At 31.4% G+C, this 67,987-nt stretch overlaps 3 protein-coding genes and 3 pseudogenes across 4 annotated transcripts; 2 read left to right on the forward strand and 4 right to left on the reverse strand.

Annotated features, from left to right (window-relative positions):
- Nucleotides 1–18,201: 18,201 nt before the first annotated feature.
- LOC114399521 (putative ankyrin repeat protein RF_0381) lies at nt 18,202–20,403 on the reverse strand. Its single transcript, XM_028361719.1, has one exon. It carries the CDS (start codon nt 19,933–19,935, stop codon nt 18,352–18,354), a length of 1,584 nt encoding a protein of 527 aa, XP_028217520.1. The 5' UTR covers nt 19,936–20,403; the 3' UTR covers nt 18,202–18,351.
- A 2,922-nt stretch (nt 20,404–23,325) lies between these two features.
- On the forward strand, nt 23,326–24,896 carry LOC114399522 (annotated as a pseudogene).
- An 8,193-nt stretch (nt 24,897–33,089) lies between these two features.
- On the reverse strand, nt 33,090–34,326 carry LOC114400033 (protein SRC1-like). Its single transcript, XM_028362275.1, has 2 exons — nt 33,880–34,326; nt 33,090–33,353 (listed from the first exon to the last, which is right to left on the reverse strand). Exon 1 carries the CDS (start codon nt 34,247–34,249, stop codon nt 33,908–33,910), a length of 342 nt encoding a protein of 113 aa, XP_028218076.1. The 5' UTR covers nt 34,250–34,326; the 3' UTR covers nt 33,090–33,353; nt 33,880–33,907.
- A 3,472-nt stretch (nt 34,327–37,798) lies between these two features.
- LOC114399502 lies at nt 37,799–44,200 on the reverse strand. Its single transcript, XM_028361697.1, has 10 exons — nt 44,049–44,200; nt 43,491–43,719; nt 42,782–42,883; nt 42,265–42,434; nt 41,078–41,211; nt 40,794–40,971; nt 39,712–40,267; nt 39,257–39,369; nt 38,884–39,136; nt 37,799–38,298 (listed from the first exon to the last, which is right to left on the reverse strand). The coding sequence occupies exons 1-10, from the start codon at nt 44,102–44,104 to the stop codon at nt 38,071–38,073; spliced, it is 2,019 nt and encodes a 672-aa protein (XP_028217498.1). The 5' UTR covers nt 44,105–44,200; the 3' UTR covers nt 37,799–38,070.
- Nucleotides 44,201–46,319: 2,119 nt separating this feature from the next.
- Nucleotides 46,320–49,578, forward strand: LOC114400307 (annotated as a pseudogene). Its single transcript, XR_003663929.1, has 2 exons — nt 46,320–46,467; nt 48,253–49,578. The product of XR_003663929.1 is annotated as a U5 small nuclear ribonucleoprotein 40 kDa protein pseudogene (transcript).
- A 1,433-nt stretch (nt 49,579–51,011) lies between these two features.
- LOC114399846 lies at nt 51,012–54,694 on the reverse strand (annotated as a pseudogene).
- Nucleotides 54,695–67,987: the final 13,293 nt, after the last annotated feature.

Raw genomic sequence — 67,987 nt, forward strand, 5'->3', positions numbered from 1 at the left:
AACTCAAAATTTTGTAGATTTCAATTTTTAGTTCTCCAATTTTTTAAAATAATTTTTAGTTCTTTATTAGTTTTCCGTCAATATTTTTAGTTCCTTTAAAATTCTTTATTCATTTTTAGTTAAGTTCTTTTTTATTTTTATTACTCAAAATTATTTTTATTTTTTTTATTTTTAGTCCTTCATTTATTTTATATTTGATATTAATTTTAAGCAATAAAAATAAACAAGAGACTAAAAATAGATATAAAAAATTAAAGGACAAAAAATTAAGAAAGTACTAAAAATTGTCAAAAAGTTAGAGGGACTAAATTGGAAGCTAAAAAACTTGGAAGAGTTAAAACTTAATTAACCTTGTAGACTAAATTAAATAAGTGATGCAAAAGTGGTTAGATTCATTTGCGATTTAACTAAGTGAATGAAAACAAATGTTTAATGTGTGGAAGTTTAACTTAAATTATTTAGATAATATTTAAATTTAATCTTTAACAAAAATAATTCTTTAATTGGATTTTACTGTCGAATTTCAAATTAGCTGGAGTTAATATAAAACAAAAAAGTTACTGTTTAATATTCTGTAGTGTCGGCACCAAGATAACTGTGGGTGGTACCACGGCAAATCTGAGGTGCTCAACGCTCACGTGACGTGGCCCCCATCCCAAGTAAGAAGGTAATCAAATATGAATAATTATATAAATAGTAGGAGACTAGGAGTATTATTTAATAATATTCAGATATTTATCATTTATATATAAGAAATATTTTCTTTTCTTTCTTCTTCTTTATGGATACAGGGAAACTACAAGTGAATCTGATGTGTTGATAAACTGAATTTTGCCAAGCTACCAACAAGTAATTAGTTGGACTGAATCTTGAAGTGAATTTTGCCAAATCCTTTTTTTTTTTCATTGGAAACTGAAAATCAAGCCTTGAAAATGGAAGTTCAACAAACCCTCTTACTCATATGGTTGTAGTTAGGTGCTCCTACATGGAAACCGTTGATACACGTTACAGTAAAAAGTGTGCATTTTCTTAAGCAAGAGTTTCAATGGTGGATATTAACCAAAAACAAAAAGTTGAATGGTGGATGAAGAAAATCATCTACAACTCACTAGTTTATAGAGGAGAGAATTCGTACTCTTAGATCTAAATGTTGTTGAAACACACTTGCATTTGCCTGAAGCGATATATTGGAAAAAATTGGTAGAACATCCTACAAGGGCTTTATTGATTAATCGCCTCCTCAATTGGGTGGTTCAGCATGTGGTTTACTTGGTTGAGACTTGAGACGTTTGAGTGGGATACACATAATGAAACTCCAACGTTGATGCAAATTAATTTAAATTGTAGAAAAAGAAAAAAAAAGTACATGCAATATTATTTATATTCTAATTAAAATGAAAATTTGACCAACCCTTTAAAAAAACAAACCCTGTAGCATTATTACTTTTCCTTTTATTATCATAAAAGATAAAATATCATTCTCATCTTTTGCTTTGTGAGATCTTGAAGTACTTGAGTGGAATGTCAAAACGAGATCGATGTATATACAGCAAGTTTTGATAACGTTTGAGTCAAAAGGAAAGTGACCAAAATAATACGCTTGAGTTGAGGCTAATGTCACGCAACCCACCATGATCTCCTTGAACGGGACATGGGATTTCAGTTTCAATTGTGAATGGTAGGCCAAAAAAAAAGGTTCAATAGTGACTGGAAAGTAGGTATACGTACGCAAAAGTTCAAGCTCAAATTTCTAAGTGTTGGTTTACATTCCACATAATCTGGGGTATCTAGAGTAATCACCAACCCAACCTTTGAACAATAATTTGTCACTCCTAGCGTGGTTGGTGATCGTCTACATGTCATGGTGGCTTGCTCTTCAAAGGTGATACCAAACACTGAGTGTTACGTTTTACTACTACACCAACATGAAAAAGTCCTCTTATGTTACACATCTCGATCCTATATAAAAAAATCCAAGACTATTGTTGTTGTTACTTGTCAGTCATCTAAATTCTTGATGCCTTTTTTTGTCTCTTCCCCCATAGATTGCAAAAATGAGATTTGAGTCGTTTGACTATGCTTTGCAAGTCATGTTTTTTATTTGGTAAGGTGCTAATGCATGTTTTTGGTAAGGACGTCAAGTTGATATAACAGTTATAGCGACACCGAGAAAAAATTGAGAAAATAAATTAGTGATTATAGATTCTAGTATTAGTCTTGGTCCCTGATTAAATTATTTAAACAAGTGGAGTATTATTTTATTATAACGTGTACGTAACCTAGAAATTAAGTTGCGGGCCATTAGTTTTTTGGAATGTCATAAAGCCCAACAAGTGCATCTGTTCATTCCAATGAAGCCAAGTGCATCTGTTGCAGTCAGTATTCATTGGCCTCCCAAGGGTGTAAAACTTTTTTGGGGTCAAATTACAAATTAAGTACTATTTCAATCAGTTTTATTATAAATTATAAATTATAATTTATAGTGGACATTAAAAAACATTTTTTCATAAGTTATCGCATACTATATAAATCACTCACTTGATCTTTATGCATTCAGTAATACTGTAGGCATTTTATAGCATGTTTATTTCTACTTAAATGTTGAAAAATAACTATTTATTTTTAAAACTCTCTCATAATGCTAGAAAAGTTAATATGTGATCATTGTTAAACTAAGCATGCATTATTATTTATTATTTCTTTTTTCTTACATGGTTAATGCTAAATACACCATTCTTTTTACTTTATTTTCCTAGTAAAAATCCTTTAAGCATTGAAAATAATAGTTATATGAAATTTGAGTTATAGTTTGGAAAAATAAATAATTGTGAATTGCTAAATGAAAAACCATTAATTTTCGCAAAATTAAAATTTATAGGCAATTGGTTAAAATTTAGGATGTGTTTGATTTTTATTTTCAAAATGCAACTAAACAAGAATATTTAGATCAGCTGGTGTGAAATTGAAGGAAACCTTGAATAAGATGAAAATATACGAAAACAGTGCTACGAGTGACTTGGGGTTACAATGATGATGCCTAATGATAGCAAGAATCTTAAAACTTATCCACAGTCTCAAAGGAAAAAAAAATGCTAAAAAGTCTTGATGGGGTAGTGTGATTTGAGTCAGTGTAGACAATATGGCTGCACAAAAGTAAGATTATCTTCAAAGGCGACACTGCTAATGCCAAGTACATGTTGGACCTAATTAAATTTAGATCTTGGTAGTGGTTAAATGTAAAAGTGAAGTGCTTTTTTCTTTTTCTTGTATGAATGGTCATTGAATCGAAGCCTATGCTTTGTTTAGATCTTTAAAATGACTGTATTTTGTATAAGGGTTAGTACCCCATGTACCCCATGTAACCCTGTCTATTACATGATTATTTTGCTGATAAGAAAAAGGAAAAAGATGAGAAAACATCTCCCAACTATTTTTTAGTTTTTGGTTTTTAAAACACTCATTTTGAAAATAATTTTCAAAAACTTAAAAGATTTTGAACGAAAATTGATTGCTGAGTAGTGTAAAATTATTCTATAACCAAAAAGTGAGAAGAGAATCAACATACCCTTACTCAAAAATAGGTATTATATATTTTTCCTTTTAGTTAATTAAAACAAAGGCCTACCATTGAGCATGTTAGGCGCAAGGTAGATTAAAGTAAAGCAAACTCATGATGATGTACAATTCCTAAAAGAATTTAGTGTTTCTTTAACTAATACTTCCAATGTATTTGATTTTTTTTAATGTAGTATATTTGTTAAAAGAATTTAAAATGCTTGTTTGAATGTTAAACAAATGAATTATAAAATTGGATATTTCTATTGAGAATTCTTCTTTTGGTATAAAAATTACTATGATTTTTGAACTAATAACAGTGGATTTGAAGCTCCATCTTTAGAAGGTGATATTTGAAAATCCTTTGTTAATATCTCCTCACTTTCATACATAGATAAATTGCAACTCTTGTCATTAGAAATTGCAGTAGTTTGAGTGCAGTTTTTAGACCATTAGGAAGGTGAAAAGTATGTTGCTCCCATATTGGAACATTTTTTTTATACAAGACCCACATTGAAAATTAATAGCAATTGCAGTAGGTTAAAACGTCGTTCACGTCACGTGTGAATGAAGAGCCTTGTAATGCACCTATATGGTGCCGTATTTTCTTGTGTACGATTTCATGCATAGAATAAAGTCGATGATTAAGAGGTTTGGTTTAGTAAGCATGCATGTTGGGTGTGGTGGAAATATTCCGATTGAGTTAGCTTACAATGGCATCGGTGGTAGTGAGCAAAAAAGGAAGTGACAGAAGGGCACCGTTTCAGGTTGTTAAAAGGCATTGCATGTGCCATGTGGAAAAATGGACACCATTATATCTCAACTTTCAAATCTAATCTAAGCTCTTTGGACTTGGTGTATCAATAACAATGTTAGATGACTTTTAAAATTAATTTAAGATATTATCTTAGATTTTTTTAGAACCTAATAAGTTTAGATTTAATTTCATCTCAAAAAGTTAACTCAATAACTGAAAATTATTACTCGCTTATATATTCTAACTTATTTTATTTTGAGCCAAGATTTGGATTTTTCCCTATAGTGATGCTTGTCTAGGTTTCTCTTTTGAACTTCAAATTTAAGCTTCAAATTTTGTCACGATTAGCATGATAATACTCAAAATTGTCCTGACTAAATTCTCCTCAACAAGAAATTTTTATAAATGATAGAAATTGAAATGCGTCAATTCAATAGCTTTGCATTTCAAATTTCGTGAAAATTTGAAATTACCCATCCCAACACGCTCAGAGATTTGATTGTTTTAATATGAAAAATATCAAGTTATTATACGGATGAACTACTTGACCATCCCAAAGGTTGAGAGGGATGTGGATTTCTGTTAGTATGCATTATGGGTCGATAAACAGAAATTAATCTATTTTAAGATAAAGAGATTATTAATGTGAAGGGAGTACATATCCTCTTTGGACTTAAAGTCTCGTCAATATACTTAAGGAACTTATTTGTGAACACTTAAATTTATCTAAATATTTTATAATTATTTTTTAAAGAAAACAGTAATTATTTTTATTTTAATTAATCGTAAATCAGTTCTCAAGCATGATAAAGAAAATGGAAACTACGGGGATGTATTAGATTATGATTTTAAAAGATTTTGTAAGAATGTAATAACTTTTAATTTTTTTAAAAGACTTTTATAATTAAAATTTTGTAATTTACATTTTAATGAATTTATAACGTATGAATTTATAAGATTTAAAAAAAAATTTATGGATTTATAGGATTTTAAAGAATTTTGTGATTTTCTAGAAAAAATTAAAACCGACATAATTTTTTTTTATCATTTAAAGATAAATATTCATTTTCGTCCCTGAATGTGTAGAACGCTGACAAATTCGTCTCAGAAAGATGAAAAATCAAACTTTAGTCTCTGAAAGTGAAAAAAGTACGATAAATCTATCTATCCGTTAAAAGTTTCATCCGTTAGTATTAATGAAAGAGCCTACATAACATATTCAAGGACGAATTTGTTATTGCTCTACACATTCATGAGCGAAAATGGTTATTTACCCAAAATATAATTTAATCTCCATCTTTCCCCCTTTTTAATCATTGCAAGCATAACATTATAATAAACAATTAAAAAACAGGAAAGTAAGCATCAGTTAAAACAAACATAATAATAAGCATAATATTGATTAATAAGCATAATTTATCTATTACTTTGAAATTTCTAATGTAAGAGTACCTTACCCAAAATATGAGACTCAAACAAAAATACACCGTCATTAAGTTAATCCTTACAAAAAAAAATGAGACACAACTTGATCTTGTCACTACCTAATGTTGTCACAATAGAAATTTCAGAGTAACAGACAGATTATGCTTATTAATCAATATTATGTTTATTATTATGTTTGTTTTAACTCATTTTTGTTTTCCTATTTTTTTAAGTGCTTAGCGTAATGTTATACTTGCAACAATTAAAAAAGAGGGAAAGATGAAGATTAAATTATATTTTGGGTAAATAGTCATTTTCGTCGCTGAATGTATAAAGCACTGACAAATTCATCCCTGAATGTGCCACATAAGCTCTTTCATTAATGATAATGGACAGAAGTTAACGGATGGATGAATTTATCACACTTTTTCACTTTCGGGGACTACAATTTGAATTTCCATCTTCCAAAGATGAATTTGCCAGCGCTCTACACATTCAAGGGTGAAAATGACTATTTATCCATCATTTAATAGCAAATTGATTATAACTCCATATCCTTCTCCTATATAGTGTTTCTCCATGCCATAATTTATAGAACAATGTCTTTACAACAATCATAAGTACATTTATAGAATCCTAATCTCTTTTTTTATCGGAAAAAAAACTACATTGTACCATTATGGATCACAAAAGCATCTAGCCCTTTTTTTTGGGTATGCAAATAAATTTTAATGAGTAAGGTACAAAAAGTACCATGAAAAACAAGCAAGCAACAACAAGCATACATTGTTGCCACCACACTACAGACTAAACAACAATAAACATAATCTACTGTAATGGCATAACATGCCAACAAAAGAAGAAAAAACAACCATCAAAATCCATCCACATGATAAAGGAAGGGAGAGGGCTATGTTGCTGGTGCTTTTGTGATGGAATCTCGTGCTCTCATATTGGTCAATGGAGTGTTATGTTAACTTTTGGTTTAGGGAAAGAAAGAAAGGAAAAAAGTCTCAGAGAATCTCAAGAGTTTTAGTGAGATTGTCTGATGGGTATTTTCTACTAAAAAGTCTCAAATTCTATCAAAATCCATTCTAAAACGAAATCCAATAAATTTTGTATACTTTTGAATACAAGACTTTTTATAATTTTTAAAAAAAATGTTAATTGAATACCAATGAATTATAATGAATTCCTTAAAAAATCCTTATAATCTTTATTGAATACCAAATAAACATCAAATTTATCGAATTTTCGTATGTATTTTGTCATGTTTATTTGGCATTTTACTTAACTTTAGGTCTTGTTTTGTATCAAATTAGTTTTAAATTCAATTTTTACTTTTTCTTAGGTAGAATTTTATGTTTTAGTTATTTTTAATGATTTTTTTTTATAGTTTTTCAATAAAAACAAGTCATTCTGGTAGGAGCTCACTCAAGCGCCCAGAAGCTCGCTCAAGCGTCAGCAAACAGAGAACAAAAGTCAAAATTCAAGTTGGCTCGCTTAAGCGAGCAATCTCCTGTTTAAGCACTATAGTTATTGAGGCCCAATATCAATAGAAAGTTCTAGAAGGAGATATTGTGAAAATTGAAGATAAAAACTAGGAAAATCAAGAGCAAGATATTTTTCAGGGATAAATCAGCTGAAGAAGAAGATAATTACTTGAATTAATTAGAGATATTATTTATTTGTAATTTCTTGCGATTATCTCCTTAATTAAACCTAGTTACAATTCTATAAATAGGAGGCTAAACATTCATTGTAACAATGGTAGAAGTCCCAACCAATTCTTAGAATAATATTTTAGACTTCCACCTACTAGATGTCTCCGTTATTCCATTAGACACTCTAGGTTCCATTGTATTATTTTTATGAGTGTAATTCCTTCTACCTAGGAGAGGAAATGATGAACCTTGTTTCGCTTTAATTCTATCATCTCAATACTTCATCTTGAGTTCCTTATTTGTTTCCATACTTAAAGCTTTTATTTGATTGACCATCTTATATATGAATTCAAGAATTGACTTATGCTTTGATGAGCTTTGTGGAAACCCGAACATGAATCAAGTACTTAATTGATATTATCTCTAGGGATAGAATAATATTGGTTAAGCCTCATTAATTCTCGATCATTAATGTTGATTGCTTATGTTGGTATGTTAAAGGGGTTGGATATTAGGCAAGTAGTTTAGAATCTGCAACCATGCGGGAGCTGGGGTAAAATACATTAGTGAATTGGGGATGAGCAAGAGAGATGAGAAAAGAATTGTGAAGTTACAGTGAATCGAGCGAATTCCAAGTCCAAATCTAGACATTCATTCATCAAGATCGACGTCACCATCCAAGTCTAATATTTTTATCTGCTTAATTATTTTATTATCATTTAATTTTTATTGCAATTTTTTATGTTATTTATTTCATGACAATCAGAAAACAAAAATACAAAAACATAGTTCTTAGTTAAATAATTACATGAAATCCATCCTTTATTCCATTGGAAGATGACCTAGATGATAATTTAGTTGCTACATCATAATTAGGTTATAGTTGGCTTATAAGTTGAATCTAATGTGAAATAAAATCCTAAAAATACCAGAAGACTTATTTCTATCATTTAAAAGTATTGATCAAATATCACAAGACTTTTTTTTTTGTAAACATCATTTAAAATCTTTTAAAATCCTAATTGAATACACCCCCCTAAACCATTGCATAGAAGCCCATGATCCAAATTCTTCTTTAACAACCCAAAAATCTAACGTAGATGCTATTTTTCACTTTCCCTTTTCTTTTTCCCAAAAAATTATCCTTGTAAACATGCACTCCTTCTAATCTTTTTCACATTTCCATTGTTCAATAAAAAAATACACTATCCTTATATGCATATTTCTAATTGCATCATAACCCCAATGCTTATTCATCTAAAACAATTGTTAGTCGTCGAAGCCTTTAAGCCCTCGAGGTAGTGGAGGACATTTGTAAAGACAATCATAAAGGAAATAAATATCCTTTACATATGTTTTAACCTTCTTCAAATTTCTAAAAATTATAACATAAGATAACATTTTGATGGGAGACATTGTTCATGAAGTCCAATCATAATTTAAAAGACACACAATGACATAATTCTTTCACTTATAAAAACAATTAAGTAATTAAATGATGCAAATGAGTTACGTACGGTGGGAAAGAATAAGGATGGGGAGGACAAAAGGAAGGCCTTATACGTTGAAAGGGGAAATAGACCATATTCAGAGGTAGCATAGGGAAGGAGCACAAAACCCACTTTGGCATGGAAAGCAAAAGCAGGGGAAGATAAAACTAAACCTAGGGATGATTTGAAGGGTGTTGACATTATTGCTAAGCCAAACAACTTGGAATGGCTTCAGAAGTGCTAGGTTGGTACTTTAAAGGATGTTATTTTGGTTAACAAAATCTAGGGAGAGTGTTTTATTGACAGTCTAGGGGAGATAAGGCTAAAATACCTAGGAGATGACCTTCTATTGATAGAAGGGATTAACGATAACACGTTGAAGGAAAGTGATAAGTTAAAAGGTGAAGGCTTATGGTCCCTTTTTTAATCCCTGCAAAAATGGAATCCCACCATAGTTTCAAACAACTGACTAACATGTTTAAGATGCTTAACATTACCCCTTACTACTTGGACCCAAGAATACTCATCGATGATCATTAATACTTCAGCGTCCATCATTACAATTGCAGAGGAAACAAAACTTATGACGAACTTAACTTTCACAAGGATCTTAGTCAAAAGTTCAACCCCACAACCAATCATTCAAAATAAGATAATCAGGGTGGATGGAATAATCTATCTAATGTGGGTCGGTAAGGAGACGTTCTCTTGGTAGAAGAAGTGCAAATGTATAGGATGAAAGCATCAATCCTCAAACATGGAAGACAACTCCATAGCTAGCGATATAGGGATGAACATACATTTATCTCATGGCGATGATGACATCAAAGAGGCAATGACAGAGTTTGGTTGCGAACGCGACAATGGGGAACGATGGGAGGAGGTAAGAGGAAATATCCATTGGGAAGAAGAAGATACAGTCCAAGGAACAATAGTCAATAGGGAACCCACCCTAAGCTTCTCTTTCGAGGAGAGCTACCATAGGGTTGTCAGCAAACAACCATTGGGACAACCAAAAGAAGATTTTTGAAGAACGGAGGGGCATAAGGCATATCTGGGGTTCAGTTTAGAGCACTAAAATGACAATCAAAGCATGGATGCACCAAATAAAGACTTCAAAGGTGACATGGATTTGGTAAGTCATTAAGAAATGACAGGCCTCTTTGATAAAACTGAGGAGTAGGATGTGAGAAAAAGGGATGAGAATTTCTACAAAGGAGTCAACAGGACTGGAGGAAAAAACGTGAATATATGGGACATGTGTGGGCTATTGGACTATGATAGTGGAGCCTAAACCTATATGCTTTCGGAGTTTGAATAAGTTGGGTCTAGTAGGGGGGATATTAACACAAACCATGGTTGTCAAATAAATGAGGGGGTGCAAATATCAACTTACGTCACAAAAGTGGGCCTATGGAAGGACAAAATGAAAAAGTAGATGGGCTGAGTAAAGAAAGCACAAGGTCAAATGAAGATGGGGTTTCTAACACTAAGGAGCACAAAGAAAACATGATAATGGAACTTGTCACACAAGCTATTATGACGGAGGATCCCATAGAATTGTAGGATGAAGAAGTTGTAGAAGACACTTCGATAGTAATGCAAATCCTACGAAACCATTAACACCTATGCCCATTAACAACAATTGCGATATGCAAACACTACTCTATAGAAGCATGGTCAGACTTCGAGATGCCAAGGCAACAACTAGGATCATATGGAATAATGGTGTTAGAATGGGAATGAATGCAAGGAGTAATAAAGGGATCATTATTGGAAAATTGGAGCACATGGAGGTTAGAGATGAGAAAAAAACACATGAGATAGCAAGGAGATTTGAGGAAGGAAATGATGGGGTTATATAATAATAGTTATATACTTTAATGTGAGGGGCTTAGGGGGTGGCACTAAATGAAAGCTCATTAAAAATATCATAGTAAAGGAGGAAGTTCAGGTAGTATGTTTACAAGACACAAAAAAAGAAAAGGGTGACCAAATATTTGTGCCAAACAATATAGGGAGATCGTGAGGTAGAGTGGTGATAACTGTAGAAGTAAGCTTCATGATGATGAATCAAGTTGATTCAAGTAGTTTTAATGATGACAAAGATGATGACAAAAAGCTCAAGAGAATGATTTCAAGATTGAATCAACAAGTTCAAGATCAAGATTAATTTCAAGTTTCATGAAAAGAAATCAAGAAGATTCAAGATTCAAGAGAAGTTAGATTTCAAGATTCAAGAAAAGATGAATTTAAGATTCAAGAGAAGAAATCAAGAAGACTTCACAAGGGAAGTATTGAAAACATTTTTCAAAAAACAAACATAGCACAATTTTGTTTTTCAAAAGAGTTTTTCTCAAAATTTTCTATGTTACCAGAGTTTTTACTCTCTGATAATCGATTACCAGTTTCTTGTAATCGATTACCAGTGGCAAAGTTTGATTTCAAAAGCTTTTAACTGAATTTGCAACGTTCCAATTGATTTTTAAATGGTGTAATTGATTACAATATATTGGTAATCGATTACCAGTGTATCTGAACGTTGAAATTCAAATTCAATTGTGAAGAGTCACATTTTTTCATAAAATGCTTTGTGTAATCGATTACATGATTTTGGTAATCGATTACCAGTGACAAATTTTGAATAAAAATCAAGAGATGTAACTCTTCCAATTGTTTTCAGGTTTTTCTCAAGGTTATAACTCTTCCAATGGTTTTTCTTGATCAGACATGAAGAGTCTATAAAAGCAAGACCTTGACTTGCATTTCAATAACTTTTCATATATTCTTTTACAACCTTTGAATCTCTTTGAACATCTTTTTGAACTTCTTCTTCTTTTGCCAAAATCTTTTTGAGTTTTCTGGTTTCTAAACCTTGTTCTTTCACAAAAAACAAAAGTGTGATATATCTTTTCATTCTCTTCTCCCTTTGCCAAAAAGAATTCGCCAAGGACTAACCGCTTGAATTCTTTTTGTGTCTCTCTTCTCTCTTTTCCAAAAGAACGAAGGACTAACCGCCTGAATTCTTCTGTGTCTCTCTTCTGCCTTTTCAAAGAATTCAAAACGACACAATCTGAGAATTCTTTTGATTCTTCCCTTTCCCTTAAACAAAAGATTTCAAAGGACTAACCGCCTGAGATATCTTTTGTTTCCCCTTCACAAAGTTTCAAAGGACTAACCGCCTGAGAACTTTGTCTTAACACATTGGAGGGTACATCCTTTGTGGTACAAGTAGAGGATACATCTACTTGGGTTGTTGTAACTGAGAACAAGAGAGGGTACATCTCTTGTGGATCAGTTTAAGTGGAGGGTACATCCACTTGGTTGTTCAAAGATAATAAGGAAGGGTACATCCCTTGTGGATCTTTGCTTGTAAAGGTTTATACAAGGTTGAAAAGAAATCTCAAGGACCGCAGGTCGCTTGGGGACTGGATGTAGGCACGGGTTGTTGCCGAACCAGTATAAAACTCTCGTGTTTGTCTTCTTCTTCCCTACACTCTTTAATTTCCGCTGTGCACTTTAATTATCGCTTTTACTTTTGGTTAAGTTCTTATTTCTGTTCTTTACTTTCTTAACATTATAGTAAAAGCCTAATTGAATCTAGTAACATTAAGAATGATAGATTTTTAATTAGTAAAGGTTCATTAATAATTAATTCAATTCCCCCTTCTTAATTATTTCGAGACCATTTGATCCAACAATAACTGCTATTTATAGGTATATTTTGGGATTAAATTATATAGGGATTGGTAATTTTCCTCTCCTATTTCTTCCTTTTTGTGAAAATAATTGTTATTTTAACATTATTTAAGTTTTTGTGCAGAAAATATTAAAAGTTGATGAATTTGTGATGTTTAGTGAGTAAAGTAAAGCTTAAAAGAGCAAATTGGAAATTTGAAGAACACGATTAGCGCGTCCCATGCACTCAACGTGAGGCTCAGGCTTAGTGGGAACGAACAACACGCTTAGCGCCAGCAGGATAATTGAATAAAGCATAGCTAATTGAGGAAAGAAAGCTAATTCAAGAAAGAGTCGCGCTTAGCGCGAGGATTACCGACATACCCACTAAGCGCGACAAGTGCCCTCAGTGCAAAGGTTGCATGAAAACTAAGTTGATCTCCACATATAAAAGAAGGAGAGAGAAGAAGGAAAAAACACACAGAAAATTCAAGAGAATACAATTCCTTATAGAAGGGAAAGGCTAAAAGAAGGAGAAACAATTGTTAGGAGCTATTCCTTCCCTCCATCCCTTTCTTATCTATTCCCCCTTTACTAAATATTCCCCTCTTGTAATTGGAAAACTTCCTATGATAATGAGAGACTAAACTTCTTTTGTTGGGAACTTGGCAGTCAACTACTTTTGATATAATTTTTCTTCCTATCTATTTAATAATATTACTTTTCCATTATTCTTTCTTGTGCTTAACATTATTGCTTATGGCTTGATCATCCATTTGCATGGTAAGTTTTAGGGGTAGCATTGGAAAACATTATTTTCTAATAGAACTGGGAAAGAATATTCAAATAAAGTCATCACTAGGAATAACCTGATTTTGTTTAGTCTGTTATACATCTCTACTCTTAATGAAATTCAACTATTTTCTCTTTGCAAAGGGATTTGGGAGAAAACATAAATAAATTAAGCCTTTTCACTTAAGGGATCTTGGTTAGAGTATATTAGTAGATGCAAGTATACATTGGAATAATTATAAATAGAGAAAAATCATTAATGTTACATCAAGAGTAGCTCTGGTAGACTAAGTTCTTAACATTCTCATTTTCTGAATTTAACTTTTATAATAATATTGACTTTTCTCATCTTTTTTTGTTTTTAATTAATTAATTTAAATTCATGTTTAATTTATTTCCTTGTTTCTTTTAATTTAATTCTTTAGCAATTTAATTTACTATTTTTCTACAACCTTTTCCAAATCCTTTTCTTAATTAAATATTCATCTACCTATGTACAAAGAAAGTCCATGTGAATTCGACACTCAGACTTTCGTTTTAACTTTACTACTTGGGATGAATTGGTGCACTTGACAACCGTTCAACAAGTGGAACATGCCTTTGGAGTAAGGAATTTTTTTATTTAACTAATTCGATCTAGGGAGATGACTATATAGTTTTAGAGGGTATATGGAAACTAGGCAGACATTTGGTAACTTTTGCTAACATATATTCTCCTTGTGATATGGTGTCAAAGAGAAGGTTGTGGGAGACTTTAAAAGAAATTAAGGCTGCTAATAGAGGGACCATTTGGTGTATTATGGGTGATTTCAATTGTATGAGAAGGGTGCGTGAAAGACAAGGGGAAGGAGTGGTTGATTATGGAGATTGTGAAAGAAGGGAACAAAGAAAGGTGCGCTGAAGAGGTTGAATTGTGAACACTTTGGCAATATTCAAAGAAACATAGCCATGGTGGAACAAAGATTAAATGCTTTGGATTTAAAGGAAGAGGTTGGGGGATTAATCGAGGAGGGAAAGGATTCTAAGAAGTGCTTGCAAGAGGAATTTTGGAGGCTAGTAATGTACAACAAATCATTACTTAGACAAAAGACAAGATCAAAATGGTTAAGAGGCCTTAATGTCAACGAATCTTGGGTCGAAGAGCCTATTGAGGTCAAGGAGGAAGTGTGAAAATTTTTCAAAAATAAATTTTGTGATGATCATTGGGAGAGGCCCTGCCTTGATGAAGAATCCTTTGATAACATACCCATGGTGGATAATACTATATTGATTGCAAAATTTGAGGAAATAGAGGTTAAGGAGGCTATTTGAGCTTATGGAAGTTCAAAAGCATTGGGACCCAATGGTATGGATTTCAAGTTCTTAAAAGAGTTTTGGCATGTGATGAAAGGGGATATTATGACTTTCATGGACAACTTCCATAGGTTTGACATCTTAAATAAAGGTGCTAAGGCTTCTTTCATCACCGTTACCTCTAAATGTAATGATCCACAAGGTCTAGGTGATTTTAGACCAATTTCTTTGGTAAGGTGCATGTATAAAGTGATAACAAAACTCTTGGCCTCAAGATTACAAAAGGCTTTGCACAAAGTCATTGATCAACGACAAAGTGCTTTCTTGAGTGGGAGAAATATTTTGCATAGTGTGCTTATTGCTAACGAAGTGATGGATAAGGCTAGGAGGAAGAATAGAAATTGCACGACCTTCAAAGTAGACTTTGAAAAAGTGTATGATTTAGTGTGTTGGGATTTTTTGTTATATGTGATGGGTCAATTAGGCTTTGATGCACAATGGATCAAGTGGATTCATGGTTGCTTGATTTCTAGTTCGGTTTCTATCCTTGTAAATGGAAGCCCAACTAAGGAATTTATGTTGGAAAGATGGCTTAGACAAGGGGACCCATTGACACCGTTTTTATTCCTTATTGTTGTGGAGGGATTGAGTGGCTTGATGAGGGAGACAACTTTAAGGAACATGTTCTTGGGGTATAAGGTGGGTGCTAGTGATGTTGAAGTGAATCTCTTGCAATACACGGTTTGGAGATATGAACCTAAATAATGTGATGGTGGTCAAAAGCATATTGAGATACTTTGAATTAGCATTCGACTTAAAGGTTAATTTCTTCAAAAGTAGATATGGAGGTTTGGGGTTGTGGAAGAAGGAAACATTGAGAGATTTGCAAGGGTATTGAATTGTAGAATTATATTCTTCCCATTCATTTACTTGGGCATGCCAATTGGTGCCAGTTTTGGAAAGAAAGAGACATGGGATCCCATCATTGCAAAATTTTCCAAAAACTCAACTCGTGGAAGCACAAGCATGTATCATTTTGATACATACCTCTCTTCCTATCTTTTTCCTCTCATTCTTTAAAATTCCAAAAGGAGTGATTTTGAAATTAACTAACTTTCAAAAGTTATTCTTGTGAGGGCGTGAGGATGGGAGAGAGAAGATTTCTTAGGTAAGTTGGGATAATATTTGTAAGCCAAAAGACCACAGAGAGTTGGGGATTAAAGACCTAGGCTTCTTCAATGTTGCACCTTTGGCCAAATGGAGATGGAACATCTTCCATCAAAGTGGGGCTCTTTGGGTGCGGATTTTAGAAGCAAAATACAATGGGTTCAAGGGACTTGTGGATGGAGTGGAAAAAATGAGTAATTCTATTTGGTGGAGAGATTTAAAGATTATTTGTGGTGATGAGCAAGAAACATGGTTTGATAACTTAGTTGAGTGGTCTATTGATGACGGGTCATCAATTAGATTTTGGGATGATAGGTGGGGTGGAGGGGAATGTTTGGAAAATATTTTTGCTAGAATCTACCTAAATTCGGAGCAAAAGGGTGAAACCATAAATAATATGGGTAGATTGGTAGATGGTGTGTAGGAGTGAGAATTTAGTTGGAGAAGGGAATGGTTTGAGTGGGAAAGGAACGATGTTGAGGAATTTTACAAATTGCTGGAAAATATAAATACTAAAGGCTATGGCAAGGATTTTTCGATTTGGAATATGGATCCTTCAAACAACTTCACAGTACGATCAACTTATTTGGCTTTGTTCAACCTGCGGGGTAGAAGCCAATTGGAGGATACATTTAAATTACCGTGGAGCATCAAAATTCCCGGAAAGGTTACTTTTTGGGTTTGGAGGATGTTATATGATAGGCTACCAACAAAAACCAACCTTAAAAGGAGAAACATCCAAACAACAACTAATGATACATTATGTGTATGTTTGGTTCCGCGTTACCATCCACCGAACATGCGTTCATCTCGGTCAAACGTGGGTTATGTTGTTGAACGAGATGTTTAGGTAATTCAGTTTACATGATTTTGCTTAAAATACGCGTGTCTCATTTGACGCTACTCCGAATAGATTATGGATCCAATAAAATCTATTTTCAGTGGATATTTTTTATGGTTTCCAATTTTATTCCTCTTCCACCTACCCATTCTCCACTGCGTGCGTCTCATGGAAAGGAGAAGTAGAACATAAATGCACTCACACATGTAATAGAAAAAGTATGAATAACGAGCTTCAGATTTCAAAATCAAAACTCAAAAAGTTGTGGGAGGGAAGCTCGTAAGGATAAAACTACTATCTCACTTTTTTTTTAAAAAAAACTGTAGTAAAAATACTTTTATAGAAATTAGTTTTAGTATGTTTTAATATATCACAAATTACTTCTCATAATCTATAGTAGTTTTCATAATCCAACATTATTAATTTCATTGTAATTTTTAAAAACCTAGTTTTTAAAATAATAATAATAATAATAATAATAACCTATATATCAATATCAATAATAATCTTTAGGAGATGCATTTTATTTCACAAACTAGTATTTTAATTATTAATTTTATCATAAAAAACGGTTATAAACCTACCTATTTATTTTAAATTAATAATCAACATATCAATATAATAATAAATAATAAATAAGAATACACAACATAAAAACAAATAACTAAAACCCATTTTAGTAATTACATACTTAAAGTATCTAAACAATATTTTCTTAAAAAATCAACTTTTTGATATTTGTTATTCAAACAAAAATCATGTTATCTTATAATTAATTTTGACCATAATCAATTCTCTAACATCAATTTCATTCAAAATGAATTTTATCACCATCAATCAAAACATGTACTATTTACTTTTTCTCGTGTATGCGAGGAGTCTCAAGGCCACTTGTTCTTATCATGCCGCAAGATATACAGTATATGGATGAAATGTTACAATTTGTTTGGTCTATGTACTGTTTTGCCCATGTCAGTGAAGGAAGCTCTTAGGCAACATTCGTTTGATTTCGCTTGGAAGGAAAAGTAAGCCTTGGTGGCCTATCTGGTGGTGTGCGCTGGTTAATTTGGTTTATATGGCATCAAAGGAATGCTATTCTTTTTCAACATAAACATTTTGATACAGAGGAGATTTTCCATAAAGTTTGGTTCTTCGTTTGGACTTGGATAAAGGCGGATGAAGGTGACAATGTTGTGTTTTCCGAGTTGAATAAGTTGAATTGAAATCCCAAATGCCTTAATGTTGTATTGGATGCAGTAATGGCAAGGGGGTGAGATACGTGATAAAAGTGATCCACCGTATAAAAACAATCCAAAGTGAGGGAATCTGCTACCAAAATCATTCTTCAGCACTCTATGGAAGATATAGATTCTTCAATTTATGTGTTACTACATTGTTGGACACATTCTTCAATCCGCTCCCAGTTAGTCCAAAGTTTTCTTGGATTCCACATTGTTTGACACGAAAAGAGTTCCATTATTCTTATTTCTTACGAGCTACAAGATCTCGTGTCACCACTGTCATATTTACCCCCATAGATCGCATTGAATAATAATGTTCATATACTCAGTAGAAGATTATTACAATAATAATAACAAGTAGTGAAAACTGAAAATTAAGCAAAAGTAACATGTTTGATAAAATCTACAAATTATCCCCCACCAAACCAGAGCAAATTTGAGCACCTAGCTAGAGGACAGGCAAAGGCATTGACCGGTCAAAGCTCCCCCGAATCTCCCTCTCCCTTCTTCTTCTTCCAAGCTTGTTTTTCTTTTCCTTCTTCATCTCCCCAAGCACAGATTGTTGTTCTCCTTCCGCCACGTGTCCCGCAGCAGCACCAAGCAGCCTCGCAATCCCACCATACCCCAACGCCTCCGCGATCTGCAAAGCCGTCACACCCTTATTCGTCCTGGCCTCCACATCCACACCCCTCTTCACCAGCACCTCCGCCACGTCAGCATGCCCCGCCTCCACCGCGCAATGCAGCGCCGTATACCCATCCTCATCCCTCGCCTCCACATCAATCCCTCTCTCCAGCAACGCCCTCACCGCCTCCACGCGCCCCTTAAAACACGCCCTGTGCAACGCCGTCCACCCGTGCTGGTCCCTCCCGTCCACCACCGCTCCCCCCTCTATCAGCCTCTGGATGCTCCTCACCTCCCCCTTCCTCGCCGCCACGCACAACCCATCCCCCAGCCGCAGCGCGTCGAACACGCGCGCGTGCCCCTTCTCCGCCGCAACATCATACGCAGTCTTACCGTTAAAGTTCCTCACGTCCTTGTTAGCACCCTTGTTCAACAACAGCTTCACCATGCTCTCGTCTCCCACCCCTGCCGCCACGTGCAGACACGTGTCTCCGTCTCGTGAATCTCTAATATCAGTTCTCGCGTTGTTCGCTAGTAACAGCCTCGCGCAGTCTCTTGAACCTTCTCTGACCGCAAGGTGCAACGCGGTGTAACCGTCTTTAGTCAACGAGTCAACGCTAGCCCCTTTCAGCAACAGTAACCGTAAAACCTCCCTGCGTCCTTCTCTTGCTGATAAATGAATCGCTCCTAAAGATGAAGATTCCGTTCTCTCTGTGTTTGCCTTGTGAGCTAAGAGAAGCTCAACGATTAGTTCTTCTCCGGAGGCACACGCTGATTCCAGCGGAGTCTCGCCGGAGCGGTTTTTTGATTCCACGTCGGCGTTGAACTCCAGGAGGAGCTGCACTATGTCGGGTCTGCTTTTGGAGATCGCCACGTGGAGGAGCGTGTCTCCGTTTTGGTCAACGGAGTCAACGGCTTTCCACGTGTGTTCACTGTGTTCCAGCACTTCTCTGATTTCATCGATGGACCCGTTGTGGACTAACTGGGCAAGGATCAACGAGCCCACGAAGATGATCTTGATGCCGCTGTCGATGAACACTTGTTTCTTCTTCGCGGTGAACCAATCAGAGGGTACAGATTCGAACATGGAGGAGGGTTCTTTCACGGTGGCACCGGGAACAACGACGCTGTGGAGGAGGAAAGAGTCTTCGGAGTGTGGAAAAGAGTGTGGGAGGGTGGAGCCCAGTGGAAGATTGTAGAGGATTTCTATGGTTACTGTGGATAAGGGAGATATGATACCAGATTGTGGCTTCAACGTGTAACGCGTTTTGATCAACGATTGAAGCCTGAAAGCCACGGGCATGGTGTACATCACGTTGCGTAGGGTTATTTGGCCGTGGCATTTTTGGCCTGGCTCGATTCTTATAGGGACCGTGTTTGTTGGGTCTACTTTTATCAGCCTGTCCATGCTATAGTTGAGTTATTACTATGTACCGTTGGAAATGACACTGGAGATCACAAACAATTGCTTTTCGAGACGTGTTTTGAAACTATCTCATGCAACTTCATTAGGATACAACAGAATGAAACTTCTCAAACGTGCTGAGGCTGCAGAATTGGAAGCCAGAAACTCGGAACCCAGGAATAGAGAAAGAAAATAAAAAGGAGAAGAGGGGGAGTGTTTTTGGTGTGTGTAAAACAGTCTTGTTTCTCAATTCTGAGTTTAGGGTTTTGAAGAGAAAGGGAAAGCCATGAAAGGATATGTGGCTGAATGGCTGTGTGCTTTTAAATTTTAAGGAAAGGGGTAATATGAGAGAAACTTGGAAAGGGTGTGTGTGTATGTGTGAGGGGCCGGCTTAGTTTATTAACAAAGCGCCAAGTGGTGCTGTAAAAAACAATGGTGACTTGTTCTATTCGGCGTCTCTACTGAAAACCTAAGTAAAGCACAGTTGTGTAGGTTAAAATGATGATAACCAATATCTGTTTTCTTTCTGCATGTCACTATCGTTGTAAAGGCCAATTTGTTGTTTAATGAGGACTTTTGGCGTTAATTAGGAATCGTGACGTTTGGTTATAGTATTATATGGATGCTTGTTGCCACAAGAATCAGTATAAAATTCTAATGCTGCTAAGATGCTTTTTTATTTTATTTTCTCTCCTTGTTGTCTATGTAATTATGTATTATGATTTATGAGAAAGTGACGTTTTAAAAACCGATTGTTTATGACAGGTAATGAGCTATCAGATATTATTTTATCTGTTACTTCGTTATTAGGTTTGGTCGTTTTGGAAAACATTCTGGGCTGATCAACAAGAAATGTAAATTTTATAGATTAAATCTGAGTGATCAAGGTAGGGGATTGGCCGCATATTCATTTACTTGGGTAAGGCGACATCATTTAAGGAGATATAAGATTAGTCTAAAAGTTTAAATTTTTGGTGATAAAAATTAACCATATTAATAGTTAGCATTTGCCCATTATAAAAAAAAAAAAAGGTGGCATCATTTAAGTTTTAACCATTAATTACTGTAGTGTTGCTTTCTTCTTAGGTTACCGGTTGGTTTTTGCCTTTTAATGTGATGGCTGAGCAGCCTAGAATCTGATTCCTTGTTGCTATTTGTAATCATATCCTCGCTAGCTAATTGGAATTAATTTTAAAATTTGGGTAGGTGAATAAATATTCACCCCTAAAGGTGTGTTAAGAGATCAATTTTGACATTCTGCAAAATTAATTATAATACATAAAGATCAATATCGTAAGGCAATATTAACTTCAGTATATTTCTTTTGACGTACTGTTTTGTACAGGCATGAATAGACACTTTGAGCAGTATATTATCCTACAAAATAATGTTTTTCCCCTCATTTTCTTTGAATGGTTAAGATCATTACATAATTTTTCATGTGTTTTTCAAATGTTTACGTTGATGACTCAATTTTTAACAACTTATAATTATAATGCGTGCAACAGGCAATTTAGCAAACTATATAATATGTTTTCTCAATCTCCATGGCATGTTGAAAAGTCACATTGTCTTAATAGATTATCTATTGTCTTTCCTAAAACTTTTTTGAGTTTGTATTATTGGTTGATATGATATAAAAGGTTCTCTCTCTATCACCAACACAGTCGCTCTCTATTAACTGGAAACTGCAAAATCCATTTCATTGTTGTGAGAGTGATACTAACTACTAAGCTATATGTAGCTGTTTTGATTTCATTAGTAGTACGTTCTTGTTTTGACGTATTGCTGTATGGCCTTGTGAGTTATGGTGAATGGCAACAAAACGCTAAAAGAAATAGATTATATCTTCTTGTCGAGGAAAATAGAATATTCTTGGGATGTAATAAATTGTCTTACTAACGAGCAAAACAATGCTCATAAAGGACAATTGGAAAATGGATATATCACTTATATTTCGTCCTTAAAAATATCAGCACTGTGACCTTAATTCTTGAAATTAAGAAATTTAAAACCAAAAAAAAATCTTAGAACAGTCAATCAATCACATTAGCCGTTACATACAAAGTGTAACTTAAGTGTTAATATTGACATATACTTAGAAATAAAAATGACAATTTTATTTAGTGAAATAATTGGCAGTTTTAGGAATTTATTTTATTTTTTTTAATTTTAAGGATCCGTATGTAACAACGTTTAACACTTTGAACTTTGGAGCGACAAGAAAAAGTTATCTATGCTTTGAAAAATGGGTAAATCAAACAATGAATAAGTGGAAAGAAACTTGATAATATACCATGATGTTCGGATTTTATTGAATAAGTTTAATTTAAATTATGATTTCCGCAAATGTTTAGCTCTTTTAACTTTCTTCTAAGCATGTATGTAATTAATCTTATTTTAAAAAAATCACTTATTTTATCAATTTTTCGAAATAAAATAAAATAAAAATATTATTTTTGGAATAATAGTCAAGCATATGTGTTGTTCCAAACAAATCCGACAAGAACTTAACCTTCCCATAATCAATGCTTACACAAAGTAGTTCACTCACATAACCACACTCGAAGTGTTTCAGGACAAGGAAAATTTCAGTCAACACTTCTCAATTTATAATTAAAGCATCCTATACCATAGGCTTGATAGGGAACTTCATCTCCAGAAATACATTATGAAAACACACGAGTCACAGGGTCTTTTCAAGGATTTAATGAGACCAAGGGTGAAACATGGTGGGGGATAGAAGGAAAGGACATGCAAAGGACTTTAACATTCTAATCAATCTCAATTCCTAAATAAAGTAAAATTTAGCAACACAGTTTATATCAACGGGGTACACTTCATGTTTCTTCATTCATGCATGTTTCCTTAATTTCCACATTCTAATCAATCTCAATCTCTAGAGCTTTGTCTTTTTGTTTCATTACTACTTTTAATTTTTCTTTTTTCTCTTTTTTTTTTATTTTTCTTTGAAATTTTCACAAAAACACATATCATGATAGAAAAAAATTTCTATTTTCTGGAAATTAACCTAAAGGATTACAGTTAAAACTCTATAAATTAATAATGTCGGGACCGAAGAAATTTACTAATTTAGAGAGTTATTAATTTATCGATATATTAATAATTATTAATTTAAAGAGTTTTTAAGTAATTATATTGTACATACTAAACAAAAAGACGAATTAGTCTATGCCTCTTAGAATTATATTGCAATGAACCTTGGAACTCAACGTAAATTAGTAATTGTTGTGTTCATATGCATTGGAAATCAATAATGACTTTTGAAGTACAGTAAATATAAACAAGAGGAACAAATGTGTTCAATATATTCTTAAGCAAGTTTGACATATATAAATTACATGAATGTGTTGGAATATTCAAACCATATCTCACAAGATGGCTTCTCATCTAAAAGGTGTTGCAAAATCAACTATGTCAGATCAAATACGTAAGGAGTTGTGTGAGTACAAAAGAGATAATCATGCAAGCACACAAAAAGACTTGCAGAGATGGCTTGAGGGAAAATTTGAGTTGATAGTTAGTCAAGGAACAATATCAAACACACTTAAGCGGTCAGATGACTATCTCTCTGCTGAAATAGAAAAGGAAAGAGCAGAGATCAAAAGACACAAACCAGCAAAATATCCTGACATGGAGAAGGTTGTTTATGAGTGGTTTCTCCAGCATCAAGAACGTGTGAATATCACAGGAGAATTAATTTTGCAGAAGGCAAGAGATACAATGAAACTCGTGTACCCTCATGATGATTCAGATTTTAACTTCTCTACAGGATGGCTTGGGAAATTCAAGCACCGACATGGCATAAAGTCATTTCATCGTTTTGGCGAGAGTGGGTCTATTGATGTACAAGACATGGAGCAGAAATTGGTATCGATTCGGGAGAAAATTGATCAGTCTCCTATGAAAGATGTTTTCAATATGGATGAAACTGAGTTGTTTTATAGGCTACAAGCTGATCATTCACTGGCAACAAAACAACTTGAAGGAAGAAAACAAGATAAAGAAAGACTGACGGTAGTTATTTGTTGCAATGAAGATGGCTCTAAAAAAATCCCTCTATGGATTATTGGGAAATATGCAAAGCCTCGTTGCTTCAAGAATGTCAACATGAATAGCTTGGATTGTCAGTATCGAGCTAACAAAAAAGCATGGATGACTAGTGTGCTTTTTGATGAATATGTTCGTTCATTTGATCAAATGATGCATGGTAGAAGAGTTCTACTTGTGGTGGATAATTGTCTAGCACATCCAAGAAATATTGAAGGGCTAAGAAACGTTGAGTTATTCTTCTTGCCACCCAACATGACATCAAAGATTCAACCTTGCGATGTTGGGATAATAAGAGCTTTCAAGATGCATTACCGTAGAAGGTTTTACCGCAAAATATTGGAAGGTTATGATGTGGGACAATCTGATCCAGGGAAGATAAATGTTCTTGATGCTATCAATTTGGCAATCTCAGCTTGGACGATAGATGTTCGAAAAGAAACAATAGCGAATTGCTTTCGACACTGTAAAATTCGTTTATCTAGTGACGTTGCAAGAAATTTGGATGAATCCACTTTTGATGAAGAAACTCAAGACCTCGAGACTATGATCAATCAATGTGGCTATCGTAATAAGATGGATATCGGCATTCTAATGAACTACCCAGGTGAAAATGAAGCATGTTCGAAGGTTCAGAGTTTAGAAGATATTGTGGGTACTATCATTGAGAACAATGAAGAGGATGACGGCGAAGATGATACGGTGTCTTTGGAGTCTGTTACGCGAATGGAAGCACTTATGACGTCGAACACTCTTCACAACTTTATGATACAATACAAAATACAACACCTGAGATATTGGATACAATAAGAAAAGTTAGAGATGAGTTCCAAATAGACTTGAACTTTAAAGGAAAACAGACAACTATTGAATCATATTTCAATAGAGTGTAATATATTTTTTTCAGTTTCTATGAATTATTAATTTATGATTTTCTTGGGACCGAAAATTATAAAGGGATCTCACGAAAAATTATTATCTTGTTATTTTATCGAATTTTTCAATTTTTTACATTGGTCCAAGTTGAGACCGAACAAATTTATTATTTTAGAGAGTTTATTAATTTACCGAGTATTAATTTACAAAGTTTCTACTGTACTACTAAAGCTAAAAAAACTAAGGAAAATAAGATAAAACTCAAATATTTCATTCATTGATTATAGTAGGTAAAGATGAGTACATTTATATAGTTTTAAGAAATGTCAATCAATGGATAATAACTACCAAAGTCTAAATATCATATTATTTAAACACAAGTAAAATAAAATTATAATTTATAAATTACATATTTAACTCTAACAATCTAACCAATAAAATCCTTAAATTATTTAATTTTGTTTCTTTTGGGCCTCATTTGGCCCATCTTATCATATCACCCGAACTTGTTTCAACTTTCAATGTTGCCAAAATTTACAATTTCAAAACTCACAAAGTACCTAAAACTTGTTTCAAAGTTGTCAAAGCGTTTTCCATAAGGTACAAAGAAGCACTAGTAAATTAAATTAATGAAGGTACCAAAGAAAAATTTAAGGTACAATGGGGCAACTAATGGTCAATATAGAACACTAACTCAGGGTTTTGAAAGAAAATTTCCTAAGTGCCTTGATCATACTTGTTCATGCAGTCAGAGTTATCTAGCCTCAATAAGATTCCAAAGTAAACTCAAAAGAGTGTTGATTTGATGGTTGAGCAGAAAAGAAAATAGAAAGAGATCATAAATTTAAATTGTTCGCTAACATTTTAAAAACTAATAATTAACATTAACTATCAATAAAAAAGCGAAAAAAATTACCACGGTCTAATTAATGTAAAGAACAATAATAATTTACAAAATAATTTATTATCAAATTCATTTTTAAATATTATAATTTAATAATATAATAACTTCACAAATTTAATGATAAAATTAATTTATTATATTTTTTCATATTTGAAAACTAAATTTGATTTTTTTTTTCAAGAATCAATTTGTGATCGTATGATACTTTCAAGAATCAAAATATTTATTTATCCTCCTTTATTTAATAATATTTCTTTTATTTTCATAAACACTAAATTTCATTAATCTAAACATTATTTAATTAAAGCTTTTCATTGAGTAGCAACATGTTTCAATTTTTAATACCAAAAAATGCTCTATTTTTTTTATTATCAAGAACGTATTGTTAAATTCCTTAAAACTCATGTATAAAAGAATAATGTAATTAAAAATGAAAAATTTTCCCTTAATATGCCATGTTTGTAAAATTTTATTCAACTTAAACTTATTGATTAATTTTATTTTAATGTATAATATAACTTTGTAATATAACTATATACTTGAGAACATTTGATTTATTTAAAATACTAAATATATAATAAAAATTTATAAAACTTAACAGTTAAATTATTACATTTATGTTTTTTAAAAGATATTAAATGAAGTTTTAAAAATTATTTTTAGAATGTATAAATAATCTTCTGTCGGTAACGGTGTAAGAGGTGAGAAAAAGAGGTATATTACAATTACATTTTTTAATCGATTAAAATGACGCATTGTAGAAGTCGTGGTTTTGTTGTTGTTTTTTTATATAAAAAAAATTCTTAACATTTCTTAATTTATTGAATAAATTATACTGACATTTCTATTATGTTCTCATATTATACAGGACATTTTTTATTTTTCTATTCTTACATCAACCTCTTAATTATTTTTAAAAAAAAATACATTAATAGACCTTATACATTACACCGATTTTTATTAATTATTTAAAAAGATTATATCTTGTATCTTTATAAGAGAAGTTGTTTTTAACATTAAAAAAAGTAAGAAAATTATATGCAATATGAAATCCTAAAAAAATGACAAAAAATTATATTATACATAATAAACTTATTAATTTTTATAATAATTATTTTAAAAGTTATACTAATGGGTGTGTTTATTTTTTAAGAGAAAAATAATATTTGAGGAAAAAAATTATATTTTTTATAAGATTTACATCCTTTATATTTTACTTTAAATTTTTTTTAAAATCTCTTATTCTCATCTGTATTTCTATTCTCCAAACCAAATACATCTTAATAGTGATTTGTGTAAAATAATTTTACATCTTTATTATATGATCATAAAACTCTAAAAAAATATGTTTTTATAGAGCATGTTACAAAAATGATTGGGACCGTGATTTTGATTGCTCATAGTCTCAAATAATCCTTGTTGGAATCTTAGGATGATCTCTCACATGTGACTAGGGGTAGATACAGGTTAGATCAGACTTGATCAAGTCTAGTTTAGTGTTGTCATGAATTAAAGATATATAGCTTAACATGACATATTTATTTGTCATCGATTTTTTTTATATTTGGTCTGAATTATTTAAAAGTATGACTTGACCTACGAGTCTATTAAAAAACTTATTTTACAATAAATATTATATATAAAGGGAATTTAATGATTATACAATGAAACTTTGAGAATTCATATAGTATTTTTTAAATTTAATATAAAGAAAGATACATACTTCCATTTTAATTTTGTGTGTGAAAAAAAACAAGTTAAAATTAATTAGAACACTCTAATATGAAATTAAAATTCACTAATCACAACGACGTAAGTAAGAATTATAAGAAAAACACTTTAAGTATTTAATGAAATATTGTAAATAAAATAAGCAAGTTAAGTAAAATATCATAAGTTTCATTCAATAATTTAGTCTTAATGTCAAATACTAAAATGAAATAAGAATCAAGACAAGTTAAATACAAAGAAGAATATATATATATATATATATAACAGGTGACAGGTCTAACCGGATTTCTTTTAGTTCGAAAAAAAAATTTAAGTCTCACCTTTATAATAGATATATTAGGCCAAAGGTTATTGATAGCCGATCTGATTCATTTTCATTCTTAAGTATGAAGATCTTTAAACCGTTGTGGCAAAAGAAGTTTAATAATCAGCAATTACACTAAAGAACTGGCCTACAAATACAACAAACCAACAAAACAATGGTTCTTTTGGGCAAAGAGTCAATGCTAGTAAAACAAAGCAAAGCTTATCCCAACAGTAAGATATTTGCTTATGGGTGCTGGTCACCTAAGTGGTTTGTTGGTTTTGAATACTCTTCAATTTTTTTTTAAGCCAAAGTTATATGGAACTTTTTATTTCGCACCAAATTAATCATCTTTTATTGGATAAGTTATTTTTTAATAAAATAATAATTTCGGTTGCAACTTCATATATAAACTAGAGATCCAACTTCAAACCTTGATTAAAAAATCAAATGTCAAGCCATTTATACCAACAACTTTTAGTAATATTATTTCTTCTCAACTGGTAGCACCCTCTGTTTACGTTATGGGTTATGGGATCTTTCATAGTTTAATAATGTTAATTTGACGCTTAAAATTATTTAAAAAAATTGTTATGTTCCCACTGATAAATTATCATTTATTTGTAGATTCAATATTGAGTGAAGTGGCAAAGGATTTGTTAATCTGGTAATTCATTTTACTTGGATGGATTATATACTCAGAAAATTACTAATCCAATCAATAAACGAATCCAATCAAAATATAAAGTTGAATCTTTAAAAATAAAATAATACTAATTTAAAAATGTTCATAAAAATATAATTTCCCCCCCTAACAGCACCGTTTATAAGACACGTTATTTTTAAAGTAAAAAAATTGAACCTCAAGGACACCATTAGTTAAAAAAAAAAAAAAAAAAAACTTTGTAAAGCTAGATCAGGCCTGTTTCAAGAATGACCCATGAGGCTACTTAAACGGCCGGCGGAAGTTCCCATAGTTCTAAAGATGTTTTTCAGTTATTGGAGGTTAAACACGAGAGACATTATTCAGACAAATTTACTATAGGGGTACTTTTAAAAACTAATTACGAAAGAGGATCTATTTTTAAACTTTTTACGTGGGGGGTTTGTTCCTCCATGGATACTGCCAGAGGAACTGGCGACATAGGTGTTCCGCCATTGCAGATGGCGAGAAGCATGCTGAGCTGGAGGGTGTCGCCAGTGGCACAAGCGAGATACACCATGCTGGAATGCCGCCAATGCAAATGGCGTTATGAAGTGAATTATTATAATATATATTACAAACATTTGCTTATTATTCTGTTTTTTCACTTTCAGACGGTTGACTCACTCAAACACTTTTTATAAGTATTCCTATAATATATATAAACAATTTTCCTAGATACATCATAAATAATTATAAATAAATTAAAAAAATTATAATAGTTTTCACAAATTAAAAAAAATTATTAACAAATAATTATTAACAAAAATGATTAACGTAATAGTTTTCAACAAAAATTATTAACACAAATATATTTTATAAATAATTTTCTATATAAATTAACAGATATAAATAATTTTCTATATAAATAATTTTCTATATAAATTAATAATTTTTATAGAAAATTATTAATTTATATAGAAAATTATTTATAAAATATATTTGTGTTAATAATTTTTGTTGAAAACTATTACGTTAATCATTTTTGTTAATAATTATTTGTTAATAATTTTTTTTTAATTTGTGAAAACTATTATAATTTTTTTAATTTATTTATAATTATTTATAATGTATCTAGGAAAATTGTTTATATATATTATAGGAATATTTATAAAAAGTGTTTGAGTGAGTCAACCGTCTGAAAGTGAAAAAGCAGTGTAATAAGTAAATGTTTGTAATATATATTATAATAATTCCCTGCATAACGCCATTTGCATTAGCGGCATTCCAGCATAGTGTATCTCGCTTGTGCCACTGGCGACACCCTCCAGCTCAGCATGCTTCTCGCCATCTGCAATGGTGGGACACCTATGTCGCCAGTTCCTCTGGCGGCATCCATGGAGGAACAGACCCCCCTCGTAAAAAGTTTAAAAACAAACCCTCTTTCGTAATTAGTTTTTAAAAGTACCCCCTACAGTAAATTTGCCCATTATTCTCACCCTCACTCTTTCTATTATCACCCTCTATTTTTGTTTTTTCTAAATTATGAATTCATCTTTTTATCCTTAGGACTTGTTTCGGTAAGTTTATCCGGAAGGACTTCTATCTGACAAAAGTAAAATAAAAATTAAAATAAATTTTTCATAAGTTTAAATTAACTTATGCATAAATTAATTTGTAAAAAAATCATTTTTTTAAAAAATTATACGAGAGAATTTTTAGAAATTAATTTATGTATAAATTAATTTTAATTTATAAAAAAAAATTTCAATTTATTATTTTTCTTATTTTCTTCTCATAGATTTTAAACTCTTCTCAACTCTTATCCCTCTCCTTATTTGCCTTCCCCACATCCCCTCTAAACACTCCCTCGCAAGTCACATACTCAATCGCATCTCGCTGAAGAAATCACTTTGTCTCGCCAAAGAAATTGCATTGTCTTGCTAAAGACACATCTATATTTAGGGTTCCTTGGGGTGAGTTGCCTTTTTGTTTTGCTAATGTAACGAACACTACTCGTTTTGTTGTGTAGGTATACACAACAGAAACAAATTTTCTTTTACATAATGATTTTTTGTTTTGTTTTTTGAACAAGGCAGAAAAGCATTTTGTTGATCCATGTCCATTCTCGGTTATAAGTTGTACTAGAATGACAATATAACATAATGAAAATCTTATTTGCATTATATATATATATATATATATATATATATATATATATATATATATATATATATATATATAAATACAATGTTAGAAAAATTAGTGAATTGAAAACTAATATTTCCTCTGTCCTGTTATAATTATAATTGTCTTCCAAAATTATTTTACATTGACTAAAAAAATTAATAAATAAACGAAAGATAATAACAATTTTATAAAAAATTTATTATTATTAATTTATTTTTTTTTAGTCCATATCATTAATATTATACGATATATAAATGGAAAAAAAGTAATTAACTTTATATTAAAAAATAAAAATTAATAATTATTTTAAGATATTTTTTTTACATAATGATTATTATGGGACGAAGAAATTAATAATATTGAAAGCAATAAAAACTATTTTTCATAATATGTTAAAAATAAAAATAAATTATAAAATTATATCTAATTATCTTATTTATATAAAATAAACAATACATTATTTAATTGAATTATGCATCTAAAAGTAATTTAATTATCTTAATGATTTGACAACATAAGAGACCGAGTAAAGAATGTTTAATCACAATTGGGATGAGTAAAAATTAAATCTTAACATTATTATAGGGTCAAATCCAATGTGAAAAACTTATCAACATGCATGATTCGTTCTGCTATGGTCGATCAAGGCGGAAGATAAACATTTTGTTTTAAGCCATAATATATTGTGTTGGAATAAGCAATGTTTTATTCACCCCAAAAAAGAAGGAATGAGCAATGTTTTTTTTTTTTAGTGTAAAAAAGAAGAAACAATGTGTTGGAATAAGCAATGAAATCACAATAGCTCACTATCATGTAATACTAATACTGATAATTTAAATTTTTACTTCTTTATGAATATATACAATCAAACATAACCAAAGCAGTGGGGTTACAAACCAACCAAACCGCAGACTATTAGCACTCGAATTAGCAACCAGATACACGCACAATTTTCTCAATTTTTTTCTTTTCTCACTCATAAATATAGATTACAAATATAACCGACACTACTATGCTCCCATACACCTGCAACAACACAAGGAGGAGAATAAATCAGAGCATATGCAGGGCAAAACCAGAAAAAGTTATTAGGGGACGAAAATTAAACACATGATAATCAAAATCAACATTAATTAGTTTTGTTATTAATAATTATCTAAAATTATTTTAATAAAAAAATAAAATATTATATATCATATGAAATTAAATATAATAATAAGTCAAAATTACTGATTCTTTCTTTTTAAAAGGTCGAGTTTATTATGTTCATAAGTTTACGGTGAGATTTTTGATACCGGAGTAAGCTAAAAGAGATTAAAATTATTTACTTTTTTTCTTAAAAATGAAAAAAAAAAGAATTCTTTAAGATACTATATTTCAACTACATTATAAAAATTAATTTATCTACCAAATTCCAAATATTATAAAACCTTAGTTAACAATAAATAGAATTATCGGTAAAACAAACTAAAAGCAATTTGAAACAAAATCATTGCCTAAAGTATATTATATTGGAAAAAAGGAATTTAAAAGCAAATAAGAAATTCAAATTAAAAAGATATATCTATAACATATATCTCTGAAAAAAGTAAATAAGCAATTCAAATTATATAACATATGCTAAACATTTTTAATAAATATAATTTATTATTTTATGTATTGAGTTTTAATAGATAATAAAACTTGTATAAAAGTTTGAAGTGAGGCTACGAATCAGTAAAGTAAAGGATGAGGGGAGGGGGAGGTCAAGATACCAAGATAAGACTTAAGAAAGGGAGAAAAATATATTCTATTGATTCATGTTTAGCCATAATTTTTGTATTAGGGAAATTTCCAAGCCATAGTTTGTGTATTAGGGAAATTTCCAACTTGCAAGTTGCAAGTTAAACTCAAAATTTAAGCCATTTCATTTTCTTATTCAATTTTAGCATTTTTTTGGTAAAATAGGGAATGTACTTAATGATACGTGTTGATTATTAATTCAATTGATGCATTAACTTTATAATTGCTTTTGGATATTTAAGATCAATATTGCAAGTCAAAGTTCCTTAATTTATTGAAAATTTTTGTCAAATATAAATTTCAATTGCCAATTAATGCATATTGATATCACTGGTATGACTTTTGAAATAATTATTATAAAATGTAAAAAACTTAACATATGATAATAATTAAATGAGAACATTAAATTATTTTATATTGTCCATATCCTTTTTTTTCTTTTAAACATTTATAACAATTATAAAATTGATCACCATTTATTGGTGCGAATGATCATGATTCTAAAAAATAATATGTAATTGTAGCCGCAATATCAAGTTTTTAGAATTATTGCTGTGGCAATTATAATCACATCAATTGCATTATGTTGGAATAACAATGTAACCACAATAGCTCCTTTAAAAAAAGGAAAAATGTAACCACAGCTCACAAGCATGTAATACCAATACGTACTGATAATTTAAAATTTTTATTTCTCTAGGATAATATACAATCAAACATAACCCAAGTAGCGGGGTTACAAACCAACCAAACCACAGACTAATAGCACTCGAATTAACAACCAGATACACGCACAATTTCTCACTTTTGTTTTTCTCACTCATAAATAGATCACAAGATAGGGAAAAAGGAAAAAGAGAGAGAGAGAGAGAGAGAGAGAGAAATTAAGGCACAGCCCTCGCTACTATGGTCCCATAAACCTGCATTAGATCGAAGGAAAAAAAATCAGAACAAATGTTAGCAAACGTTTGTCATTGTTCATTATTGTAAAAAAATCCTAAATATCTCTTTCTTATATTTACTTATTTTCATGTTTTTAATCTTTTTTCTTTCATTTCCTTTCACTTATTATGTCTCTAGAATGCAGTGTACACTAATCATTACACATGTAAAAATAGGAGATACATGCGGGAGCAGAAATTGACGATCATAGTTTTTTCCAATATACCTATATAGAAACTAAAATTTGACCAATAATTCCATGGTTATAACATCTTAGATCGCCCGAAAAAGAATTATATGAAGTTTAAAAATGAGATCTAACACACAGGGTGTCATTGTGCCCGAATGTATAATTTCCCTAACTAATGTTAGCTCAAAAGTGATAGAAGAAAATAAGATCATAATTAAATTTCCTAATTCATCATCCATGTTGTTGTAATAGACCAATGTGGAAAGATTTAATTTTGACAGAGCCAAACATAAAAATGCAAAACAAAAGTATACCTTTTAAATATATAGGTGATGCAGCAGTTTAATCACTGTCACTGCTGCTGCTGCTGTCATGGCCATGCTCATGGCCATGCTCCTTCTTCTTCTTCTCCTTCTTCTTCTTCTCGCCCTCGGCGGCGCCGCCCTCACCATGGATCTTGTCCTTGACTTTGTCTAGGAACCCCTCTTTGTGCTCTGGCTTGTGCTCACCATGGTACTCTCCAGCTTTGTGTTCACCATGATGCTCTCCTTTGTACTCACTACTGTGTTCACCATGGTGCTCCCCTTTGTATTCTCCAGCATGGTGCTCACCCTTATGCTCCTCCTCCTTCTTGTGCCCTCCCACATGAAGGGTCTCCCCAATCTTGTGAATGATCCCTGACATTATGCTCTTTGATTTTTATTTTTTCTCACTTTCACTTGGCTTGTGTTTTGTTTTTGGTATGATCTGACCCCTTGGGATGAATGGTATTTATAGGGAGAGAAGTTATGCATAAAGTGGAAACATTATTGGATTTGTTAGGAATAAAAATATGTTATCCATCATTTTGGGATGAAATTACGGGATTGGCCTTGGGCGTGTTCATTGCGTGTAATCATTTATAACTATTTTGCTTCCAGAAAATATACAATCTGATGAATCATACGGTTTTCATTTTTAAATACTTCTAACAAGTTTAATGCTATATAATTAGATTGAATCTTTTATTGATATTTTTGTCGTTAATTTTTTTATAAAATGGAAATTAATTATTTATTGATATTTTTAATTTATCAACATTTATTGGTACAAATGATAAAAAAGATTTGAGTGTTGTTTTAATTGCGACCTTAAGATTTCTGGAGTGATCATAATCGTAATGGTGATTATATTAATCACATTTATTCTTATAATGTCAAGGATCACGTCCAAATTGCAATTGTGACTGTAATTAATTTAAATCCTTGCAAATAATAAGATATTTTTACTTTTTTTAGTACAATATACAAATTGAATATTAAAATAAATGTGATGTTTTTCAGTAAGAAAATGTTATTTTCGTCAGAAAGTTTATTTAACTTAAATTAGGTAGAGTTTCATGTGCTTTTTAAATAGGGAAAAGGGTGCAAATAGGAATTCTAAACTTTAATTTTATTCCAATTAATCTTTAAACTTTTCCTCTAAACACCATGAACTTTAAATTTATTATTATTCATACTTGAACTTTAACTATTTTGTAAATACACATCTTAAACTTTAAATTTATTATTATTCATACTTAAACTTTAACTATTTTGTAAATGCACATCTTAAACTTTGATTTCATTTTATCTATAAAATGTATCCTTTTTATGAATAATTTTTTCAAGTTATTTATCTTAAATGTTAATCATTCATTTTTTTTTTGTTACAACTCAAATTTCCATACTTAAATATGATAAAGAAAATGAATTTAGAAAATATATATAAAAGGGAAAATAATAACATCAATAAAAAAATTACTTTATTTTTAATTCAATATTTTTTAAGTTTTAATGTTTGGAAAAGTGATTTATAAAAATAAAACTAAGAAATAATTTAGATTAAATAAATAAACAGTTGAAATATATTTTTTGTTAGTAATTTAACTCCAATTTAATATAAGAGATTATTTATGAAAGGAGTAAATTATAATAATTAATTGAGATGAATTTAAAATTTAGGTGTCTACGTGCAAAAGAGGTGAAATTTAAGAATTGGTTTAAACGAAATTGAAATTCGCAGTATCTATTTACAAAAGAGATAAAGTTTAAGAATTAAGATAAAATTAAAACTTAGAGAGTAAACAATAAGGTAGTTAAATATATTTTTTCCTTTTAAATATAAAAAGTTAGAAAGAAAACCAATAATATATTTTATTATTTTGCTTTTTTTTCGATATATATAGTATTTTGGCTTTCGATTCTAGAAAAATATAAAATAAAAACATCTTTTTTATGTAACGGATTGAGAGGTGCCAAATTAAAGTATGAATCATCAATTAATTAGACAATGACTTTGGAGAGGCTTTAGGCTTAAAGGCAAACAGGTGTCGAGTGGTTAAGGCTCAAACTATTGAGTCGTTAAAATTTGAGCATTTGGAACCTAATTGTAGCTTTTCCTGTGTATTACGGAACCCATTTGAGAGAAGGAGACGATGCTTACGAATTGCAAAGACAGAGACAGAGAGAGAATCTTTAAGTTGGGATATGGCCATTTACCATTATGCAAATCATGACAATGTCTGTAAAAATTGTTAGGAACCTTTAATCGGATAAGGAATTTATAAAGTTAATTATCCTGCATTCTAGATCCTACTTTGGGATGTAGTTCATTTCTATTTCATATTTGCTTTCCTTATTTCAAAACTAAAGGCAAAGTATAAACTCTATATATTAAAAAAAAAAAAAAAAAAAAGGAAAAGTAGAAACTCTATGATAGCTATTAGCCAACTCTAGAGAAAAAGAACAAGTAATGGGAAGGTATGAGGACATAATCTTGTCCAAATCCATCACATGCTTTCTCTCCTTTATTTTTAGTCTCTCTTATTTTAAAATAAAAAACAAAGTAGTATGGAGGGTAAAAGAGTAAAGAATAAATTAATAAAGAAAGAAAAATTATGGTATTATTTTGAAAAATATTCTAGAGCAGGACGAATGAATTAGGGTAGCGTGGAATGCGGGAGAAGATGACCGACCGAACATTATGGGCCATAAATGAAAAATCCAAAAGAGGATAAGAAGGGCCTATTCAAAGCTCTAAATAGGGCCCACTTTCCAAATGAAAGCAAGAAAGAACGTTATTCCTGTGCCCTTTTCTTTTTGTTACCGACTTGAATTTAAAACTTGAATTAAATGAAGATGTAAGAACTAAGAACCACTTGTTTATTTTTTTTTTAAAATAATCGTTTTTAAAAACTAATTTTTTTTGTTGAATTTTTTAAAAGTTTTAGATAAAAATTCTGTTATTTAATAGCATTTTCTTTTCCATAAAAATCCTCTGAAAATATTAGCTAAAACTAAAGACCACTCATTAACGAATCACTTCTCAATTTTATTTAGTGGAATTATAAATACTCACTATTAAAATAATAGCTAATAAATATTTTTTCATAAAAATAATAAATATTTCATAACTTAATTATCTTCACATGTCTGCAGCGCATCGTTTGATAACTTTCTTAAATGAGGTCAATCGTTACCATGACGCGTGGATGGTTATAAACTTGCCGACAAGCGTGGAACGGTAGAAGCGCCACCGACCGTGACAAGAAAACCTTTTGTTTTTAACACAAAGTGACAAGAAAAATTTAATTAATGGTGTAGGTACGTTTTTTTTATCATCATATTGACATGAAATATTTATTAACATTACTTTAATTAATTTCGGTAAAAAAAAACATAAGACTGATCACACTTTTAACAAAGTCTCTTGTCTCAATTGTATTTTTTTTATTTTAAAAAAATCGAGTCTGATACTCTCAACCAATTACTTGATTTTTTTTTACCAGAAAATCAATTAGTTGTTAGTAGTGTATGTACATTTTAGAGAAATAAAACTTTTAAAATATATCATACTCAACTGTCAAGTCAAGGCGGTATCAGATATTTCATTTTACGAGAGCCAAAAATGTCAAATATTAATACTAACAAAGTATTATAAAAGAACCTGAAATTTGATATGAATGTCAAGCTGAGAAATTAGTTTTTTAGAAGAAGTTCATTATTTGCTGAGAAATTTTTGGACGGACATTTGTGGCACCTCCATTGAAAATTTTCTTGGCTAATACTCCTCTTTCTAGGAGTACACAGCTTAGAAGTTGTGCAAGACTATTATTTATTGGCATAAATGTGAGATGTGATATCAAAAAACCGAATGATGTATTTTTGTTAGATCCGAAATCAGCCATATCAGTGTTTTAAGCCCCCCAGCAGCAAAGAGAAAAGGCTAAATTGATTGGATGAGGAAATCCATTACAAAATTAACAATATTTGAGTGGCTAGCTAACTAATTGACTCAGCAAAACTAGTTCAAATCTATTATGAAACTAACATGGTAATACTTTTTCATTTTCATATTGCTATGTACACTATTTATACATGTATTTTCACTTTTCAGTTCGCATTATACCCAAGTCTGTTATGGGGCAAGCCTACATATATTAAACTCACATACTAGACAATCTAATAAGCAAGGGTGAATAATAGTTATTTAGCATCAACAGTGTTAGGAACATCGTCTACTACACGAATAGGAACAATTGGTATTGAATCCCACCATTCCCTCAATCGTCTATTCCCTGTTCCACTTCCAGAAGACTTTCCTAATGTCATAGTGAAGCTTTGGAGAATGAGAGCCATAAGGAAGAATTTGAATGGAATTACTGCCAATAAGATAGCCAATCCACTCATTGCCACCATCACTAGATTTGCATGCTGACACAGGAACAATAATGATATGTACTTACTAGTAAAACAAAAACTGCCATAAATTGTAATACAGCATTATAGGAGGAGGAGGGGGGCTAAGAATATAATCTAACACATTCCTTTAAACACACTACCACTTATTGGTTAAAAACACACACTATCGCTTATTGGTTAAAATTTATTGAAAGCTACAAAGCAAGAGAGTGTGTTCAAAATAGGATATGGGGCCCACAAAAATTAGTGATATGATTTTCAATAAGAATTTCAACCAATAGAAGAGAAGAGTGTGTTCAAAATAATTTGTGAGGCTCACAAAAATTAGTGATTTTCAATAAGAATTTCAACCAATAGAAGAGAGTGTGTTCAAAATAGTGTGTTAGAGAGGGTATTCCTAATATTTCTTTTATAGGATAGAAGAAGGAAAAACAACTATAAATTGTGATGCACAAATGAAGAAGCAAAACATGTATGTCGACATCAGCTCATAGTGATCAATGAAATATGACTCCATTTTAAAACAAGCACTTATTATATGTTAGAATCAATCTTCACTAAGATCATGATAACTGCTGAAAAAAATCTAACAAGTACCTTATCAGCCTTTGAAATAAGTATTGACCATATCTTTAGCATTGCTATGTTTGCTATCTGCATCATGTCATGAATTGTGTACAATCCATGCTGGGCCGAGACAATGCTCTCCATCGTAGATTGATCAGAAGCCATACTGGATCTACTGATTACTATCTCGTAGCATTTCTCACGAATCTTCTTTTTTCTTGCATCAAGCATCTTTATTATTGCCCAAATCAAGAAAGCTGCAAATGTCTTGCCAACCCATTCCCTGCGTTATCCATTTGATGTTACATACATTCTAGCAAAACTCACTCATGGTCATGGAATTTTTTTATGAATCTAACACAATTTGACAGTTAAAACGTGTAAAGAAATAGTAATTACTTACATATAGATGATCATCAGGGATGCAGCAAGAACAGCAAGAGTAATTATTGGTCTCTCCCATGTGAATATTTCTTGAAACCAAGGGACTACATGTTTAAGTGGCTTCAGTAGTTCCTATACAATGAAATTAGCAAACTACGATTAAGTCTCAACTCCAAACATGCCAATGACGCCATGCTTTCTTTCCACTTTGGACAATCCTGAAATCTGGTTCTCAATTAAAGAGTTAATTGAAAAACATCTTAAAGCACTTTCTAAGCGTACCATAACCTACAATTATTTGTCATGTTGACCATGAACTTCCCATCCCCCAAAGTATAAAAGAAATTTATAGAAAGGCATAAAATATACTTTCCTCTACAAAGAAACAACCCCATTTTGCAAAATCATGTGCTACTGCTTACTAGAGTTCAGCAATGAGGATACTCATGAGCTTTGTTTAGGTTAAACTCTTACCGTTATAACCAAAACACTGTCAATGACTCCTTCATCCTTTAATTCTTCAGTGGTAGCTTTAGCAATGAGAATTTCCTTTTCTTCCTCCCTAGATTGTTTGATAGCAGCCTCCAATAAGGGACTATCGTCTACAACATTAACACTTCCATCTGCTTGGCTTGCCTCATCTGTTATTATACACGAATCTACAGTCTTAGAAATGTTCATACTTCTAAGGATAGAACTTGCACTACATGACTGTCCATTATTGCCCTTTTTGAGGCTATCAGCAAGCTCTTCTAGCACATAATCTCCCTTTGGTATCTCGTCATATAAGGAAAATATTAAGAATTTTGTTGGGACAGGAGGTGATATTCTTAGCATTTCTCTTGCTGCTTGCAGCCTTACAATTCCCAAGATTGTCCTTGCATGCAGCTCCCATGTTTGTATTGGACATTTTATCTGGTACTTTGATAAAAACTGGTGGAGAAACATTATTTCTCTGACTAGTGCAAGCCAATGATCACGTCTCGTGGAACTCGTAAGCTCTGGAAACTCCAGTACAACTGTCTCTGATCTAGAAAATTGAGAAGAAAAATTTACTCGTATTAATGACAGAAGTGAAAAAAAAAACTTAATGACAGAAGTGAAGATTAGATACATTTCTATATTTGATATTACATTGAGATGGTACTAACAAACTTAATCAGAACCAAGATATGATTACGTCAAAGCCATAAAAAATAAGAAATAACACTCAAAATATTAGAGAGAACATATTGATTTCTCCCGTTCATAAGCTTTTAGGTCAGACCATTTTGATACACATCAGATGTAGAATTCCGAAAATTCTATGATTCTTCAGAATCGTGTTCATTTAAAAGATTGTGGTGGTAAGTCTGAGGTTTGAGCTTCACCAAAAACTGAAAGGGTTACGTTGATGAAATCTTAGAAGCCAAGTGCTTCTGTAAATATACAAGCATGCACATATATTTTATGAAGATTAAATCCATACTGGATATTTCCATGTGCATTTTTAACATACATAACTCCATAGTAGGTATTGATGATAATAAAAGCTGCTATGCTAGTAGTGTCCTTACAAATCAGTTGAATCATAGATTATGGCTTTGTCATAAAGTTGTGCTCCCCATGGACCTGTGGCAGCAGGTTCAACACTCTGCTCAATATTCTTGGAGAGGTCTATTTTGAGAGCATCTTCATACCTTATTACTCCGGAAGCCTCAAAGTAAAGAGAGTAATTGGTCAGTGTAAGCCTACCTGGCAATTAAAACCAAAGCAACATTTACATTTTTATATGAAAATATTAATTTTATGAATTCTAATGCAGTAATAAAATTAAGATCAGAGACACCAAGCAGCTGACCAGGCCAACTTGTTGATCCAATGTGGCGAACTACTCTCTGAGTGCTGGCTGTTCCATCTACATGTAATATATATTCATCCTCAGCCAGTTCCACCCCATTTGGTGTTGCATGTTTCTGCAAATGTCGTATGCACCTAGGGAATCATGGAATCATAAATTAAAAAATAAAGGATAATAAGAAATTGGACTTCCTCTATCGTCTATTAACTTCTATTTATATCAAGAGGCATGTTCTGTTTATAGTATTAAAGTCAACCTAATCCGAGAGGCTGAAAGGAGTTTCTAGTTTTTCTAAATGTCAAATATCTTGGAAGGAATCCTACCCTTTAATAGAGTACAAACTTTAAATTATTGTTCCATCCACCATATAATCATTAGGAAGTTCTATGAGTTCAGTGTTTTATATTATCCATAAAGCTAAATGGTTATAATCAACTATGCAATATTAGCATAACCATTACAGTGTCGTGTGTTGTTTAGTTCATCTACTAGCCAGGGAAAGAGAAATAAAACAGATCTACTTCTCTCCATGGAAATTGCCCTTTACCCAATTTTATAAGTTAATGCATCTATCATTCCAAAAAGAATAAAATCTTCCCCTTTTGTCTAATGAAACCAATCCCCAATCACAATATTCTCTTTTAAATATAAGGAAAGAGGCAATCACAAGTCAAAACCCACTCTCTAGAAAAGCTTTTTAATAGGCACGCTCATGAAAGAGCCTGTGGGGCTTAAATAAAGGATAATGCATAGGCTAACTATACCTTGCTGAATGGAAATTTTATCAGAAAACTGAAGGAGGTAAGGATCAAATTCTTAAATGTCAAAAAATCAATTCTCTTTAAAAGCTTAAATTGTCAGGTAAAGACACCAGATATGTTTTATAAATCTAACAATATTAAATTGTTCCCCAATCGAAGTTATGTTATTATCTCTCTTTTATATCTCTTATTCTACCAAAGGCATTCTAGATGTCCAGACAACTTGGATAGTTCATTCTGCATATCTTATATGTTTAACTATCAAATATCCAAGATAGTCATCATGGTCTAAATCAGAGATATTGTTAAACAGCATTCCAACGCAGTCTAAAAAGCATAGGAGGATTTTCGTAGCTATTATACTTATGAACTACAAATGCATGCAAATGGACAAGGAAAAAATCTTTCGTCAGATCAATGCATTACTTGTCCATTTCTTTTAAGAACATGTCGTATGCTGGAAAATGTAGTCGATTGCCTGTCGGTGCTGTAAGAGATTCAAAAGTAAACCTTCCATTTGCTACATCTGCAACTAAAGGTACTAATGATCCCAACCATACAAATGCATCTTCTCCAACATTGGGCTCATTATTAACCTGGCAAGACAGTTTATGAATTATATGATTAGAAAACAAAATGCACATAGTAAGAGTGACAAGCTACAATTGAAAATATCTACACCTAAAGCCATAAATATTGTGTAATTCTATCAAACTGGCTTGGTTCAAATGGAAGAAGCATCAAACATCCTTATTAAAGAGAATATTCAGAGTCTAACTCAATGTCTTGAAATTTTGAATTAGAAGAGAAAAAGCTGCAAAAGGATGGAATTCAAACTTATGCTTAAAACTAAAAATAGAAGAGGGGTGGGGGGGTCAGCTTATAAACACATCATCTGTATTCTGTAATATCATCACAAAATAAGGGGAAAAGATGCTCTTACAAGGAGGGGCATGATGTCTGAATAAAAAAGAGGGATATCATCCTGTTCTTGAGTGGTATTCAAAGTTATCTTCCTTTCTTCTTTCTCCTTTGCTACATTCTCCTGCAAACCTCAAAAGCCTCATCTGATTAATGACAGCAGTAAGCACAAAAACAAAAGCTTTAGATCAAAATCTTATTTAGATATGAAAGGTGATAATGCTGAAGTTCAGATTAAACAGGACAAGATCTTAGGATAATGTTCGATGACCAATAATTTCAAGCCATGCAGAGCCTACTTCAGTTCCTCCTAAATGTAATCTTACTTGTGTCAACAGAATTTGATAAGTAGCATAGATTCTTGAACTGATATCCAATTCAATTAAACTTCATTACTTAAAATATGAAGAATAAAACCATGGTCAACCACTGCAAGATAATCTGGACCCCTAATGGGTTCATCAGATATCTCCAATATTTCCATTTCAACAGCATCTGTTAATTGTGTGTGTACATTATAAGTTTATAACAAAAAAGAAAGACAAAATATTCTTCAATTAAAATCATATTTCATCTCGTAACTAAAATTATCAGTTATTATCAAAATGAAATGCCAATTTTTATTTTGATTGGAGATAGTATTATGATATTAGATTATATCCAAGTTCATTTTGTTCCAAAAAACAATAGTGTGTGTGTGAGAGAGAGAGATAAATTATAAATATGCACACCGTGGTATCTTCTTCATCGTAGTAGCTAGGTCTCTCCCAAGCAAGCATCATGTCATATGTCAACCTGCTAAATGAGCCATCGTTGATGTTTCCCTCTATGTTGTGGCACAATTCACTCACAGCCTTCCCACTGCAAAATTCAACTAATTTTCTGCAATAGTTTCCCATTTCAGGGTGCCACCCCCCTTCAAAATCCACCACCAATTTCTCTACCGAAGTGTCCAGTTTCCTAAGTAACAAATAAACAAATGCAAAGTAAATTTAGTAGTCAACTACTATGTTTGCATTTCATAATAGAGTTCCTATAAACATATCCATAGATGTAAGAAAACAATCTACCACAAAATTAGAACATGAAATTGGCTTCATTTTCTCATAATTTTTCCAAGCTCTAGGAGACCAACTACACCAACATGGAGAAAATTAAAAGGACAAAATACAAAACTACTTTCTTCCATGAAAAAACACTATACACGTGTTATAATTCTAACATCCTTGTATGATAAGATTATTATGATTATTATTAGCATATGCTATAAGAGTGAAAAGAGAGATTACTGTGAACATCTCTTGATGACATCCTCGGCAATGGAAGACAGATATTTGAGTTTCATCGCTATAATAACCGTACGTACGTTGTGGTTTCTTCCCTCTCTATGTTTCTCTCTCTTTTTTAGTGAGTAAAATACTAATGCTAAAATGCAATGAGCACCGAAAATCGAAAGGGTTTGGTCTAATAGTAATAGATGAGAGGGTGATACGTGGGAAGGTTCATTAGTCGCCACGTCGTAATGGACATGCAACGCAGGCATGCAACACTTGGTTCCCCTCTCTATCCGTCTTCATTCTCCATAGCGGTTCATGCCTATTTTCTTTCTCGAGAATTTTCCGGTAGTATTAATCTGCATTTAAGCTTTCCTGCCTTCGTTCTGATCCAATTTGATATACTATATTGTAAAAAATTAACTGAAAATTTGTAAATCGAATAAATAAAATTTTAGGTTGAATATTTTAAATATAAATTTTAAAGTGTATCTAATTCAATTCAATTTGAGCGTACGTGTATATATATATATATATATATATATATATATATATATATATATATATATATATAATAACTTTTTATTTATATTATAAATAAAATTATATGTTTAATTATATTACATGATAGTGAATGTTTGGCTTTAAAGGAATAATATGAAAGAAAAATAGTAACAAAAATGAGAAATGAATTATGTCAAGTGTGATCATAAAAAAATGATAGAATACAAAATATTATATACGAGAAAAGATTAATCTAGTATCTAATGAAGAAAATATGACAAAAAAAATTGGTTAAGAATGGGTATATGGGTCAAGGTTCACTAATTGGTCCGTTAAGCTTGTAGATCGGGTAGATAACAAATCTCTTTTTTTTAAATTTGTATAGTTATAAGTTATTTGGACCCGATTAGTTAAACCTGCGGACTTCACAAGCTTAACCCACATGCTCATGGGCTAACCCACAAAACCTGCATAACACATGTGTGTTTGTAATGTTTGTATATTTTAGTTACAAATGTTGGTATATTGTTGTTTAATAGATTTTAGCTTAAAAATTAAAAAAAAATCTTCTAATTTGGTAGATTTTTTGGTTTTTTTAAATGTTTTTTTTTTCATATTATTATTTGGGCTCGCAGATCAACCTATTTATATGTTGGCTTTGTGAATCAGATATGGGCCTGAAAAATGAAAAAATGTAATCATTTATCTCGCAAATCAAACTTATCTGACTCTTATATAGAAAATGTAGATTTTGTGGAACAGACCTTAAATGGGTCGAACTAGTCCATGTACCCACCCTTATGTTGGATTACAAGTGTGAGGTGAAGTCCCACATCGGGTAGAAGTGGAAAGGTTGAACACCATATAAGTGAGGAGAAGACTCATAAACCTGAGGCTTAAGGTTTTGGGTTAGAGTGTGGTGTCAGGTTTCCTTATGAGGTGACTCGCAGGTGGAGCAGGGTGGCCAGAATGGCTAGTGGGCTAGATAGTTATGATCACATGATCCTCTTAGCATGCATAGGGATCATGTGTTACATGTTGTCCCCTTATTGATATTCATATTCTAAAGTTATTGATCTACATAAATAGAGTGTTTATGGATTCTTGTAATTAGGTAGGCTCCAAAATACTACTTTAAAACACCTATATAATATACATGATACATATTTAGTATTAATACATGTATAGAATCCTTCAAAAATTTGTTTCAATGACAAAAATTGTTAGGGTGAAATTACAATTCAATTTTTTAACTTTAGACAGAAATACATTTTTTTGTTTTATGTTTGAATGAATATATTTACGTTGAAAAATATTTTGAGACATAATTATTTTTTAAAACACATTTTAACCAACATTTTTTGTATTATTAATTATTTAAATTAGAGTATTTTTTATTTTTTAAGTAAAAAATTGACTTTTTTTACAATGAATATAAATCAAATATATTTAATATCTTAATAGTATTATAAAAAATCTTTCATTTTCTTCTTTCTTCCTTTGACTTAGAATTAGGACTATACCAAATCAAGATTTATAGTGTTGTTTTAAAATTATTATTATTATTCAAGTTCAGAGGTCACTAAGATTCAGTGCAGTCGAAAAGTAGACACATCCCCGCAGTCAATACTTATAACCGTTAGATGAAGATCCGATGGCTAATATCTTAAACGTGTGTTTCTCATCTGATTTCTAGAGATAAAATATGAATCGTCCAATCTTCATCCAACAGTTAAGAACTAATAACTGCTTAAATATGTGTTTATACCGACTGCAGGAAACCCGCTTGGTGGAGGGTGGTAAATTGATCTGTGTATCATTATACTTTGAGGTGAACAAAACGAGTGTTTCAAGTTGCGGCGTGTGGGCTTTGTCTGAACTCAGTGAACCACACCACACAACACAGACGATTTCTCAGTCTCAATCTCAGGTACGTATTTTTCTTATCTTTCTTCTTTCTTTTCTCTCCAACACCTTAATTCCATTCATTCGCACTTTGTTTACACTTATTCTTCGAAATTAGCCTCTGCTTCGTTGAAATCCCTTTCTCTTTGTTTGCGAAATCATTTTCACTTTTTTTTTCGCACACGCTCAACCAAGTAAACCCTAATTACTTACTCGCATAAAGTATTGGGTATAGTCTGTTATGAACTCCTACAAGTTGCTGCTGCTTCTTTCAGATTTCCTTGTCATTTATTTTGCACGCGCTGCTGTTAGGTTTTGTAGGCATCAATAGGTTGCACGTTTGGAATTGGATGGTAATGTATGAAATATTTTCTCAGCTATGATAGTTTTTCAATAAAACTGTGTCATATTAATTAGATTTGTGCTCTGGATTCTTTTTTCTTTTTTTTTCGTGTACTATCAAAACCTGTGTGCTGTTTTCTTCTTGAGATAATCTTTGAAAGTTGATATGGAAGCCCCTGTTTATTGCCAATAAATTATTGATTGTTCTATTGGGATGGGGGAAATTGAGTGAATCTAATAAGGCCTTAGAACTAAACTGAATTGAACCACGTATACCCTAATCCTTTAAAACCGGTTGTTTTTACTCCAGTTTTTTATAACCACTGCTCGATACTGTTTATTTGCTACTTGTGCAGTTCGATGATTTTTTATTTTTAAAAACCAAACTGAACCTTTTGATTTAAGAAAAAAAAAAAAAACTTGAGTTTAACTTTCTCTGATTGGGCTAAAACCTGAACCATTGTAGTACAACCTACCATAGCTTGTATCACATTCTCTCTCAATTTTTGGTTTTCATTCTCCAATGGTGTTCTTCTTAGTTTATGAATTGTCTCGTGGTTATGCCTTTTTCAAATCTCAGGACCTTGATGAAATCAAGCAGAAAGTGGTTTTGTAATTGTGTGTATCTTCAATCTGTGGCAAGTCATGTTGGACTTGCAAATTTGCCTCATTGTGAAGTAGGTAGACTGTAGGAGTTCAAGGATTTGAATAAAGAAAGAGAAGCTTTAACCCAAGATTTAGATGATGTTGTTTCAGTTGGTAGTCTGCTTTAACATCAGTGTTGTTCATGACATGAGGTGTTAAAAAAAGTGGGATGAGAAATAATTGCATGAAAGGAAAACAGTGTGTCAGTCATAAAGCAGTGGTTAAACTATTCTTGTGCGACTTTTATTGTCCAGTAACTGAAGTAAACAAATCCCTTTACATAATTCACCTTTTTCCTTGCAAGTCAATAACAATTATGGTTTAGTCACATTTGCAGTTCATCAGCTTAATTTAGTTTTTTAGCCAAAACTAAACCATGCTTGGCATGATTTTCACTGAGTAGTTTACTGTTGATTATTGAGACAGACAATTTCCTGCTCTTCTATGACAAACATCTTTCTTATTTGAGTTTATATATCTATATCAAGTGATCAACTAAAAGATAGGTTCCCCCTTCTCTGTGTTTTGGTCAAATTGACATCTGAATGTCAGAATTTAATGTACCCTGTTGTTAATATGAAGCACATATCCTTTTCAGTGGATTACTTTGTTTTATCAAATGTTGACTTATAATTTTATCTTCTGCATTTGTTTTTTTTTTTTGGAGGGGTTTGGGGAGATCATTTTCTAATCATATTAATTGCATTGGAAGATGTGGACCAATGGAATTAATGTAAAACCCTAGAGTAGTCTAACTATGTAACTACCGTTATTCAGTTTCTAGTCTTTTTGAGATCTTCTAATTGTTCTGATTCTGTTACAGTGTTGGAGACTTGATCTTAAGAGAAATCATAGTTTGTTTAATTTCAATTCTGAGCAAAGGCCAACATGCAAGTTTTTCCCAGTGAAGGCGAAAGTGCTTTGTCAGTTGTTGGTCCAAGGCCAATGGAATGGTCTACTGTTCCATACAATGCCCCTCAAGCTCCTGGGCCAAATGGAAAGCAGCGGACCTCAAGTTTAGAATCACCAATCATGTTGCTGTCAGGTCACCAGAGTGCTATATATACCATGAAGTTCAATCCAGCAGGATCAGTCGTTGCATCTGGATCTCATGACAGGGAAATTTTCCTCTGGAATGTGCATGGGGATTGCAAGAACTTCATGGTTCTGAAAGGTCACAAGAATGCAGTTTTAGATCTTCACTGGACTACAGACGGGACACAAATAGTCTCTGCCAGCCCGGACAAAACAGTGAGGGCATGGGATGTGGAAACAGGAAAACAAATCAAAAAGATGGTAGAACATCTCTCATATGTTAATTCATGTTGTCCTTCCCGAAGGGGACCACCTCTTGTGGTGAGTGGCTCTGATGACGGAACTGCTAAATTATGGGATATGCGTCAGAGGGGTTCCATCCAAACATTCCCAGATAAATACCAGATTACGGCTGTTGGCTTCTCTGATGCATCGGATAAGATCTTCACTGGTGGTATTGATAATGATGTAAAGATTTGGGATTTGCGTAAAGGTGAAGTTACCATGACACTACAAGGTCATCAAGATATGATTACTGCTATGCAATTGAGTCCTGATGGGTCCTACCTTCTTACAAATGGCATGGATTGCAAGCTTTGCATTTGGGATATGCGTCCGTATGCTCCACAAAATCGGTGTGTGAAGGTGTTGGAAGGGCACCAACACAACTTTGAAAAGAACTTGTTGAAGTGTGGTTGGTCTCCTGATGGAAGCAAGGTAACAGCTGGTAGTTCTGATCGAATGGTTTACATCTGGGATACCACTTCTCGCCGCATCTTGTATAAGCTTCCCGGTCACAATGGATCTGTTAATGAGTGTGTTTTTCATCCCAATGAGCCTATTATTGGATCTTGCAGCAGTGACAAGCAGATTTATCTTGGGGAGATATGAAGCACAACGTTTAGGAAATGAAATGAGCATGTTGGTGCTTTTGACCACCATTAGGGAGTGGTAAACTTTAGAAATGCTGAATTCCTTCTGTTGTTTCCTGGTCGATCAATTCAGTGACTATATAATGTTCTTGCAAAAATATTATATAATGTTGGTGCTTTTGTGATTTGACGTTCGTGAGAATGCCTCCATTCATCCATTCTGAATTTCAGGTCATTTTTTTAGGAGGGTGTTCTTAAGTTTTTTTTTTTTTTTGTTTTCTGGAGAATCAGATTAACTTTAGAAATGAAATTTTTTAGAAATACATTCTTGATATACAGATTTTGTAAAGCATTAATTATTATTAGGTATATTTCACGTAGATCTTGTTAAATGATTCATCAAGCTATAAAAAAAGAAAGCATTCTCACCATTTAAGATCTGATGATTAATGACAAGAATGTCTCTTATTTTTTTTTTCTTATTCAATCTTTTTACATGAGAATGAGAAGAATATATATGTGATTTTTTAAGTCACATAAATTATGTGTTTTTTAAAAGTCACATAACATTTTTAAGTAATCATATGACTTTAAATTTTAATCATTCATAATTTCATGTATATAGTTTTGTGACTCATATATTTGTTGTCATGTAGACATACGTCACATGATAGTACCCCATTCATTTTCTTCTTTACCGAAATGTAAATATCTTCCTACTTTTAATTCATAAATTAGTTAAACATTGTCGTAAAATATTTTTCATAAATTTTAAAATTGTAAAATTATTAGTGTTTATTATTATTATTATTATTATTATTTAGCTAGCTTTCATTTTCCATGTTCTCCACTTTGAATTTATTTACGCTTAGTAATAAAATATTTCTTGAAAGTTACGACAACAATATTTTAAGACAATTTCTGAATTAGTGCCTTGACTATTTTCAAAAATAAAAAAATTAATTTTTTTAAAACACAATATTTAGCATATTATATATATATATATATATATATATATATATATATATATATATATATATATATATATATATTAAAAGGCAATTTTTTTAAAAAAAGAATTCGGCACAGAGGTTAAAGAAAGATACATCAAGGAATAACTCCCCTGTTACAATATGACTCCCAACAGAATAACCCATACACACCAAAACGCAACAGACATACAAGGAACTACTAATCATCTATTATATAACCCGAAAAATGAGAAAAAATCATTTAGAAACTTTCCTTATGAACATAAAAGTCACCCAAAGCCTATATTAATAGCAATATTAAGTAGTATTTCTTATTCTTAAATTTAAGTATTTATCATACTTAATAAGAGAATGTTTCAAAACTTTATACAGATTTATTGAGTGACCTAACGAAGGTATTATAGTCTTTTCAGATCATTGAAACTTTTATCCTAATCCAAAAAATTTGGATGCTTACCTTGCCTTAAAGAACAATTTGGCGGAAAATAAATGTCAAATGTATTTTCGAAAAATAATATTTCTTGGCAATGTACTCTTTTAAAATTACGTACCAAACTTGAAAGTATCATTTCCAATTTTAGGTTCACAAAAAACTAAAAAAAAAAACTTTCTTTCTGTCAAATGCATTTAAAGTAATTATTACAAAATCAACATTTTTCAATTATATAATTGTCCATGTATGATTAGATAATGTAAAAAAAAAAAACGTTATCCATCCAACAAAGTCCAATACAAACTAATTAGGATTTTTGCAACCACACTCTTACACATAACAAGGCTACTTGATCATGTTCATGAAGAACCCTAATTTCTCATTCTTACCAAAAATAAAAACGACAACAATATACAACTAAAGAGATAGAAAAAAAAAACTTTAGAAATTAAACAACAAACTGTTTCTGAACACGTGAATTAGACTAAGGCACCTTTCATAGCAACCTTCAAAGCCTCTCGATTCTCGATTGGCTGAGTCGTAGATAGTCTTTTTGCTGGGATCTCGTATCTCTTATATCACCGATACTTTGGGCCTAGCACAACACAAGATCAAATACTAAAGTTTTGGGGAAAAATCTAAAACGTGTTCAAAATGTACGCATGCATGGATTACAACCATTAGACAAACTGAAAATGGTTTCCTAGGGTCTTCCTCCTAAATGTCAAGTGTCATTCCTCACATGAAAAACTACAAATCGCAAATGATTTTTGCTTATTCCTATTATTCATGATCTTTTGAAACAATTTTAATGTCAAGCAATTAAATTATAAAATCTGAAAAACCACTTTGTTTACTTGTGTATTAGCTATATCAAATATTAATTATTTAATTTTATATAAGGGTATACCAATGACATGTAATGAGAAGACAATTATTTTGATAGTTATCCAGCTGAACAGTTAGTTGTTCATGAGGACTATTTAGTTAGTTGCTTGTTGTTGTGATTGAATATTCTATATAACACCTTCATCTTGTATACTCTAGCATCTATGAGTTCCTTTACCATGCTTAGTCATCTATTGCTCAGGTATGACAAATTAAAATTATGGAGCTAAATAAACTTTGATTATGATAGTCACCTTATATTAGTTAACTTACATGGTTTTGGAGGCAAGGTATTAGCTAAATTAAAATGTTTCATAAAATTGATTTTTTAGCAAACGAATAAAGAAGTTACTTATTATACACGACAATTATCACAGCCTTTTCACCTTGTAAACTGCCTCATAAATATCATTTCTATCCCCAATGCTGAAGTAAAAAGCATATTAAGACATTTTTTTTTCAAGTTTTTATATACAAACATTCAAAATTTTAGAAGCCGTTTTTAATATTTGTCTATGAAATCACCTCCCAATTTTAAATACAGACATTCAAAATTTTAGTAGCCATTTTAGTAAACAATGCAAACTAAGAATGCAATGGAAAAAAAATAAAAAAAATTAAATGTAATCAACAAACAAAATCTAAATTAGTATAAATAATAGTAAGACAAATAACTAAAACTATAAGCTAGTTTCACTAACCTCAACTAACAGGTGCTTCTCTGTTTACAAATATGTTGAATTTCACCATATAAGTAACATACAGTTGGTCGGCCAGTCGATCAAAGAACCGATAGTATTTATGTCTCCATTTCCTAAGAAGGAGCAAAGAACCACAAAATCCCCAAAATCCAACTGCAAATCCAACTCCCATCCCAAGATAGAGTGATTCCTTTTCAGAGTCACCATCTGTATTTTCTGTTGCATTACCATGATTGTTGTCTTCTGTGTTACATTTAGGAAGAGGAGCTCCACAAAGTTCTGGATTCCCAATATAGCTTGATGCATCAAAACTCTGAAGTTGAGTCCCTACTGGGATTTGTCCAGTAAAATTGTTGCATGACATGTTCAAATAACTCAGAAAAGACAGTGTAGTCATGGTTTGTGGAATTTCTCCAAAAAGCTTATTATTAGAGAGATCAAGAGATTCGAGATTTTTCATGCCTCCAATGGTCTTTGGTATTGTTCCAATCAAATGATTGTAAGATAAATTCAACGTTTGAACTTGAATCAGCCCAAATAATTCCAAAGGAATTTCTCCAGTCAGGTTGTTAGCTGAAAGGTCAACAGTTGCCCTAGGCCACTTAAGATTATATTCATAATCTTGACCTTTTGTAAACAAATTGATTAAGTCATCATCAACAAAGCTGTGTGAAAATTCACTCCTAACCATTTGGGTAATGTTATACGTAACCTGAGGTATTGATCCTGAAAGCTTATTGTGGGCAAGATCCAAGTGAGCTAGAAAAGAGAGATTGAACAGTTGTGGTGGAATACTACCCTCAAAGTGATTATATCTCAATATCACCACTTGTAAATTTTGTGGCATGTTGATCGGAATAGTTCCATAAAATTCATTTTTTCCCAGGTTCATGACTTCTAATCGCGTCAAGTTTGAGAGTTCCACAGGAACTTCACCAAATAACTTATTACTCCACAAGTTAATATAAAACAAATAATTCAAGTTCTGCCACCCAGGAGGAATTGATCCTGTGAAAGAGTTATGAGATAAATCCACATATTGGACATTTGATAATTGTGGGAGCCTTCCTGAGAAGTTATTATGGCGTAACTTTATAAAGCTAGAATTCAGCATCACGTTCGATATGTCTTCATTGATTGAATTGTTGGACATATCGAGCATAAAATAATTTCCAGCTATAAGTCTCTTAAACCTATCTTCATCCACAAATGTAATTCCCGAGCTTGATATATCCAGATACTCAAGTGATTTTTGGGTATATATCCATGATGGAAGTTTGGCACCTTGATTTGTATTATCCAAATCAAGCACTTTAAGTTGAAACAGAGGAACCCATTCAGGATTGAAATGAAATGCAAAACTTGAATTGCTCAAGTGTAAATATTCTAAATTGCGGAGTCTAGAAAAATGAGTTTCAGATATTGTACCGGAAAAGGAATTAGAACCAATATCTAGGAAAGTTAAGGATGTGAGATTTCCCAAACTCGAAGGAATGGAACCAGAAAACATGTTGTGGGATAGATCAAGGTATTCCAAATTTTGGTGGTTGAACAAACTTAAAGGTATTTCACCATGTAAACTACTCCATGAAAGATCGAGATGAGAGATGTCATTACTGAGATTAAACAGCCAACATGGTAATTCAGAGTTGAAATTGTTATAAGAAAGATCAACAGTTACGAGTGAGGTAAGATTCGCAGAAGGACTTATGCTGGTTAGTTGACAATCTCTCAAGTATAAGTTTGATAATGAAGGAGGCATAGCCAAAAGCCAGTTGGTTTCTTTGTGGAGATCAGTCCCTCTGAGGTCAAGTTGTTTCAAGGAAGAAAGTTGAGAAAGCCAATTAAGATTATCCATGGAAAGATTATAACCACTCAAAGATAAGTCAAGGTACTGGAGGTTAGAGTCAGATATGACATCATTGGGAATAGATGGAATGCTAATAGCATTAAAGTTGTTCATACTCAAATCCAAGTGATTTAGAAATTCAAGTTCCAGCAAAGCTAAGTTCATTTCACCTTCCAGAGATTGTGTAGATAGATCAAGTTTTGTAACTCTGCTTGTGGTGTTGTCACACTGAACACCCTTCCATGCACAACAGTCTTTTTCACTTGACCACGTCACGAGCTTGTTATATGGATCACGAACAATGCCTTGTTTGAAGATTAGCAATGTCTATTGATCCTTCTCATTGCAACGAACCTCCCTAAGATTATTAGACATACCTTTTTGGGATGTGGATGCATAAAAAAGTAGGAGCAAAAGGATTGAAGTTTGAGAAATAGAGGACACCATGATTGGTGGAACAAGAGAAGGATTGATCGATTCAAATGAGAGTGTTGGGTAGTGATGTCTCTCTATTAACACTTTGCAGGCTCAAAATGTAATTATATAGATTTAGTTTTTCAGCCCCAAAAAGAATAGATTGTTTTGGGCTAGAAAAGTCTAAATTTGAAATTTCTTGGAACTTTATCTTTTAAAAGTGTTTTTTTTTCTACAAGAAACCGCGTCAATGTGATTTTTTTCCTACTAGAATCTTTGACAATTTGTGTATTAGTATGAAAATATTTATTCGATCTGTTTTTTAATTATTTTTTTTCTTTTACTATTTTTAAAGATCTAGAATTATAAGATTAAATAAAATTAACAAGTTTTGTCACAAGATTTTGAAAAAGAAATGATTTCTTCATATTAATATTGCAATATTATTTTGAGAACCAATACAAATGGTTTAATTTAATCTAATTTTTTTTCACGACTTTCATTTTCAACATGCTTATTTTCTTTGTTCTCAAACCTATAATCCAATATCAACGAAATTAGGTCTAATAGAAGGGACCAGTTCTCACATATGCCTTTGATTTCTCTGTTGGAAATCTTTAGTGTTGAATTCTTATTTTAATATTTTTTATTCTTTATGTCAAAAATCACATGTCTTAAAATCTATAACATTGTTTCATGAATTAGAATAAAATATCTGAATTCATAATAGGTTCCTAATCAATGCGTTCTTCAATAATTGTTGTGAGTGATTTTATGTTTCTTCTTCAATTATAGTCTATTTATTTCTCAATGAAACCGGACCTTCGTAACTGTTCAGATGAAGACAAAAAACTGTGTCACTTCAATATATTGGAAACCACAATTAACTTATAGTGCGTTAATCTAATAGGATTCTCATTATCTTTTAATAATATTTATTCATTTAAGCTCATATCACCATATTTGATAGTCAACCAGCTCACTTAATTTGACCACATAAAATAAAGTCTACTAATAATAAATAACTAATATAATTGTCTTAAAATATTAGTCCACATTAATTATTGGAATAGAAACTTCAAACAATCTCTCATTTGGACTGCATATTATAACAATTATATCACAGTTTCTTAGGCATGCATAGTATGTTAGTTATCGTTAGACTTTCACTTTAACAATCTCATCTATCACATGTATTAATAACGGAATCACCATAACTTTCATTATTACAACAAACATGATGACCCCAATGGTCGTCACATCAATACACTCAATGACATATTAATATGGATGAGCAACATAAAAATTACATGCAATATGATCTCAATCATGTCTATTTTCAACCGGTCCACTTAAGTCTTTAACGGGATCAATCTAAAGTCCTTAAGTGCAATTTAAATATTGCACATAAATAAACAAGTTTCATAATGAACTTATAAACCATAATCTTTATTTGACAGAAAATCAAATATATGAAATTCAAATCCAAACACAGAACATATAGACTCTCACTAAACCAAGACAACGACTGAAATAACACTATATGAGCAACATGCTCATGAAACCTTATGTGTCAACCATTAGTTAGTGGGCCAACTAGCATATTATATTTTCATATATGTTCTATCAATATCTTTATTTTCTGAATTCTTTCTTTAATAATCAAATTCTTTATGGCAATAACCTTTGATCTGGTTGAACTCTTATTATTGTTGGAGTACAACACTACTAAATTATTGTCACAATAAATCTTTGATGGCCTCTTAATGTTGGTAATAATGGGCAAGCTAATGACAAAATTTAGCTATCATATCTTTTGGTTTGATGCCTCATAACAAGATATTAACTCCATCACCATGGTTAAAGATGTATCTTGATGTGGAGTGGCTACTATTTGGGCATCCCACAAAATCGGAGTTAGAATACCTAATGATCTCTAACCTGTCAAACTTTCGATATGTAAGCATGTAGTTTTCTTTAAATAATGTATTATGCACTTTACTACTTTTTAGTGTAGCATACCATGATTACTGACATATCTTCCTAAGACTCCCACTAAAATGCTATGTTGGGACGAAAACAAACTTAAACATACATAAGACTCCCCATAAGTAAAGCATGATGAATATCTTTTCCATCTCTTCCTTTTCCAAGATAACTAATGGAGCATTGTTTGAGACTAAACTTGTCTCCTTTAACAATGAATGTATCTTCTAGTTGACTATCTTTCATGTTGAATATATCCAAAACTATATTGGTAATTCTTTTGTGACAATACGACTATATTATGACTAGAGAGATGTCATTAACATATAATATCAAAAGGAAAAATTGACTTTCATTGAACTTTTGGTATATGCAATCATTAATCAAAATTGCCTCAAAACCATAAGATACAATAACTTGGTGAAATTTATAATACCATTGACGGGAAGCCTATTTATAGTCATAGATGGATTCCTTTAGTTTGCATACCATAAACTTTGAATCATCTTAAGAAAGTTTTTTGGTTGTTCCATATTGTTTCATCAATGTTGCCACTTAGAAACATAGCCTTTACATCCATTTAATGCATCACAACTCTAAATCAAAATGAGTTATCAATGTCATTATAGTCGTTAGAAAGTCTTTCTATAAAACTTGAGAAAAAATTTATACCTATGAGAGTATAAAACTTCCTCAAGGAATCTTGCATTCGCATCTTAAATAAGAATCTTGTAGTGGGATTGAAAAACTTATACTCATAGGAGTGTTCAATGTAACCAACAAAGTAGCAACTAATTGTCTTTAAGTCTAGCTTACTTTCATGCAACCTACAAGGCCTTGCTTCAGTTGGATATCCCCAAATGTGAATATGCCTAATGTTGAGCCTTTTCTTAATCCATAGCTCATAAGGGGTCTTAGTAACTACTTTATTTTGTACCCTATTAAAGATATAAACTAAGATATTTAATGTCTCTTCTCAAAGTGACTTTGGTAAAGAAGAGTATGTGACTAATCATACTTCTTATCATATCCTTAAGAGTCTAGTTTAGTGATTTTGCATATCCATTCATGTTAGGTTTGACCAACATTGTATATTGTAGAAAAATTTCACACTCATTAAGGAAAAACGTGAAGGGCTCTAGATGTTGCTCACCTTATCCATCATATATACCATAGTATTTACTACCATGACTAGATATAATAGCCTTAATTTCCTTTTTTAATTTAAGTTTAAATTTATCTTTGAAGGACTTAAAAAGTGTTTAGAAATTGAGACTCTTTGTGAATTAAATAAAGAATAACTATGTATGAACATAATAAAATACTTTTGGCACCTAAATTTCTTTTGTTTGTTTATTTTCCCTTAATATACTCAATGTAGACTTTAATGTCTAACCAGTCTAAGGGATCAAGAATTTTCTCCGACATAAGCCTTTGAGCTATCTAGTTAAAGATATGACATAAGCGTTTATGCTACAAAGTGGTGGAATTCTCATTAAATTTACATTTTGTACCACATGAATATGTTTGCAATAGGAACACTCAATATCAATTAAAGATTAATAATCAACATTTGAATCATAAGAGAGACTAACTTTATTATTTCTAAATGAACAATAATAACCGAATTTGTCCAAAATATAAATATAAATTAACTTCCATCTAGCATATGATGCAACATATGTCTCAACCAAATCCAAATGAAAATAAGTCTTTAAAGCAACCAAAAAGTTTCTATAGCTTCAATTGGAACTTTACTGTCATTATCCATATAGATGAATCTTTCAACTTCACTTAGCAAATGACTGCACATGCAACCTTGCATTGTGTGAGTAGTAGCACTAGAATCTACCCAACAAATGTCCTTTAGTACAAAAACTAAATGAACTTTAGAACAAAAAAAAAGTGAGAAGTTTACCCTTCTTCTCACACCAAGTTGTGTACTTGGGACACTTTTACTTCATATGTTTCACCTTCTTACAAAAGTAACAAATAAAGTCCTTATTTTACTCTTTTGTTTCTTTTTTAATTGAGAACAATTTTATGCAATATATATCCTCAACTCTCTTTATTTTCTTATTCTAAGAATGACTTGGTTTGATCTAGGTTCACGATAAAGAATAGAACCTAGTTTAATCTAGCATCATGATAAATAAAATCCTATTAGAGTTTTCTATAGTTAAAAGGGTTGATTCATCTAATTCCATGCAATTTAAAAAAAATATTAACTAGCTCCTTTAAAATAAAAATGTAAAATAAAAAGCTTTGGAATTCCCAAAAAACCATGTGGAAAAAAAGAGTAGTAATAACAACTAAAGAGAGAACAACAACAATTAATCTTTATGATAGATTTAAAGACCCAAACAAGATACCTAACGTACCATTAATCCCCAATCTTTGGATTAAAAATACTAATTGCAAGTGGAAATACCACTAAGTGAAAAATGCAAATTACCGACAATCGATAAACATTCATCCCAAAATCCATCGGTAACTCTGATTTTTTCAACGGATTACTGACGAACAAAATTTCATCAGTAATATTGTCATCGCAAAACACATCCATTGGTAATTTCTGACAAATTATCCATAGAAAATATTGGTTGGTACATACTGATGGATGATTTGATGGTAAAGATCAACTAGTTTATCGATAACTATCTATCGGTAATTACTGACTGATATATATTCGTCGATAATTACATACACATACTTTTTTATAAATTACTTGACAAATTATCTGTCAGTAACAAATATTTTAAAAAAAATATATTTCATATATATTTGTTTTTAAACCATTTATTTTTTTTAAGCATAAATAAAAATAAAATATAAATACATTCTCAACTTGACTTGAACCAATCTTAACAATATGAAAATCTTGTTCATTTAGATATTTTAACAATCCTTTGGCAAAAAATTTATGCATCCTAATAAAAACTTTTTCCCATTTAATTTTTTAACCAAGGGCATTGATTAGCATTTTCCATTAATATAAATAGCGAGATAAATAACCAAAACTATAAAGTTGGCTTCACTAACCTCAACTAACAGGTGCTTCTCTGTGTAGAAATATGTTGAATTTCACCATATAAGTAACATACAGTTGGTCGGACAGTCGATCAAAGAACCAATAGTATTTATGTTTCCACTTCCTAAGAAGGAGCAAAGAACCACAAATACCCCAAAATCTAACTCCCATCCCAAGATACAATGATTCATTTTCAGAGTCACGATCTATATTTTCTATTTGTTGCATTGCATTCCTAGGATTTTTGTCTTCTATGCTACACTTTGGAAGAGGAATTCCATAAAGTTCTGGATTCTCAAAATAGGTTGATGCATCAAAACTCTGAAGTTAAGTCCCTATTGGGATTTGTCTAGTAAAATTGTTGCATGATAGGTTCAAATAACCCAAAAAAGACAAAGTAGCCATGTTTTCTAGAATTTCTCTAAAAAGCATATTATTAGAGAGATCAAGAGACTCCAATTTTTCCATGCCTCCAATTGTCTCTGATATCATTCCAGTCAAATGATTGTAAGATAAATTTTGAGGGAATCTCTCCGAACAAGGTGTTGGCTGAAAGGTCAATAGTTCGTCTATGTCAGTCGAGATTATATTCATAAACTTGACCTAGTGTAAACAAATTGATTAAGTTATCATCAACATACATGAATGGGAAATTATTACCCCTAGCCATTTTGGTACCATTATACACAACCTGAGGTGTTGATCTTGAAAGTTTGTTGTGGGTAAGATCTAAGTGCATAAGAGAAGAGAGATTGAATATTTATGGTGGAATACTTCCCTTAAATTTATTGGATCTCAATATCAGCACATCTAATTTTCGTGGCATGTTGATTGGTATAGTTCCGGAAAATTTATTATTTGCTAGGTTCACAACTACTAAATGCTTCGAGTTTGAGAGTTCCACCAAAAGAACTTCACCAAATAACTTATTACTCCACAAGTTGATATAAACCAAACCTTTCAAGTTCTCCCAACCACAAGGAATTGATCCTGTGAAAGAGTTATGGGATAAATACAGATATTGGACATTTGGTGATAAATGTGGGAGCCTTCCTATGAAATTATGATGGCCAAACTTTATCTCGTAAGAATTTAGCAATACGCTAGATATATCTTCACTGATTGAATTGTCGGACATATCAAACTTACTAGGGTCAGCCCTGAAGGTTGTCTGGAGGTGCCCTGGCACTGGGCCAATAAATGGAAGGGGCTCCAAAAACAAATTTAAGTTTAATATTTTAGAAAAAAAAATGTTGTATGTTATTATCTATTACGTTTCACTGCTTCCTCTGCTTCTGGTTTGAGTGGTTTCGTTTCAACTTCTTATTTCAATGACTCAACCTCGAATTTCAATTTTCAAGCACCAATTTATAAACAATTCAACATTAAATTTACACCAACATATTAAACACCATCCGCCATTTTCTAGGTTTTGTGGCAATAGAAACATTATTTCTATGATAAAAAGCATGGATGAGAGAAATAGAACTAAGAAAAAGAAGAATAGTGATACAATTGATACTCCGATTCTTGATATTATACAATCCATACTCATTAGATTCTTACAAAGCCTTAAGCCAATGCTTGAACTCAACCCACGATTCAGGACCAAATCTTCTTTTTGCATTTGTAATCACTTACGATTAATGACAATGGTGGCACGATGTGACTCAAGACGGCGAGACAACAACCATTCTAATTCTTCTATTTCTATAATTGGTTTATGGTATGGACGAGGAAGGAGTTTGAAGAAAGGAAAAAAGAAAAGGACAAAAATTATTTTGTCACAAAAAATAAAATATATTAAAAAACCAATCATCAAGTTTCCTTAATTGAATCTCAGCCACTGAATATTTCAGTAATATATCCAATGGGCATTTCTTGCTCCTCACAGTAAGGGAGTAACTTCATTACTTCACCATAGAAGTCACCTCGGGAGTTGTTCATGGTTTCAAAGAAAGGCATTCCACCAAATCATGTGGTAGTAGCAGAAACTGCCGTATCTAAGGGATGCAGGTAGAGAAATGGGCCACTCTTACACAGTGGAGCCCATTCACAAGTAAAGATGGGTAGGGAAGTGGGCACTAGTGAGAAACATTTAGGCCTAAGTCCTTAGAGCATCTTTAGTGGGAGATACCAAATTGGGATCTTAGATAACTTTTTGGTGGACCCTACAATATCACGTAGGATTAAAGATCTCTCCCATTTTTTCCTTTAGTAGTAGATCTCCTTTTAGGATCTTAGATAACTCTAGTAGGTTTTACATTGACCCCACTTTTAAATATTTTATTTCAATCTTCCTCTCTCTCCTCACTTATCTTATTCTTTCCTCTCTCTCCTCGGCCCCTTCTCTTCCTCACCCACGACCCCTTCTTCCCCACTTCTTCTTCCCCCTTCCCCCTTCTCCTTTGTGCGATCACCCTTTCCCCTCCACCGCGACCCCCTCTTCCCCTTTCCCTTTTTCCCTCCTTCGTGCAACCCCCTTCTTCTTGGTATTTTTTTGTTGTTTTTTTTCTTCATCTTCATCTCCTTCTGTTGTTGCATTCTTGCATTCCAACTATTCTTCTTCCTCCCATGTTTTACTGTTACCGTCAGGAGTTTGATACAATTTTTTTTTGAAAATTGTTTGGATCTACACAATTCTTCCCCAAGAATTGGATCTCCAACATGGAGATCTTGAAGGGTGCTTTATTATTGGATTTAGGGAAGATAAGATCTTCAGCTTAAGATCTATCCCCAAGATCCAACATTAAAGATGCTCTTATGGGCTACATAATGTGAACAAGGAGAAGAAAAATTTAGGAGACATCATGTGCTAAGACTAGGATACCTACATTCTTCTTCATATTAGTAATGACGAAAGTCTTAGGGACTTAAAAGAAATACCACAAAGCATGGTCACGTCTCTCCTAGTCAAAGGGTCCCACAAAAAGAGCTTAGCTTCATGCAACAAATTGACCCATGGAGTTGTATGAGAAAACAACAAACTCAACCTAATGCTCATGGTAGAGGTGCAAGTCATATAATTGGAGGGGACATCAAAGGGAGTGAATAATAAAGGAATAATAAAGGCATCTAAGAGGAAGGAATTAAGGGTATTATGTCACTCTATCCATAATTCCTTACCAAACAACCCAATCAACTCATGCAAAAATGTCTCTTTATTGAAAGCCTGTGACTTTCATTGTTATCATATTTAAAATATCATAATAATAATAATAATAAAAATATTTACACTTATATTTAAAATATATTATTGTAATGTATTATGTAATATTGCAAAATTGTATTATTTTAAATATTATATATTGCAATAATATTTCTTAACTTATTTATACTTCATTTTTTTGTGTTTTTTTGCATATTAAAAGTTGAAAATTACATATAACCATAGAAATAAAAAAAATAATTGGATACAATTAAAAAAAATAAGTAAAATCTTCTCATATTTATATTTAATTAGAAAAAATAATCTAGGTAAGAGTATCTTTTAGTGACATCAAGTCTCGTGTCACTAGAGTGTGTGTGTAGTTATATGACATTTTTTTTTTGTAATGAGTAAAAAATATTTAAATAGATTTTAAAGATTTTTTAAATGATATGATTATTTCTAAATTTAAAAAATGTGTAGAGTAAAAAACTAAATATATATTCAAAGTCGATTTAGGCAAATTATATTTAAAATTACTTTAATTCAATCTAATTATAAATAAAGACTCACTTTTTAATTTTCCTTTTTTCTTCACTTTATATAAATATTCAAACTTTATTAACCATTACGTTTATTAATATCTTTAAAAATAATGGTAAAAGAATACAATTATTTTTTATTAAAATTATTATATTTAATATTTGACCTATACATACTTATTATAACTTCAAAAAATGTTTTTCAACAAAAAAAAAAAGTTTGTCAAATATAATAAACTATTAACGGTATTGTTGTATTTTTTACATAATGGTATTATTGTTATGAAATATAAGAAGAATGCATTAAAATAATGTTCTAATTTAATACTCAATATTTTAACTTCTTTTTTTACAATCATATATTTGTCAAACATTTATATTCAACATTATTCATTGAATAAATTTAATTAATTAAAAATAAAATACCTTTAATTGAAAACATTAGAACTTGTTAATCAATTCATGTCTTTGTAATAAAATAGGTTGGCTAGTGTCAAATGTCTGAACCTCCTTTGCTAATAGGTTGAGGGAGTAAAAAGTAAGAAATTAAATGAAAAATATTTGAAATTGTTAATCAATTTAATATTAAATGTGTGTAATCAATTACTACTTAATGTTAAAAATTTGAAATAATAAATATTTACCATATTGTTAATATTATTTTTATATCATAGTCAAATTTTATCAAAATAATGAGAGAAATTTTCAATCAAAACTACACACAAATAACTATTTAATCACTTTTTCAGGCTTAACATTGCACACAAATCCTCACATTGTCTCTTATTCTAATTTTACAGGCACTTGTTTTTCTTTCTCAATATCTTTTCCTTTGTTTCACATTACAAACTTTGTCATGGGATTCAAATATTGTGATGGCCAAAATGGAATGACAACATTACCACTATCAAAACCTCTTTTACAAGGTAATGCTCACGTCATCACATTTCTTCCAAGATATATAGCTATTTGTTTTGTAGTTTAAAAATGAAAAAGTTTTGTCACATGAGTTCATTTTATTCATTATTTGCATTCTAGGGTGTGAGTTTGCGCTAGGTGGCTTTTCTAACAATGTTCTGGGGCATAGAGTTTTTCCAATGACAGTGCAAATCAATACTGAAGAAGCATTCCAATGAAAGTTACAGAAAAAGCATATACAATAAGAGGGAGAGAAAAATAAAATCAGGAGAGAGATAATTGTCAGTGAGATAGTATTAGCACGACAACAAGAGCTTCAAGAGGAAGTAAGGAGGGAAATTATGCCAGAGAGAGCATTCAAAATCTCAATGCAAATATAAAAGGGAATAACAATTTTAACATGTTTGGTGGGTCCCAAATCCATTTACCCTTCCATTTCCTACTTGATAACATACATTCTTCTACATAGATTGACAAGGATAAAGTACTCCAACTGGTTAGTGTATAGTCTTATGTTTCAGTTTACTCTTTCTTTGTGTCTTTATCTTTCTCTTCAATTTCAATTTTCTTTTCTTTCTTCTTCCTTAGTGTTGTTTGGATTATGAAGGTTTTTCTCTTTAAGTTTTTTTTTTTATATTAAAAATGGTCACCTTGTTTAAGAATGTTCCTTGAATATTTTGTCGTGTTTGAGCTCTTATTTGGTCGGTGAGCATAAATGATTTTGTTTTGTCCCATTGCAGGCTGGACCAAATATTGATCATTGTGGTGGAAAGCGCAAAATAATGACACCTACAAGTGATGTCAATGAGAGTTTGCAAAAGAAAGTCTAGCAAGAGTGGAGTTGTGAATTGTGTCAAATTACTACAACGAGCCAGAAAAGGCTTGAAACATCATATTCAGGGGAAAAAGCATAAGGCTAAGGTCTCTATGAGAACTCTTAAAATAGGTAAGAGCAACAACACACCATTATCATTAAAGAACAATAAACATTGAGTGGGATGTACTAAAGCAATTTTTACCAAGTATTCACGGTTAGATAACCATATTAGAAGGACATACCCTTCATCCTTACTTAACCCCTACACACACAAAAAGGCAAGCTTGAATCTAGAGAAACTCTATAGAAGGGTTCAACTTGGAGTATTGACGACTTAGGAGAGATTTGAAGTTTTCTTGGATTTTCTCTTCTTTGATCGGTACTTTTTCCTTCTCTTTTATGTTTTCTTTGGGATTATTCTTGACGATGTGTGAGTAGTCCTCTTTGTTATAGAATTAGGGCATAGCCCTTGACAATTGTTTTATGCTAATTTAATTTATTTGAGGTTTTCTTTAATTTCGTCTTCTAATTCTTCTGTTATTGCAATTTGTACATATTAAATGCCTAATCACCATTTTGCGTTATTTTAGATGCTTAGGGATGAATTAAAAGGTGAGCCATCATGTTAGAACCATACGAGAAGAACTTAAGTTTTAATTCACAACAATAGACTTAATCTTAGACGAATAAAATGAATTAGTAAAGAATGTAAAGGGGGTTTAATTGAACATAACATAATGATAGTATGAATTAATTCAATTAGGCACATCTTTGTTTTTTGATAGAGCAGAGATCACATTAGATTAATTCGCCATTAAAAGATAAATTAGAAAGATCATTGAATTAATATATTAATTGAACAAAAGTCTTGGTATGAAATCTTGATTCCAAAATTTTTCAATTTTGAATCTTATTCAAAATATATATATTTCTTTTATCTTTATCTTCTATCTAATATTATTCTTTACCTGTTTAAATTAAATATTATGCAAATCAAATTTTAATCTTTTCTTAGTTATTTAGTTTCTATTTTTAATTGTGATAATTGTTAAGTCCAAAAACACAATTCTTATGGATTCGATATTATTACTTGATGACTACTGCACACTTTTGATTTTCTCACATCAATTGCATCTTCATGTCAATTTTCTCCTTAAATATATAATTATATTTGTTTAATATAGTCGTTATTGACTCAATTTTTTTCAACACAAAAAAGTTTAATACTTTAAACATTATGTTTAGCTAAAAGTGAAGACACACGTTTTTAGTAATTTGAATGTTCATCCCTGAATTTCAAGGCATAAAATAAAAAAGAAAAAAATGATTACTTTGAAAATAAAAATACTGTTAAATTCTCCCAATTGACATCGAAACATAACTAAAATGATTTGGTTTTATTTCCCTTTGCACGTGCTCATTTATAAGTGCAATCAGATTACGGTGTTTAGTTTTTTGTTGAGCATCAATGGTACTTGTGTGATAAATTCATGTTGAATGTTAATTTGAGGTCTGAAAATGAAAAACCAACCATACTTAATCATAGGAAAATAATACCAAAACTGAAGTGAGGTAAATGATTTTTTTTTTGTGAAGTCTAGCTTTTTTACTACTTAAAAGTTCTTTTAAATTAAAATAAAATTAAAATGTTTTAAAGAAAAAAAGTAAAGACTGGTTGCAAATTTTCTTTTTTTTTTAGCTTGAAAGATCCTTTAAATCAAAATTTGTTTGATAAAATTTTTCAAAATTTAGTTTTATTTAAAACTAATTGTATGATTTATTGAAAAAGTATATTTATAAAATAAAAACATTGTGTAAATTAATTTAATTTACATAAAATTACTTTGGTTAAAAAATTGTTTAATAAAAATTTGAAAAATCACCTCGTTAATGAAATCAGAGTTATTAAACGTAAATACTTTTTTTTTTTCTAGGAGATTGGTTTTCTTTTCATGTCATTTAAATATAAGGGAGCATTGGTTCGTTAAAAGTCAAAAGAAAAAAAAAGTAATAAGTTATTAAAAAGAATGTAAAACCAACATAGCAGGATTCCGAGACTATTCTTATTGATAATTAATATGTCACCGGAAAGTAAACAGTAAGTCTGAGAACATAACTTCTATTAAGCTCTCTTTTTTTCTTTATTATAAACAAAGTCTTTTTACTTTTAAGAATTTTTGTGAAAACATATTTAATCTAACTTCTTAAAAACAAAAAAAAAAAAGACCAAACACTACCTAGTTGCAATGTTTTCTCGAAAGTTCATTCTCTTTTCTTGACAATTAGTTAAGATGGATCAATATGGCTAAACACTCTAACTGATCCACCATGTTCTCAAAACTAGCTAGCCACATAGTCCGGCATTTCTTACATAAAAATTCGAGGCGTACATTTAATTAAAATACAAAAATGAAGTTTAAAGAAATTTGTATTCACCTGTAAATTTATGTCAAGTTAATATATTTATAGTAATTTATATCAGTTGTAAAAGATCACATGACATCTTAATACTAGTACACACACACACACACACATATATATATATATATATATATATATATATATATATATATATATATATATATATATATATATTCTTGGGCTTAATTAAGGGGGTTGGCTGATTTTTTTTTTGACAGCAGCATAACATTTAAATCTTAATATGGTAAGAGCAATACAATGTGGGTATCAAGTGATAAAATGATGGACTAACCTTGTCAATGGCTACCCTTGCAGAAACAAAGGCAATTATATTAGCTTGTCAATAAAATTAAACTTCATAAATAAAGTGATGATAACAATTGGGAAGGAAGTCTATGCAAATGAAAAACAAAATTACGAAAGTAACAATATTCTATAAATATATACATCATATTAGTTTTCATGCATCATGTAATATTTTATGCTGATTTTATTGCATGAATCTTCCCAA

The sequence above is a fragment of the Glycine soja genome, chromosome 19 (assembly GCF_004193775.1).
Source record: "Glycine soja cultivar W05 chromosome 19, ASM419377v2, whole genome shotgun sequence".
NCBI classification, from domain to species: domain Eukaryota; kingdom Viridiplantae; phylum Streptophyta; class Magnoliopsida; order Fabales; family Fabaceae; genus Glycine; species Glycine soja.

Coding starts and splice junctions, on each gene's coding strand:
- LOC114399502 (XM_028361697.1), bottom strand. CDS start 44,104: ATGAAACTCAAATATCTGTCTTCCATTGCCGAGGATGTCATCAAGAGA. Junction 43,720..44,048: donor GTCATCAAGAGATGTTCACA/GTAATCTCTCTT, acceptor TTTGTTACTTAG/GAAACTGGACACTTCGGTAG. Junction 39,137..39,256: donor TCCCTGATGATCATCTATAT/GTAAGTAATTAC, acceptor TGGATAACGCAG/GGAATGGGTTGGCAAGACAT.
- LOC114400033 (XM_028362275.1), bottom strand. CDS start 34,249: ATGTCAGGGATCATTCACAAGATTGGGGAGACCCTTCATGTGGGAGGG.
- LOC114399521 (XM_028361719.1), bottom strand. CDS start 19,935: ATGGACAGGCTGATAAAAGTAGACCCAACAAACACGGTCCCTATAAGA.